This window comes from Lutjanus erythropterus, chromosome 7, assembly GCF_056507025.1.
Source record: "Lutjanus erythropterus isolate fLutEry1 chromosome 7, fLutEry1.hap2, whole genome shotgun sequence".
NCBI lineage: Eukaryota > Metazoa > Chordata > Actinopteri > Lutjaniformes > Lutjanidae > Lutjanus > Lutjanus erythropterus.
The window spans coordinates 41,566,499-41,638,587 of record NC_139323.1 but is presented as its reverse complement, the minus strand read 5'-3'; the positions used below and the strand labels follow the sequence as shown (position 1 = coordinate 41,638,587).

Here is a 72,089-nt window from a genome sequence, read left to right as displayed (position 1 = left end):
TCAATATTTTAAATTATAAACCTTTAAACCTTTCAAACTCTGCCTTTATAACTAATATTACAAAACATAAAGAAGATTTATGGTGACAAACTTGATGTAGAGGAAAATATATTTCCTGAGAAACACACACACATCTGTTCATGTCCTCCTCTCTGACATGCAGCCGTCTGTGGTCACGTCAGTCTGCTGGTGGGTGATGACAGGCCGCTAACATCTCTGGGCGAGAACGACTCCTCCTACCCAGAAGGCTTTGCTGCTGGGGGACGTGGAGGCTCCCCACCTGTGTGAGACAGAGGGACAGCCTGAGATAGTGAATCCACCTGTGCCACGAGCGAATAAAGACAGGGTCTGTGTGTTTATTTATTTTCCCATTTGTCACAGTGTTGTGCTGCTGCACAGCCACACAGTGTAACGTATAATCACCAAACTGTACAGTGAACAGGGTCCATCTTTTACTTTTCATACTTCAAGTATATTTCTGGAATTTACAGCATTCTGGTCAACGTAAACTGTTTGCTAAATGTGTTTTTTATTTCATAGATAATTTTAAAAATTACTGTATCAGTGCTTCATTTAATACTTTTTTTGATTTCCATACTTCTGGTGGCGCACACTAAACTACCAACTCACACAAATACACTGTGCTCGATTTTACCACCACAGAGTGCATGTCACTGCTAACTGTAGCTGCAGCGGTGGGCCAATCACACGTCACATTAAATCAAGGAAACGATGTGATTGGCTGTGAAAAAAAACATACAAAAAGTCGGGTTTTTTTAGTAGAAAAAGGATCAAATGCAGACATTGTTTGACTGGAGAAGTTTTGAATATTAATACCGGTTTATTTTTTTAAATTTATCTGAAATATGAGTTATTTTAGGACATGATTCTGTTATTCATCTACAACAGACACTAAAGTGAGTCTGAATTCCTGCTGACTGTGAGCTGAGTTCTGCTCGTTGTTTTTGTTGTGATGCTTGTGTTCACAATAAAGCGGCGAGTGATTTGAATATGACCTGAAAACATCCTGATAATGTTCCCTTTAACCTCTGCTGTGATGTGGTGCGCGACAGTGGACAACACTGCTGCATAATGAGCGTGTGCTGAACAGTCGGGGGTTTGTTTTAATCCTGCGTGCTCATGTTCGACCTCAGCACGCCGCCGCTCCGATTAGAAACATGATCACGGCCCCGTCGTCGTGTCTGTTTGACATTCAGCTGCACGACGCCGCAGGCTGACCACCACAAACACACACACACACACACACACACACAGACACACACACACACACACACACACACACACACACACACACACACACTCAGTATGTTAGCATCCAGACACTCACTCAGGGATTCACTGAATATCAAACCTCATGCTTTAAACTCAGTGATTCTACAGAAACTGTAGATTATAGATGTTAATCAGCTGCAGGCAGTTATGGAAGAAATCCTTCAATTTAATATTACAGTGTAAATATACTTACAAACAAAAGTACTACATTAAAACGTCTTTGTGAAATTTTCAGAAAAACCTTGTAATTATGACACTGGTGGCTGTAAAGTGAACTGCAGGCAGCATCCTGTTGCTTGTGCGCAGGTTTGCACCCCATGACCTGCAGCCCCAGAGCCGCATGTGGCTCTTTAACTGCTCTCCCTGTGGCTTTGGCAAAAAATGATAAAGTTTTTTTTTTGCTCTTTAATTTACATCCACTGTAAAAGTGCCAAGCTGCGGGTCTGCAGGACAGAGAGCATCACGACCCGGGCACTGGAGTCTCTGGACCTCCACAGCCGGAGCAGAGAGCACTGCAGCCCCTGGGCCTCCCGGACACTGATTTTGGGTGGTGGCAGGGGACAGACATAGCTAATGTTAGCCACGCTGGTGACAGTGATGTCACACACATAATAATGTGATAAAAAAACAAAAATAAAAACATGAAGTCGACATTCTGCTTCACAAAAACACAGTTTTCTCTGTTTTTTGTCTGACAAGTGGAGTTTCTGACGCAACCAACCAACATTCAAGTACTTATAAAAAAGAACCAGTGACGTTTGAACAAAACATTTTTTATTTTTCAAAAATGCTGGTGCTGGCTGGACACTTTTTTTCTTTAAAAAACGAGTTAAGTAACTTCCTGTGATGTTTATAGTTTATAGACATTTTACATACATTTTGTTCAGTAGATGTTGCTGTAGGTTTTTTTTGTGACGTCTGTAATGATCCAGATAATGTTTCCTCTCTGCTGATTTAACAATAACACAACAGAATCACTGGGGATGTAACTGTGACGCCGCGCAGCTGCTGTGTTTTACCGGCCAAACTGTCATCAGGAGATGTTTTCACACCTTAAAGATCCTGTTCTCACACTCACACACACTCACACACTCACAGACACACACACACACACACACATGCTGGCACCGTGCTGCTGTTAGCGGCTGCAGAGTGTCTGGGGAGGAGCGGTGGACGGACGGGTCACCCAGCGCGGTTGGCAGCTCGGCTCTGGCCTTGGCTCCACTCGCCGTCTGCGTGCACTCATGGTGTTGGCAGGTCACTCACTCACTCACACACACACACACACACACACACACACACACACACACACACACACGCACCACCACCACCATCTCTCCTGGCTGCAGATTACACACCTACATACTGGATGGGGGTGGAGACGTGGATGATGGGGGGGAAGGGAAGCCCCAACTCCCCCAACACCTCACAGACACACACACACACACACACACACACACACACACACACACACAGTCCTGATGTCAGCTGGCTGTGAAAGGCGGAGGCTGACCGCTCACTGTGATTAAGCACCAACTGGGCTCCGGCCAGCGGACTGGAGCCTCGCCATGCTGCCCCGTCGTCCTGCTCCTCCACCAGCCAACATCCTCCTCTTCATCTCCTCCTCCTCCTCCTCCTCCTCTCTGAGGACGTGTCCACGCTCAGCTGGCTGAATCTGAACCTTTTCTTCTCTGTTTCAGCCTCACGCTCACACCGTAGTTTTTCACACCCACAAACAGCTGAGGTTCTGCTCCTCAGAGCTGGTGGATGTGAAGCTGATGGTCACATGATCAGCGCTCAGGTGTGTGTAGTTGTCGTGTTTTCCAGCTGTCCTCTGTGAGGAGAACATGTCCACACAGAACCAAGTATCTCATAGAATTCAGCTTTCAAAGGCCTTTTTCAAACATCGAGCTCTGTAATTCAGACATATTTACAAAAGAAGCCCTGATGATCATATGATATTATTTTATTATTTGTTGTGTGTGTCTGTGTGTGTTTGTGTGTGTGCGTGTGTGTGTGTGTGTGTGTGTGTGTGTGTGTGTGTGTGTGTGTGTGTGTGTAGAGTTCACTGCAAAATAATTTGCAGTGGTTTGTTGGTGCATAACAATAAACACAGTATGAGAAAAATATGAATAATGATGAAACTCATCATGTAAAAAGAGTGTAAAGAGTGTGACTCTGGAGGCTGTTTTCCTCTCACTCCTCACTCAGCTCAGAGCTCTCATGGTCCAGCTGAGTGGGCGTGTCCTGAGCTGCTGGGTGAGACTGAGTCACTCTGGTGACCATTACATTAACAAAACAAAATGACTAATATCGGCCCAAGAATCATCCAAAAAGGTCAACCAGTGATGGATTCAGTCCATCGTCAGTGGACGATACATTCATCCAATCACCCAACATACATACCAGTGTTATTCTCTGTCTCTACTGTTTGGGTTGCAACATCTCAAAGCACATTTTAACTTTGCACATGGTGGCGTGTTCTTTATTCTATGACAGTTTTCCTGAAACTGTTTTCACTGTGAGGCGGAAGTGGACGCTGTGACAGATCATCTGTCAAAAAACTGTCACTCTCAGAACAAGAGGACCGCTGGAATGAGCAGCAGCAGAAGAAGATGATGTTATGTAGCACGAAAACATCGGTGCTCAGCTGCAGATGTGAGGGTCAGAGAGCATCATGACACGGCCTCAGAGCGAGGCTGCTCACGCTGCAGTCCCCGGGACAGAGAGCTCTCCAGCTCACTGTCCTGTCAGACACACCGAACATTAACCACACAGGTGACAGTGATGTCACACACGTAGTATAATCTTGATTTATTTTTTAATATGAAACGATAGAATAACATTTGATGCAAAAAACCAACATTCAAGTGCTTATAAAAAAAAATGCTAGAACAAAACTTGTTATTATCAGAAAACTGAATATTCTGTGGGCTTTGAAAAATCTGTGAATTTTGTCAAAAATTCTGGTGCTGACTGGCAACTTTTTAAAAAACACTGGAGGCAAAAGAGTTAGCATTATATCACCCTGCTCATGGTATCACAGTATATTGAATATTAATTGAATATTCATGCCAATACACTCTACCATAAACCATCATAACTCATAACTTGATGATGTTGTTTCTTTTGGGAGGACCAACTCTCTGTAATCAAACCAGAATTATCCTCAACATTCATCCAGTGTAGAAATCAAAGCTTCCTCCTGACAACCAGAGTCACTGATCAAATATTCAATCAATATACGATCAATCAACATGCATCAGATCAGATCAGAGGTGAAACCACGCTGACATGTTTAATAAAAGTCAGCTGAGAGAGAGAAAGATGGCCTCCTGTTCAAAGCAGAGTCACACACACATACACACACACACACACACACACACACACACACACACACACACACACACACACACACACACACACAGTCTCTCTCTGGCTGATGATGCATGAAGTCCGGACTGTAGCCAGCTCCTCTCCAGCCTCGGCGGGCTAATCTGAAGCTACTGCTCGCCTGCTGCTTCACTGAGCGTGTTCTGTGGGACACACGCTATCCAGCCCGCCTCGCCCAGCCTGTAGCCTCCAGTCCATCCATCCATCCATCCATCCATCCATCCATCCATCCATCCATGCAGGCCAGGTTGGCCTGAGCCCACACCGCCTCCAACATGCAGGATGGCACAGTTTCAGCAGGACCCCCGGGGACGGATGGAGAACGTGGTGTGGGCACGTCACGTCAGAAGGAGTTTGTGGTGAAGCGTTGTTGATACTGTCGTGAGACGGATGAGTGAATCGAGGAGGAGGTGACACAAAGGTGATGAAAGGTTCACTCACAAGAAGACAGTTTTTAATACAAAGAAATTTACCTCCGAACATTTTACAAATCATCCATCAGATGTTTAATTGATTTAAGGTGCAAAAGGGCATAAACTTCCTCTTGGGCCCCCTGTTAGAGACTGTGTGCCACATAATGAGCGAATAATGTCTGACGTCTTTGAGCTGATCATCGTTACATCTTTTATGGCACTTTTTTGTCTAATCATGTCTTTCTCATCTTGTTATGTCTTTTTTTGTTACGTCTTGTATTTCAGTTGTTGGTTATGTCCAGAGCAGTGTCAACAAAATTATTAGTGAAATTGATCAGGGTTTGTCGTTTGTTTGTCCTCTTTTGCATAATTTTCAGTATATAACACAAGAAGTGTTAGAAAGTAATCTGTGATAGAGAGTTTATTTTCTATTTTAGTTAATTTACTTTTTTACTTCAAAGAAAATAAAAGAATATAACAAACTACTCATTACATATTTTAAGAGTGAGAAAAGCGAGACTTCTTGTCATCTGAGATATGAGACTGAAGAACAGAAACCTGTCTGCTGCAAAAAAGAATCACATTCATTATCCTTTTCACAAAGCATGATTTTACTTTTTTCTGTCCTCTAAATTCATCAGTGCAGTGTTTTTCCACAGCTGAAGTTTCATATTTCGGAGTGTCCTTGAATGCACCAGTAGGAAGAGTTTTCCTGATGAATCCAATGTTGTCACAATGTCGGATATGTGATAGATTTATTTTTTTATGTATATTTTTGGTGAGTAAGTAAGCTCATTGAGTCTTGAAAACTGTTATTTAAAATGTCCTTAAAAAGAGACAGTGACAGGGAAACATTTCATTAATATTAGTCCAAGACTATAAATGTAAAAGTGCCCTGTAAGAATAAAATCCTGTGGAAAGAAAAGGGTTAAAAATGTAAAAGTCCTATAAGAGGAGTTAAAATGCTTTAAAACAATCAATATAGGTCTTAAAAGAAAAACAGTTAAAAAGGTGTAAATATACTTACTTGTAAGGAGTTAACCTATGACTTGTTGATCCTGTAAGATGAGAAATCTGTGATCAATTAGTCACATCTGCAAGGTTCTAAATATACCTACCTTAACTTGTTGATCCTTTTAGATTCGAAATCGGTGATCGATTAGTAGTGTCTGCAAAACTCCGAAAGGGGGAGCTCTCGCCACGATGCCTCATTCTCAGTCCTGCTGAAAGAGAGGAAGCTTCGTGTCTGAGTCTCATTATTAATATCTCCCCTTTTCAGGTAAAAATGAGTATAAATTCTCTTTAACTGTGAGATATGTTTGCTGGCATGTTTTGCTCATGTTCTGTTAGCCTCTTTAGTCAAGTTTGAGTGTGTTAAAAACCTTGTTTATATCGTTTTGACTGTTAATTGATACTTCCGACAGCAAGCTAATTCCCGTTTCTGCGGTAGCTAGCATAGAAAGACACGTGATTAGTTCAACCGTAACATATATTGTGTGCTGTATGGTTGTACACGACTTAGTGAGATACACATTTAGAGCATTCAGGTTGCTAGTGTTAAAGTGTGTTGATAATTTTTAATCTGTTTATGTGTGTTTTAGAAATAATATGCACTCATTGTTTAAGTGTGTAAATGTGAACAGCACAGAAAAGTAACAGGCACACTACTGCAGATGTTTTATAGGATATTTATTTTATTATTTGCAATAGAGTGAAATTTTACATTGTAAGCTTGTTTATTGAATTATAGGCTTTTCATAAATACTTATATTTAGTTTTTCCTGTTAAAGAGAAAATAAAACAATGTTGTTATACTTACCTGTTCGCTACCTGGAAGGAAAAAAATTAGATTAGAAAAATGAGTTTGTAACAGTTGTAAACATGTAAAGAAAATGAATTCTGTTATGTGTTACATTTAAAGAAACGTTGTAAATATTTTTTTGAAAATAATACAATTCTCAGTCCTGCTGAAAGAGAGGAAGCTTCGTGTCTGAGTCTCATTATTAATATCTCCCCTTTTCAGGGAGTAACATTTTGGAGGCACCGCTGGGATTGAAGGTGACTAGGGCCAGCTGTCTCAGATAGACGTCCCAGATCACCCTTCAGCCCCTCATATCCACAGCCTGGGTGGACAAGAACGTGTGACGGTCCAACAACTGCATGGAGAGCGCCGCAAGCAATCTGAGGTCAACCACTGGTGCCAGGAGAGCTGCGTTGTCTGTTCTGCAAAGAGAGGATCCTGCACCACGCTGCCATTGTCCACGGGTCCCCGACGGACATCCTAAATCATCCTTCAGCCATTCATATCTACAGCCTGGGTGGACAAGAACAGGTGGTGGTTCAACAACTGCGTGGAGAGACCTGCACGCCATCTGAGGTTAACCGCTGGTGCCAGGAGAGCTGCATTGTCTGTTCTACAAGGATAAGGTCCCACACCACACTGCCACTGTCAACGGGTCAGAGACTGAAATGGAATCTTCACAGCTGGAAGACTTGAAGCTAGAAGTTTGTGGTGCCCTGTACACATTGACACAAGAAGACTTGATACAAGCTTGTGATTTCTTAACTATTGCTGGGTTAAGGCTTGAAAAGGTATCCGGCAAAAACCGCTCCTCCCTTATCTTGCATATCATAAGCTATCTAGAGAGAGAACAGTTAAGTGATCTTGAGGATGGAGGTATGGCAGAGCTACTGATGTTGAAAGACAAAATTGTCGAGTTGCAACAGGCTGCTCAAAATAGTGCAGTAGAACAAGTAGCTTCAGAACTAAAACAGACAGCTGTAATACAAGAAGAGGTTGTTCAGCCATCAGAATCAGAGCGGCTGCAAAAAGAGATAGAAACATTACAAGCAGCTTTAGTGCTATCACTACAGGAGAAGTCAAACCAAACAAGTGGGGCTAAAAATCCAGTTCCTGTGGATGTTAATAGTGCTAAACAGGATGATATTACTGCTCAACAAATCCCCCAACCCCGTGTCTCACTACAGTGGAGCAGAGAATTCAAAATATCAGGCCAGATTGGTGAGCCAGGCCAAAAAGACAAACTTAGTTTCTCAAGTCTTGCACACCAAATTGAACAGGGCATCAATAAGGGAGTTCCTGAAATAGAAATAGTTGATGCAGTGATAAGGGCAATAGCACCAGGCCTACAACTACGCAGTTACTTGGAAGGCAAAATCAATCTCACTTTACCTACCTTAAGAAGGATCCTGAGGTCCCATTTCCAAGAAAAAGGTGCAACAGAACTGTACAAACAACTTACCTCAGAGGTCCAAAGTAGTAAGGAAACGCCACAGAGCTTCCTGATTCGTGCCTTAGATTTGAGACAAAAAATACTTTTTGCCTCCCAGGAAGCAGAATCTGGTCTGAGATATGATCCTGTCCTTGTACAGAGCATGTTCCTTCATACTGTTCTAACAGGCCTGCTAAATGATAGCATTAGAAGTGACCTTCAGCCATACTTACAACAAACAAATGTAAGTGATGAGCTCCTCCTTGAGAAACTCAACATTGCCTGTGCAAATGAAACAGAGAGACAAAATAAAAAGAAATTACTTACTCAACAGCGACCAACCACTGTACATGCAGTGCAGTCAACCGACACACCTGCAGAAAAAAAGAAAAAAGACCAAAATGTGGAACACAACAGTAGAACCCAGCCTGATTTACTAAGTGAACTGAGAGAAATGCGCTCTGACATGGCATTATTAAAAAATCTGAGTGCTGAAGTTGCAGAGATCAGAGAGTCAATTAAACAGCCTAACCCAGCACAGTCACAATACCTGGCCTCGCCTGTAATGCAGGAATGCATCCTCCCTCCTCAGTCCCAGTATCCGCCACAAAACTGTTGGCCTCCCCCAGGACCAGGACGAAGAGGAGATAGAGCCCAATATCAACAAAGGTTCGCACCACAGCGCTATTATCCTGCTCCCAGTCATACCCGTCTGAGAAAGTGTATTGGCTGCCAGCAAAGTGGACATGAATATTGTACCCATTGCTACAGATGTGGCAGCAGTGAGCACTTCTTAGCAGGCTGCAGAGCGAGAGGAACTAGACAAGACAGAGGGGGTCCTTTAAACGGAACAGGGTTACCCCCACGGGACAGGGAGTAACCAGTGACAGCAAAAAGTCCCACCAGCATTGCTCCTACTGTGGTGTCACTGGGAAAAACAAAAGGCTCAGAAGATGTGCATGCTGCAAAAGAGACACTTACTGTTCTAAAACCTGTCAAGTTGAACACTGGCCAAAACATAAAAAACAGTGTAAGCAGTGCACCAACCCCCAAGCAAACCAGTGCTCTCACACAAAGACAAATCCAACCACCACCAAGAAAAAGGACAGCCAACCTCACCTTGTTGATCTGGTAGGGAAACGATGTCTTATTGAGTGCTACATACAAGGCCACAGAACTCAAGCATTATGGGATACTGGCTCCCAAGTGTGCATTGTTGATGAAAAGTGGAAAAAGAAACATCTGCCACATGAGAAGTTAAGAGATGTCTCAGAGTTACTCGATGCACCCAATGATCTTCAAGTCACAGCTGCTAACGGGCAGAACATGCCTTACAAGGGCTACATTGAGGTCACTTTTGGACTAGCAGCTGAGGGAACCGACCCCAAAGAACTTGTTGTCCCCATGCTTGTGATCAAAGGTCGGCGTCTCTCACAGCCCATCTTAGGTTTTAATGTTATTGAGCAAATCATAAAATCCCGCAGCCCAGAACAACTGGATGCTACAAGACGAGAACAGTTACATGAGACATTAAGAGAAGCTTTCCCCAGCCTCGAGAAAAATAATGTCACAGCCTTCATCGATCTGGTGAATACTGATCAGTCGTGTGACTATATTGTGAAAACAACAAAAGAGAAAGTCATTGTGCCCAAACACACCTCTGTTCAGATTGACTGTAAGGTGCAGACATTGCCACCAAAGAAAGACATGACACTTCTTTTTGAGCCTGATATTAATCCTCAGTGGGCCGAAGGTCTTGAGTTTTGTGAGACATTGGTAAAGCTCAGACATGGTGTCTCACCTTATATTGTTCTCGATGTCCAAAATCCAACTGATCATGATATTGAGCTGTCAGGAAAAACTATTGTGGGCACCCTACAGCAAGTCCAAGCTGTGTATCCAGCCACCATCTTGGAGAAACCCAATACTCCACACCAAGTGTCAGTGAATCAAGTGAACACAGAGTGTGAGCAGATGAGTGACACTCTATGGGATCCACCAATAAACCTGAGCCATCTGAGTGAACCTGAAAGAGTAGTGGCACAGGACATGCTTCGTGAAGAATGTTCCTCCTTTTCCAAATCAGACGACGACATTGGATGTATTGAAAAGTTAAAGTTGAACATATCCTTGAAAGACATGGATCCTGTTGCACGTACTTACCTGTCAGTGCCAAAGCCACTGTATAAAGAAATGAAAGACTACCTGCACAACCTTATTGCACAAGGATGGGTGAAGAAATCCAACTCACCTTATGCCTCCCCAGTTGTCTGTGTAAGGAAGAAGGATGGTAGCCTGCGTCTTTGTATAGACTACCGAGAACTAAACAAAAAGACTCACCCTGACAGGCAACCAATCCCACGGGTGCAGGACATTCTTGACAGTCTTGGTGGCAACTCATGGTTTTCATTATTAGACCAGGGAAAGGCCTACCATCAGGGCTTTATGGACGAAGACAGTAGGCCTTTGACTGCATTTGTGACTCCATGGGGCCTCTATGAATGGATAAGGATCCCATTTGGGCTTATGAACGCACCTGCAGCCTTCCAGCGCTGTATGGAGGAGTGTCTGGAGGAAGTGCGAGACAACATCTGTGTGCCCTACCTGGATGATACACTAGTGTACAGTCAGTCATTTGAGGACCATGTGAGCCATGTCAGGAGAGTACTCCAGCTGCTAAGGCGATATGGGATCAAACTCAAACCCAGCAAGTGTGAGCTATTCAAACGTGAGGTTCGCTATTTAGGAAGGATTGTTTCAGCTGAAGGTAGCAAAATTGATCCAGCTGATACCATTGCTGTACGAGCCTTGAAAGATAAGAGACCAAGAAATGTAGGAGAATTACGAGCTGTCATGGGCTTGTTAAGTTATTACAGGCAATACATAAAGGATTTCTCCCGCATTGCAGGACCACTGTATGACCTGCTGAAAGGGACAACAGAAGAAGATGATATACAGCAAAACAGGATAAACAAAAAGCGAGTTACAGGAAAGAGAAAAGGAGTACCGTCACACAAGCCAATTGTGTGGACTGAGGAACATCAACGCATCCTGGAGCGGCTAATAGACTGCCTGGTTGAGCCACCAGTTCTAGGGTTCCCAGACTTCTCACAACCATTTGTTCTCCACACAGATGCCTCAAATCAAGGCCTCGGGGCAGTCCTTTACCAACGACAAGACAATAAGCTCCGTGTAATAGCCTATGGTTCCCGAACACTGAGCGCAGCTGAACGAAATTACCATCTCCATTCAGGGAAATTGGAATTTCTTGCCTTAAAGTGGGCAGTCACAGAAAAATTTAGAGACTACCTGTACTATGCGCCTACTTTCACAGTGTTCAGTGATAATAACCCGCTTACATATGTCCTGTCAAGTGCCAAGCTCAATGCAACTGGATTCAGATGGGTAGCAGAGCTTGCAGACTTTCACTTTACCATCCGGTACCGTCCAGGTAAAGAAAATGTGGACGCTGACAGTCTGTCCAGAATGCCTGTAAATATTGAAGATATAATGAATCAATGTACTGAAGAGCTGCCATCAGACTGTGTGGCAGCAACAACCCAAGCTGTTGAGACCCAAGACAACAGTTCACTGTGGGTCTGTCCATTACTTACCTCTCCCAGATGTACAGAAGTGGGAGCAGAGACACACAAACCATTCTCAGCTGCTGAGATTCAAAAGACACAGCAAGATGACAAAAATATTGGCCCAGTAATGCAGTGCAAAATGAGAAACAATAAGCCATCAGGACAGGAACTGAGTGCCTTAAGTATGCAAAGTAAGTGTCTACTACGTGAGTGGGAAAGACTCCACATAGGTGAAGATGGCATTCTCCGCAGAAAAACAGCAAGCAAAACACAGCTTGTCTTGCCAGAGAGGCACAAGTCAATGGTGCTGAAAGAGTTACATGATGAAATGGGCCACCAGGGCATTGATCGAACAACATCACTGATCAGAGATAGGTTCTTTTGGCCTTATATGCAAAAAGAAATTGAACATTATGTGACCAGAACATGTGCCTGCTTGAAACAAAAGACACCATACAAAGAAACCCGAGCACCTTTGACCAATATTGTCACTACACAACCATTTGAAATAGTGTCAATAGATTTTCTTCATTTGGACAAATGTAGAGGCGGATACGAGTACATATTAGTAATTGTTGATCACTTTACTCGTTTCGCACAGGCTTATGCCACCACCTCTAAGTCTGCCAAGACAGTTGCCGATCGCATATTCAATGATTATGCCCTGAAGTTTGGACTGCCAACTCGGATACACCACGATCAAGGTGGTGAGTTCGAGAACCAGCTCTTTGCCCAGCTGAAAAAGAACTGTGGTGTTTTAGGGTCACGAACAACACCCTACCACCCGCAAGGGAATGGACAAGTCGAACGTTTTAATCGGACACTGATACAGATGCTAAAGACACTTACGGATAAACAGAAGACAAACTGGAAAGAATCCTTGAACAAGTTAATCTATGCATATAACTCCACAAGATGTGAAGTAACAGGTTTCTCCCCTTTTTACCTGTTATTTGGAAGGTCCCCAAGGTTGCCTATTGATCTCCTATTTGGCCTCACCTCAGAGACAGGAAGTGCTGATCATCGAACATACATGGAGAAATGGAAAAAAGAAATGCAGGAAGCATATGAAATCGTACAAGAGAACGCAAAGAAGTCAGCAGAGAGAGGCAAAAGACACTATGATGGAAAAGTGAGAAGCTCAGTGCTGTACCCCGGCGATCGTGTCCTTGTTAAAAATCTGACACCTAGGGGGGGCACTGGAAAGCTTCGCAATCACTGGGAAGAAATGATCCATGTCGTCACCCGTCAGGTTGGGAAAGACATCCCAGTATATGAAGTCAAACCCGAGCAGGGAAGAGGAAGGTCAAGAATCATGCATCGTAACCTGTTACTACCGTGTGATCACTTACCTTTGGAAATTCAGCCCAAAGCAACATCCAAACAAAAGAAAGGAATGACACAAGCAGCTACTGAAAACGCAGATCAAGAAGGAGAAGAGGATGAGGAGGAATATGGGTACTTTTACCGGCCAGTGGTACATCCTCAAATACCCATTGCAGATCAGGACATTGAGCATGCTGACACACAGGATGATGGTGATCAAGAGACACCCATGTTGAGCACTGATGCACCTGTTTTGGAAGAAAGGCCCTCAACACAAAACACAAATGAGCCTGAGGCACAGTTTGAAAATGTGCTGCAAGAAGAGGATAATCAAAATGAGGATGTGCAACCAGCTGAAGACTCACTGGATGAGATTCCAATATCTCCACAGCCAGATTCAGGGGAAGTTGAGGAGCAAGGACATGACTTACCAAGGAGAGAAAGGCGAGCTCCTAAGATCTTCACTTATGACCAACTTGGGACTCCAGCATGCTATAGTACAGCACGAGCAAATAAAATGTATTACCATTATCAGCCCATGCTTTATAGACAAGCCCAGCCAGCAGGGATGTGGGCAAGGCCATCTCAAGTTTACCAGCCCCTATTCATACAGGCATGAGAGACATAAAACAAATGTGAACTGTCAGGTACAGAAATAGACTTTTAAACTGAAAATCACCTGATTTAGAGCAATACTGTAAGGTTATGTCTTCTCTATCTTCATCGTTATGCTAAAACAACCGATACTTAGCTATCACCCCCAAAACACAGTTGAAATAACTAGAATCTGCCAGGTCAAAAGCCTTGGTCCACAAGTTCAGTGATGTCGGGACGACATCTAATTTTGCAGGGGAGTGTGTGATAGATTTATTTTTTTATGTATATTTTTGGTGAGTAAGTAAGCTCATTGAGTCTTGAAAACTGTTATTTAAAATGTCCTTAAAAAGAGACAGTGACAGGGAAACATTTCATTAATATTAGTCCAAGACTATAAATGTAAAAGTGCCCTGTAAGAATAAAATCCTGTGGAAAGAAAAGGGTTAAAAATGTAAAAGTCCTATAAGAGGAGTTAAAATGCTTTAAAACAATCAATATAGGTCTTAAAAGAAAAACAGTTAAAAAGGTGTAAATATACTTACTTGTAAGGAGTTAACCTATGACTTGTTGATCCTGTAAGATGAGAAATCTGTGATCAATTAGTCACATCTGCAAGGTTCTAAATATACCTACCTTAACTTGTTGATCCTTTTAGATTCGAAATCGGTGATCGATTAGTAGTGTCTGCAAAACTCCGAAAGGGGGAGCTCTCGCCACGATGCCTCATTCTCAGTCCTGCTGAAAGAGAGGAAGCTTCGTGTCTGAGTCTCATTATTAATATCTCCCCTTTTCAGGTAAAAATGAGTATAAATTCTCTTTAACTGTGAGATATGTTTGCTGGCATGTTTTGCTCATGTTCTGTTAGCCTCTTTAGTCAAGTTTGAGTGTGTTAAAAACCTTGTTTATATCGTTTTGACTGTTAATTGATACTTCCGACAGCAAGCTAATTCCCGTTTCTGCGGTAGCTAGCATAGAAAGACACGTGATTAGTTCAACCGTAACATATATTGTGTGCTGTATGGTTGTACACGACTTAGTGAGATACACATTTAGAGCATTCAGGTTGCTAGTGTTAAAGTGTGTTGATAATTTTTAATCTGTTTATGTGTGTTTTAGAAATAATATGCACTCATTGTTTAAGTGTGTAAATGTGAACAGCACAGAAAAGTAACAGGCACACTACTGCAGATGTTTTATAGGATATTTATTTTATTATTTGCAATAGAGTGAAATTTTACATTGTAAGCTTGTTTATTGAATTATAGGCTTTTCATAAATACTTATATTTAGTTTTTCCTGTTAAAGAGAAAATAAAACAATGTTGTTATACTTACCTGTTCGCTACCTGGAAGGAAAAAAATTAGATTAGAAAAATGAGTTTGTAACAGTTGTAAACATGTAAAGAAAATGAATTCTGTTATGTGTTACATTTAAAGAAACGTTGTAAATATTTTTTTGAAAATAATACAATTCTCAGTCCTGCTGAAAGAGAGGAAGCTTCGTGTCTGAGTCTCATTATTAATATCTCCCCTTTTCAGGGAGTAACAGATACTCGTGTTAAACGATTCCAAAGCGTCAAATAATGAGGTTCATGCATTTGAAAGTGAGCCCTGCAGGCTGTTTTGGAGGCTCTGCACGCTGTGTTTTAGTCTTTTTTTTTAACAGTGTAGTCCCATTGACGTTAATGCGTGCCAGACTTACTTATATGGTCATACCCAAGCATATGCTCTAGGCCCCGCCCCCTCCCCCCACTCTGCTTCAGAAGTTATATCGCTGTGCGCTGCTCCGCTGTTTTCAACGATTTCAGTGTTAGCACGTTGAGCAACGGCTCCCAGAAAATGTTTGTTCTGGTGTGAGGAAAAGTTAACTTTGTTTATCTTTCCTAAAGAGGCGAGCACCAGGCAGAAGTGGATAGAGTTGCTTTTCAAAAGTTGACATTTTCAAAAGAGAAATTCAGTTTCATAAAGTTCGCTGTTTACTCCTGCACCGGCAAAATGAGGAGGTGGGGCTCAGCAGCGCTCGCCAGCCCTTCAGACGTCCTCGGGAGTGTGACCAATCACAGCGGAGTGGGCTCGGCGGGAGGCGTACATGGAGGAGGGCCGGGGGGTGGAGTAAATTACACAGACGGTTTTCGCGAGATGCAGAAAATACAAGGAAGCGATGCAACGAGAGGCACAGCGTCCTGAAGATCTACAAAGCTTTCTGTGCAGGCGATCGTGTGTCGCTGCTCTATAGGAGTCAAAATCAAAGACCTGAAAATGAGGATAAAAGGTCCTCTTTAAGGATTGTGCAGCAGGATCCCTTCAGGTCTCATATCAGATCAGGAGTTTTGGCCTCTCGTTGAGAATCAGCAGGTCTTTGAGGCTGCAGGACGCTCTCACAACCCAGCACCACTTTAATATCGTGTGTTTGGTTGTGTGCCCAGGTTATCCTCCACGTGTCTTCTGCAGCCTGCCAAGGGCCCCTGGAGGCCCCTGACGGCTCCTGTTAGCTCACTGCCTCTCACTAATGGCCCCCGTTCACATATTAATCAGATCCATGGACTCCACCAGCGTTTATCGGCTGATGAGAGGGGTTGTTGTTGTGTGCGTGTGTGATGTGATAGGAGAGGTCAGAGGTCATCATCAGTAACAGAGGAAGAGGATGAGAGGCCGGCGGTCCTCGCGGCAGTGAACGCACCGTCGAGCCGCTTCCTCATTTCATGTGGAAAAACCAACTAATTACGTGGAAATATGATAATGTATAACGCTGGGGGAGCCGCCCGCCCAGCGCCGCTCATTACCCAGACTCCCCTGCTCCTTCCCCTCCACTCTCCCTCTCCTGGTATTTCTCCCAGGGAGTCTCGCCCTTTCACGACTGGAGAAACATTAGCGGCCAGTCCGGCTTGTTTTGCATCAAAACGACGCCTCATTTGCATAATCTGAGGATGAGCTCCTCCCTCCTCATCGCTGCCAGGGAAGGTCAGACCCCCCCACCCCCCCACCAATTTACCCCACAAACCCTCGCTGTCCTCCTCAGGAGGTGATACCCCCACCGCCTCCTCCTCCTCCTCCTCTCTTCATCATCTCGTCCATCCAGTCGTCTAATTCCAGCTTCAGTCCTCCTCCTCACCTGATCCTGCCGGCCAGGCTTCAGGCCAGTGTGTGTGTGTCTGTGTGTGTGTGATCCATTTCCCCTCGTTGACCCCGCCCGCCGCCCCGACATCGCTGCATCCTCTCCTCGGGGAGGAGGGTGTCAGTCAGTCAGTGGGTGTGACGGATTGAAGCTGACAGGTTCCCAGTGTGACTCTGAGCCTCCACTGGTCACCAGTATGACTCTTTAATGGGACTAATGGGCCTGAGCCTAACTAATTACAAATACTCACCTCACTGTAATTCAGTAGTTTTTTTGGGGTACTTGGATTTTGAAGCCAGTACTCATACTTAAGTACACTATGTAATCTACTTAGTTACTTGCAAAATCATAATTGAGTACTGGGTACAGTTTGAATTAATATTCAAACCTTTTCTTTTTTCAGTGGCGTCTTTTGTCCGAGCACTTTTTCATGTGTCCTCTCTGAGCATTTCAAGTCGAAAATCTCTGAACTTGTCAGGTAGCTGCTGGTGTCGCTGAGCCTGTCGCTGAGGCAACAAATCACATATCAGATGGGGACTTGTCACCCTGTTAACCAAGAAAATAGAGAAGAGTCTACCTTCCTGTTGGGGCTTGCACACCAGTGCTTCTGGCTGCACTGAGTCAAACCGAGCCACACTGATTGCATTTCCATCCCTGCTTTTAGAGCACGGAGCTGCTCCACGCCGCAAGATGGAGCCAGTCTGGAGTGCGGCCAAAGCGAACCCATGCACCGTAAAAATGAAAAACTTGAGCCCAACTCAAATTCTTAAGTTTTGAAAAGGTTTTACCAACTACTGAACTTTTGTTGAGATAATTTACTTCTTTTTTTTTTTCCGCAATATTACCCAATCAGCAGCGACATCTCAGCGACGTTGCAGTGCAGGACGACACATCGTTTCTTTTTAAATAAAGTTTTGCCAGGGCTGAATGTGGTCCAACCGTTTGATGACTCTTTTTAAATGTGCATACTTTTCTTTTGTATGTAGCCTACAATTAATTTTTGAAGGTTAATTTAGCCTAAATGATAAATTAGTGGGCGATGAACACAGCCTGAGGACAGATGTGCAATGGAGGAACAATTTCCTTCAGAGGACTTAAAGAAGCTTTATATTAGTGTGTCACTCTGTGATGGTGTCAGATAATCAGGATCCTTCTCATCAGAAATCTGCTGATTCTTCAGACAGGAAGTGGAAACCTGCAGTCTACATGCATTCTTGTTTTTTTGTCTCTCAGTGTTTGAGCTGGTACATTTGTACACACGGGCTCTGAGCAGGCAGTAATGATGGAGGAATATTCAGCATTTCACTCTGAATCTCTTAATAAAGACGTCCTCCTCTCTCAGCCTCTCACTGGGGGAGGAAGAGAAGGAAGGAGGGGGAGAGGACGCTGCCGCCTGTGGACGCCGCTCTGGCTGTTCGTGGGCCTGTGCCACCGAGCTGAACGGGTGCCACGAGGCTGGCAGCGGCCCGCCGCTCTGATTCTGCTGCCAACAGAGCGCCGGTGGAGAGGCTTCAGTGGACGCTCCAAAGCTGAGCCGCTTTAATCTCTCACTTTACTGGTGGCTGCAAGGAGGCTGCTGAAACCCTGAGCTTCGACTGGAAGGCTGTCGGCTGCTTACCTGATAATTACTGAACTCCAGAAAACTGTCGTTCAAAGCGCCGCCGCCGCAGCTCTCACTTTCTCAGCCAACAGATCTGTTAGAAGGTGTCGGCCGCCAGCAGAGGAAGGCCTGCAGTGGTCCAACGAACACGCGGCTCCACCTCTGCAGCTTCAACACCCAGAGAATCCACCACTCCATGAACACGAGCACAAAATGTCCTCCAAGTTCAGGGCCAACAAAGTAACTCAGTCAAAAAGAGGATTCTTCTTCTTCTTCTTCTTTCTTTCCTGCCTCCGCTCCTCAGCACAGGCCGTTCCAGGATTTAATTATGGGTCAGTGAGGAAGGGAAATTAATTTCAGGCGGTGGAGGAGTCACGGCGTCAGGCTGACAAGGACCCCGGGGCCGAGGAGGTGGGCACGGGGCCAAACGCCGTGGCAAAGTCTAAAGTCACCACGCAAAGGGTAGCAGTCAGAAGTGATCAGAGAGCGCCGGACAGTCGACTGGAAGTCAGTCAGAGCCGCAGCGACGTTTCTGGCACCGAAGTCTCCGAATTAACCTAAATCCAGAGTGACAGACGCGCCTCAACTTCACCAGAACTTTCTTCATGTGACCTCCTGCTGCTGAGGTCACAGCAGAGAGGAGGAGGAGGAGGAGGAGGAGGAGGAGGAGGAGGAGGAGGAGGGTTATTTTTCTGTTTCTTTTATGACTTTTAAACATCTCGACAAAAACGCTTACATGTTCAGAGTCGCAGTGACGCCACTTTCAGTCCAAAACAAGTGTTTGTGTGAGAGTTAAGGTGGAATTAACAGATAAAATGCAAAACACATCTTTTCTTTTTTCATCTGTCTCAAGTCTAAGTCAAGTCTTTAATTAATTTGAATATTTTTTTAATTTTAGTCTCAAGTCCTCACATTTGTGACTGAACTCTGACTTAAATCACGTCATTGACTCAAGTCCCCCAAATCTGATAACAGTGTTGTGGAAGTGGACATTATACTGAATTTGTCATGTGACACGCTGTGCTGCAGGTAATTCCACCTCCCTCGATGTTTGATCGTCTTTATTCGATCATCCAGCTGTTATTTGAATTCTCAACTTTTTACATTTACACTGAGTGAAATTTGAATCTTAAAATTCAATCAGAAATTTAGAATATATTTAATTTCCTCATGCATCAAACACACAAATAGAGAAATAAATTAAAACCATGATCTCTTATCCTGATACAGTTCGTTTCATGTAAGAGATGATTATTCTCTGGTGCTCAGCTAATTGTGTGGAAATCTGTGGAGCAGATTTTGGTATTTCTTGTGAGGAACAGTCAGGGGACACAAACTTTAATGATAGTTTTTGAGAAATCTGGATGAATCAGCTCGGTTCTAGTTCTAGTTTGATCAGGGTTTCTTCCTTCCTTCCTGCTCTCCCTGCTCAGTGTAGACTGTTTGTTTTCCTCCCTGAGCAGCGTTCAGAGCTTCAGATCAGCGTTCAGAGAGTCTCCTCAGAGTCTGAGTGTTTAAACACATGTTGTCAGAAAACCACAGAGAGCAGCGGCAGCGGCAGCAGCTCGGTCTGTGGAGGGTCTGATGATCGCTGGGAAAACCATCCAGGAGGAAGGAAATCTGCTGCACAGAACAACACTGAAGATGTTCTGTCTCTTCTCACATTTCTCTTCTTCATTTCTTTCTTTTTTCTTCTTATTCAGTCTGATGTGATAAGAACTTATGTACTGGACTTCACACAGTGAAATAACAGAGATAAGGATCCGTCCCTCTCTCTCCCCACTGATTGGATGAGGTCAGAGAGATGTCGCTCTTCATCATGTCAGCGCAGCGGTCGATCAGGAATGTGTTGAGGCGTTTAACTCGGCTGTTTGTTTTTCTTGTTTTGTGCCTCGATCCAACTGTTGCCGTCAGTTACGTCTCTGAAGACAAAAGGATGATTCATGTGGAATCACTGACATTTTCTTTGAAATGAACCCTCAGCTTCTCTCCTCCAGACCAGCACTGATCCAAACCAGTCGATCTTTTACACTTCACAGAACCCGTAAAATCATCTCGTAATCTACACACACTAAACACAACGCTGATTATTGAAGCCGTCCTGCACATGACATTAATGGCTGTTTTCTTGCTCTGCTGATGATTAATTGGACTGTTTTAACCCTTAAACGTTGCCCATTCCTCACATTTCAATTTAAACCTAAGTTGAAAAGTTGAAGCAGTGGTATGATGTAACTAAGTACATTTACTCAAATACCGTACTCAAGTATTTTGATATGGTATGTTCAAGTTATGTGACTTAATATTTCTACTCCACATATTGTACTTTTTACTTCACTGTATCTGACAGGTGTGGTTACTTCCCTGTTAGTAGTGCAGAGCAGTTAGTTTTGGAAGTACTGTGCAGAAGACCACATACTTCCAACACAGATAATCGGTCTGCGCTGCCATGTGCACCAGCTGTGGAGTGTTAGTACTTATTTTCAGGTGTAATGTCACTTTATACTGTGCAATGTTTCACACAGGTTCATTTTTAATTTCAGTGTGCTGTGTTGAATAATTTAATCAGGTGTATTTTCAAGTGTGCAATGTCAGTATTATCTAAGGTCTGTTATTTCTGTATAAAAGATATAACAAGACAACATAGAAACATAAAAATATCCTTCAGTGGCCGACTTTTTACTTTTGTTCAAAGGTAGAAAGTAAAAGTAAAAAATTAAATAAATACAGATACCTGAAAAATCTACTTAAGTACAATAACAAAGTATTTGTACTTCATTATGTCCCACCTCTTTTTTCAACACAAGACATTCATAAGCACTTCTGACCACTGACATGTATAAAACATCTGGATGTCCCTCTGGTGGCTGGCTGCAGTATAGGTCATAAGCTCCGCCCCCTCAATGTTAGCAAATGGGCCAAAATCAAAACATGTCAGATAAATGTTTCCTAAAGATGGTTTCTGTCATTTTAGGTAGTTCTCCTCACACTGATATTTGTTCAAGTGTTGATTCTTCTCATCTGTTTAGTTCTAATTAGTTATTTGATGATATAAAAACAGGTTTTCATGTAATTTTGAATTCATTTTTGAACAGTTGGAGGAAATTACAGTGTCTGCTACAGAGGCCATGTTTGTTTACATTTTTGTCAGTTCCTGGCACCTCCTCCCTGGTGACATCATGCAGGTCATAAAAGATGGCCAGCTGTGATTGGTTGGGGACCAGAGTGTAGTCCGTTCCCTCTTTGGGCTGATTTTTGACTCTTTAATCTCTTAAAATGACAGTTTCTGTAGTCTGAAGCTGAGGGGAAGTTGTGGAGCAGTTTTCTGTTAATGTTGTTTGAGACGAATCTGCTAAATCTTCTTTTACTGCTGCTTCTTCCATTAAACAGGATTTCTTTTTCCTACATTCCAACCTGTGGAAGCTATCCACTGTGTGTGTGTGTGTGTGTGTGTGTGTGTGTGTGTGTGTGTGTGTGTGTGTGTGTGTGTTGGGTAGCAGAGGTGAACAGGTCAGGTCTGTCCAGCAGCTCAGTGGGGGTCTGACCTGTGTTTGTGTGTTAACCCATGAATTAACGAGGGCAACAGAGACTGAAAAGACGACAACAACACTGTGAAAACCACAAAAGAGTTTTCTGATTGGAAGATAGCATTACTGTTGCTAAAGTAACTTTGCTAACTGCTAGCTGCCATTAGCTTGGTTAGCTGGCCAAGCAAGAGAACCACCTCTGTACTGCAGTCTGTTCCCTGTTGTCTGGCCTTGTTCACTGGGAGCTCTCAGTAAAATGAATGATTTTAACAGTGGAATCTGGTGGTGTGAAAATAGTAATAGTGATTTAAGGCAAGAGAAGTCAGAAAAGTCTGTCTTACAGAAAGGTAAAGTGGTGAAAATATGTGTGCAATTAAACTAATACAGATTTTTTTAGGTGTCTAAAATACATGTAGCAGCTGACTCTGTCCACAGCAGGACATTAGCTCAGCTTCCTGCACCAGTTCTCCTGCTGCTTCTCCAAACTGGAGGTGTGTCGACCTGTAGGTAACACACTGACTGTACAGAGGAACCTTGTACAACCACACTTTAAATAACCTGAATTATCCCTTTAAAAAGACCCAGAAAGACCAATTCTGTCACCTTCACCTCTCCATGATCTCTTATTTAGTATTTTAATAAAACTGATCACACAGTAATAAAGAGGAGCCTGTAAATCCCTCGTGGTCCTCAGGTGATTCCAGTCCACTGAGTGGCTGAAGAAGAGAGCAAAAGGTGGATTTTCACGTCTCTGCGTCACAGAGAGAAATAAAGACACAGGGTTGGAGGCAGTGAAGCAGGGGGCTGTAAAAATTAAAGTCCTGGAAACCTCACAGCACATTTCCTGTCTGCTCTCTCTCTCTCTCTCTCTCTCTCTCTCCCTCTCTCTGGTTTTGGCTTCAGGACAGACTCAACCAGTCGAGGAAACTTGCTGCCTTTTGTTCTCCTATCTCACAGTTTACCCCCTCTCTGTCTCTGTCTCTGTCTCTCTGTCTCTGTCTCTGTGTCTCTGTGTTGTTGGATGCCAGACGTCTCGGGGTGACGGTGAGCTGTGGAATAAGAGGGAGGGAGGGTGGTGGTGGCAAACAGTGAGTGTGAACTGTGTGTGTGTGTGTGTGTGTGTGTGTGTGTGTGTGTGTGTGTGTGTGTGTGTGTGTGTGAATGTGTGTGTGTGACAGCATTCCTCTTCCTCTGAGCGTGTGCAGAAGGTGAAGAAGACGAAGGAGGCAAACAGGGAGAAGCTCCAACAACTGGAGGTAGGTGCCAACCAACTTCACACACACTTGGTTGTTGCTGTCTCGTGCCCACCCGCACGTACGCACACACACGCACACACACGCACACACACGCACACACACGCACACACACACACACACTTTCAACAGGCCTCGACACAGAACAGAAACACAGATTAGAAGAAAATGAGGGGATTTCCTTGCTTTTATTCTCTCATTCTTCTGTCCTTTGGCTTCTTTCTAAGCCAAAGCACTCACACACTCGTAAACACACACACTTGTGGAAGTGTGTCCCTTCAGTTTTACAGGCTGAGGATGTGATTAAAGCTGCAGGAGTTCAGTGGAAACTTTCTCTGCGCTGTTTAGTTGCAGTGTGTTCAGCTACCTGCTGCAACAACACAGAGCTGCATCTGCATTCACCGTATGGACATCAACTCACTGACAGACATCAACTCACTGACAGACATCAACTCACTGACAGACAAACTCACTGACAGACATCAACTCACTGACAGACATCAACTCACTGACAGACATCAACTCACTGACAGACATCAACTCACTGACAGACAAACTCACTGACAGACATCAACTCACTGACAGACATCAACTCACTGACAGACAAACTCACTGACAGACATCAACTCACTGTATGGACAGAACGTGACTTATCCATTAAATGGAACTCCTGAACTCATAATTTCGACACTGGAAGTCGTGTCACTGTGAATTCTGACCTTTCAGAAAAGTTTCAGTTCACGATGTTGTGACTTTGACAAGTGAGGGACGTTCATATTGACTCCTATGAACACAGTGAACGTGACCCCATTTGAGGACAGCAGTTGTTCCAATGGACCAGTACTCCAGGCATCAGTAGTCGAAAAAAATGTCCCATTTGACCGGAAGCCCATTCGTCTGGCAGCCTGTTGTGCTGAAAATAAAAACTCATTGCTCCAAAGGCCCTTTTCTCTGAAAATACATGCTAGTTCAGTGGCTGCCAGCCCTGTCCATGGTGCTGACCACCACCAAACCACATTTTCAGCAATTTTATTGACAAATTTCAATGTCCTGAGACGTTTGACCTCTGACAACTTATTTTTGAAGCAATACAGTGTTTTTTCTTTTTGGGATACCAGGCTGTAGGACAGTCCAGTCTAATGGTAGATTTCAGAATAATAGCATAGCATCGTATAGACAGATAAACTCATGTACACAAGCAGCCAGTAGCTTTTAAATGTTTTAAGTACCGTTGACATAAACAGATAAACTCATGTACAGAGAGACAAACTTATACTCAGATGTACAAACTTGTGTACAAACAGGTAAACCCAGTAAAGAATAGATGAGTTCATGTACAGACTGTTATATATGAACCAACAGACCCTTTTACAGTCTGTAACCAATGAGCAAGATGTGTCTGCAGTTGGGAAACAGAAGTACAGCCGACCACAACAGCTTGTCAACAGGCGCCGCAAACATGAGCAGTTTTGATCAAGACGTTAAATATCTTCTGAATTCATGTTCAACTTGAGTCGACCAGTGGAATATTGATTCTGACAGCTGGACATGCAGCAACCAGACATTCTGGTGATTTTGGTGCTGCTAAACCATCACATTCAATGTTTACATCTTGATAACTCACCTGTACAGATAAACAGGAAGAGTCTGCTTAAAATAAAGGGACTACATTTAGCGATAGCATTGACGCTGCCATGCCATCGTTCCTGATGAAAACCCTAATCTCCCGAACACAAATGCCCAATGCTCTGAAAATACACACTCTCCCAACAGCAACCTAACCTTTATCCATAACAACTGCAGGGATGTGGTGTATTTCTGGAGCAGTGGGTGTTTGTTTATAGGAGAACAGGATGTTGGACAAATGGGCTATCAGTCCAATAGGACATTTTCTGTCTTTTGGGGTTTCGGGACAGTGGACTGTCCACCAGTGACACCATTAATATAGCAAGTTCATTGGTCTGGAGGAGGCACATTGACCTTCTTTAACTGGTGATTTAATTGGTTTAACCACTGTGAATTTAGTTAGTTTAGCAGGTTTCTGTCCATGTACACAATAACAGCAGTCACCCTCTGTTTTCACTGCAAACACAGGTTCTAAAAATACCTCAGCAGTAGTAGAAGTAGAAGTAATATCTGCTACATAACCTACCAGATAACCTACCAGTAGTCGGTGAAGTAGAGACAGTAGCATTAGCAGTTGTTGTAGCTTTGTTAGCATTTGTTCAGTCACAGCCTGTTTGCAGAAGTAGTTGTGGCAGAACTATTATTAGTATTCTGTATTTGAAACTTAAGTTTAAGTGTCTTTTGCTGCTTCACTGTTTAAAACATGGAAATGTGAAGGAAAAACGAAACACTCGGTATGTTTGGAATGAAAATAATCCAATTTAAAGGTTTTGACTGTGGGCACAGTTACAGCTACAGTCAGCCTCAGTGTTCAAAGGCCTGTGTGGGTCTGACTGCGGTCAGATCTGTAGTTAATTATCGTTGTTTCATTCAGAACCGTGTCAGTTCACCTCAGAGCTGTTTCCCATTCAGCAGCAGCAGTGAGTCACTTCCAGCCATCACAGCAGCTGGTGGATCATTTAACAGACGTCCTGCCTCAGTCCTGCTGTTTGGATCTGTCCCGTCCAACACTCATTTCTGCAGAGACAAGACACCGATCCGCCGGCTGTGCAGGTAAAATACATTCCTCTTAGAGAGAAAGCAGGGGACGCATTTCTGTGTTATCTGCTGTGTTACCCTACAAAAGACATTTTTCAGTGTCCTAACTTCTGTAGACGAGGTTTTAACCAAACTTTACCATCATAAAGTAAACAGCATGAACACGGTGTTGAACGAGACGGTAATCAAAAACTAAAGCTCACCAAAGATTTGTTGTTTTATGCAAAATTAAAAAAGAAGAGATTATACTTTCTGAGTGTGCAAGAGTCTGCATGACATAAATGTTGCTCTCAGAGGGTGTATGTGTCGACATCCCTGTACTCTCTGTTTTACACGGATTGTCGGCAAAGTTGCCAGGTTACAACAAGCTACCGAATACGGTCTGTGGTCGCGTCCTCCAAGTAAACCAGTATCACCAGAGTAGGAGTAGAGTAGGATTCATCTTCAGGTGATCATGTGTGTTTGTACAAAAGTTTCTGTCAAATAGGCTCTGAGATACTTTAGTTTGGACTGACTGACCACAGAATCACACCACTAACTTGGCTGAAAATAGAAATAATTAAAACATGCGTATTGAGTGAAGCCATCCTTGGAGTTTTTGTCATCAAACCTGTGTAGTTCATTTTTTGGTGTCAGGATTTATTTTGTTGTGAGGCTAGTCCTCCCGTCACCCCTTCAAGGATCAGTGGTTACAGATAATGAATGTGTGAAAGTTGTGTACACTATATGCTTGGTATTCATGCAACAACATGGAGGCCAAACCTCTCTGCTGCTGTCTAGAAGCATGCTAACTTGCTAACATAGCACTGATTCTCCTCCCAAATAATAGGCAACACTTAGCCATACAAATACCTTTATCAGTGATATCATTCATCCAGACTGTCACTTTTTCTCTCTACTAAAACTGGCTGAACAATATCATAACATCAAGGCACACACCGCTTGTTAGCTAGTTAGCTAAAAGATAGCTTTTGCCCTCAGGTAATAAGACTATTCAACAGACTGCAGAGCTGATGTTATTGTTAACTCTAACTCTATTGTTGAGCCTTGATTTGGTGTTTTTAAAGTCATGATGTCATGATATTCTGTTTGCGTTCAGAGGCTGCTGCTGTGAAGGCTGGCACCGTGAACGCCACGATGTCAGACACAGTCGGGCCAATAAAGTCAATGATCACTCAGAGTTAAAAGAAAAAGGTATAAAAACGCTCCCATTCACTTGGTGTGAGATTTCAGATGGATTCTTTGGTAGAATTTGGTCGTCTTTCTTTAGCGAGAACCACTTTTTACCACAGCCAGCAGCTGAAGGTAAATCCATCACGTTTTCAGCTCTGCCAGTGTTTTTCTCAGAAGTGTTTTGGATTCAGCAGTTTGGCAGCAAACCGCTCAGTGAACCTCAGTCCAGTGGATCTGATCCCTCGTTCACACTTTGCACCTTCATTTCTTTAATATTTTTAAGTGTTTCCACACAAACCCGGTGGCAGAGGTTGTGTTTGTGAAGTTGTTTGTCTAATTTTGCTGATAGAACCACAAGTTACTGTCCTGACTGCATTAATGATCAGAGGTACTTTGTTCTTGTTAATAAATTAATGAAAGTGTAAGTTTTACAGCATCTAATTCTGACATTTCCTTCTGATTTACAGTTTCAGTCAAAAGTCTGGACACATTTTCTCGTTCAATGTTTTCTCTTTATTTTTTAAATTATTTTTCTACTTTGTAGATTAATACTGGAGATGTAAAACTGTAAAATATTATATAGTAAGGAATTATGTAGTAAGAAAAAACGTTAAAACAAGGCAAAATGTTTTCTAAAATATGATTACTATTATTATAATTGTTGTGTTTGAGAGTCTTTTTGCTTTTTTATTGATTTCTCATACACACCTGTGACCAACCTCTTTCCTTTAAAACTTTCTGTAAGAAAAAGTTTTATTTCCAGAGTGTTTCTTTCATTTTTCTCTCTGTCTCTGACTGAGGAGGACGAGGTGCAGCTGTATCGATGACAGGACTTCAGAGTTACAGGACTTATACAGACCAGAAACAGATTCTGATGACAAAAAGGATTCAGAAAAAGTGCTAAAAGTTTTCAGAAATCAGGAGAAATACAGGAGAACTGTGACCTCAGGAGGAAACTGGAGAAAGCGAGAGTCTTCCGGGAAAATTGAGAGTGTGCAAAAGTTTTTTGCTCTTTAACATTTTAGCATTTTTCAAAGTAGCTAATGTTTCATGACAGCTTTGCACGCTGTCAGTTTAATCTGAGCTGTTTCTTATAAAAAAAAATAAAGAATAAACAGTGAATGAAGTTTGTACAAACTTTTGACTGGTTCTGTACTTTGGTTGTTTGGGACAGTTTGGTGAGGTTGAGTTATAAAAGTGTTGAAACTGGGCGGAGCTAGATGCTGGAGACATTTATGTAAGTGTGAGGCTGGACTAATTAATTAAACTAAACACACACACACACACACACACACACACACACACACGCTGCTCAAACCTCAGACTAACGAACCAGCGCTCATCTGGCTGGATGGGAAGTGACACGCCGGCTCTAGTTGGTGCCCTCCTTTGATCCTGAAAACACCCTCGTCCTCCCTCCCCCCTCCCTGTCCTCCCCCGCTCCGCCCGTCCCAGGACATTTCCAGCACCTCTGCGGGGTCACACAGATTAACCCCTTGTTTCCTGCAGTGGGCTTCAGTTTGAAGTGAAATGGAGGGTGAAAGCGTTTTCCGGTTGGGAGCGTGCAGCAGCGGGGGGAAGAAGAAGAAGGCCGGTCGGTCGGCCAGCTGCATGCTGGGAGGTTTTTTTTTAAGTGTTTGGAGGATTTAGAGGCGTTTCGGTGCTGGCTAAGTGCAGTCACAGAGATTTAGAGCTGAGCAACTGATCAGTTTTAGCAGTTTTAAAGGGTAGATGTGACACTGGAGGAGACTTGGAGCCGTTCAGGAGTTTGTGTTGTAAGTATTTTAAACATCAGATTCAGGGAAGAAGTTTGTGTGTTAGAAGAGGTCAAAGGTCAGATTTACAGCTGTATTTGTTACTTTCTGAACGGATCAGATCTGATCTGAAGAGGGAGAAATTTGCCTCTTTGTTTTAACTTAAGTGAAGTATGTGATTTCCAGAGGTGGGAAGTAACTAAGTACAAATACTTTGTTACTGTATTTTTAGTGGGTTTTTTCAGGTGTCTGCATTTTTACTTTTAATACATTTTAGGGGAAGTATTAATTATTTCTGTTTTTGCCAACGCAAAAAGACGTAAGAAGATGAAAATAATGTAACAGGACAAAAACAACATACAACACAAGAACAACTGAAAGATGTACAACATAACAATACAAGACAAAAATAAAAGATGCAACAGACAAATAAGAAGTAACAGGAAGGAAGTTACATAAAACGATGTAACAATACATGACGAAAATGATGTAACAAGATGAAAATGACAGACATGACAAAAATAACGTAAAAGATGCAACAGACGGAAATTAAGTAAGATTAAGAAAGTAACATAAAAGCCAGTGTGGCGAGACAAAAATGAAGTAAAAGACAGAACAAGGTGAAGACTTTTTATTTTTATACTTGATGACATGTCAGAGCCTGTACTTTTCCACTTTTACTGCAGTAAAATAGTTGAACCAGTCTTTTTTTTACACAAGTGTCTGTACTTCTACATGAGTTTTACCTCGTCTGTTAACACACTCATTTAAACTCGTCTGTCCCCTGCAGGTTGTCGTGACACCAGAACAAAAGAAAGGATGTGGGTGGAGGACGACTGAATGGAAATCCTACAAAACACTAAAACACTGAAGCCACTGTGGTTCACAACTTCACTTCTCAATAAAACTCTCCACCTGAACCTGTGCAGCGAGATCCAAGATGGCTGCCGTCAGCGTGTTGTTGCTGCTGGCGGTGACGGCCGTCTGCAGCGGGCGTCTGGTGGTGGTGAACTCGGGTGTGAAGGTCACCAGAGGTCGATCGGTGTTCGTCACGGAGAAGGCGCTGAAGATCAGCGTTGATCCGGCCGCAGACTGTAAGGTGGAGGTGGTGATGAACGAACCTGTCACTCAGAGGGTGGGGAGGTTGACTCCACAGGTGAGGTCACACCTGTCGTAGACTTAAAATGATCCACAGGTGAAGCAGCATGCTGCTGTTACTGATGTTTGGATGTTTGCAGGTGTTTGACTGCAGCTTCCTGGAGGACGAGGTGAAATACGTCCACAATGGCAGTCCTCAGCTGGACGAGGACACAGTGATGCTCAGAGTCTACAGGTCAGTTAGCAACAGTGAAATGCAGGGGTGGAAGTAACTAATTACAAAAACTCAAATTACTGTAATTTTTAGGGTACTGTACTATACTTTTGATATTAGATGTGAAACTGTGACTGTGTTGTAACTGTGCTGTATCTGTGTGGAGGTTCACGTCCTCCGACACCGTGGTGGAGACGGTGGTTCTGCAGGTAAGGGTGGTGGACTCAGGCTCCGGTGTGGTGGAACTTGGCAGCGCCCCGCTGGTGGTTCCTCAATTCTACGGTTTGTCCAACGCCATCGACGGCTCTGTCCTGAACATCCGAACCACGGCCGAGCTGGTCTGCACCGTCAGACTGATGACCGCCGACACCAGCGTCCCTGCTCTGGGTCAGCTGGTGAGGGAGGAGGACTCAACGCAGCGGAAGGGTGCGACACAGAAATACAAAAATATTCATGTCTAGTTACGTCTTTTTGTCGTGCCCCGGCCCCCGGGCCCTCGTGTGATCCATGTTACATCTTTCAGAACAGAGAAAGTTCAGAACCATATGACATGCAGATTTACAAATGATCCTATAAATGTTGAAAAATGTTTCAATTGTAGAGGATTTTGTGACAAATTTCACATTTTTTGGTGTAAAATAAAATAATCTCTGTAAATGCACATTGGATTTAAGGACGTCTGTTTGTCGTCCTCCTTCAGGCAGAGAGACGGCGGCACTCTGTCCCGGGAACAAACCCTGTCCTCATGACACCAAGGAGGTTCGTTTCCTCAAAACCAGCTGCCAGGACTTCCTGAGCTCCGGCCTGAAGTACCAGCACCTGAGCCCTCCGTCACCGGAGATCGACTACATCCCCATCAGGGTGGAGCTGAGGGAGCAGGCCTCCAGGGCCCTGCTGGAGGTAATATCCACACAGTAATGTAGAAGAAATAAAATGAAAGGGATGAGAAAGGAAATGACAAGCCGGATGAATAGAACTTTTAGAGAAGAAGGTGTAGTAACGCCACTCCAAAGTGCTTTAATTGAACAAAGTTGATGAAGTGCAGATTCAGTCATATCCAAGTCGGATGTGGAGGTTTTCCAAATGAAATTAGCATCTGAGATGTTGAGAGGTTTATTGGCAGTCGGAAGGTGACATCCCACTTTGATTTCTCAGCTCTGTGGATGTGGAAGGATGTGGAGCTGGAAGTTTCTGCAGGGGTTTTAAAATCCTCAAAAAATCCTAAATGTTAAAACCATCTTTTCCCTCCTTGTTAGCACATAAACGGTGTGTCTTTATGACAAAGACCTGTCACTTCTAACACGTCTGATTGTCTATTCTGGGGCATTGTTTACTCCGTAGCACCACAGTCAACAGCAAAGTTTTGGCATTAGAGTACGTGTTGATTTCTACATGCTGCACTGTATGTTGTCTTGAAACATACATGTTTGTCCCAGAAAAGATGCAGATTTAAACAAAAAGACAAAAAGATAAATGTTAAGGCTTAAAACATGTGATATGTTTTTTTTTATATCTAGTTATGTCTTTTTGTCTTGTAAGGTCTTTTTTGTCTTAAGACTTTTTTTTTGGTCTTTCTTTGTCTTAACTAAAAAAACGACAGTAACGAGCCTGTTAAGGAGTAGAAAATACAGATATTTGTGCCCAAATGAAGGGAGTAAAAGTAAAAAATAAAGTACAGCTACTTTAAAACTTTACTTATGTACAATACTAAAGTATTTGTACTTGGTTACTTTCCCCTCTGCCGTCTCTTTCCTCCGCTCCCAGACAGAGTCGGTGTGGTTGCCGGTTCTGATCCACGGTGCGATGCAGAACCAGCCGCCACAGGCCGCCTTCATGGCCTCCTTCATCCTGGAGGTGGACCAGTTCATCCTGACCCCACTGACCACTGCTGCCCTGGACGCCAAGGACCACGAGACACCGCAGGACAGGCTGGTCTTTAACGTGACCGCCCCGCCCGCTGAGGGATACATCACCCACCTGGACGACCACACGAAACCCGTCACGTCCTTCACCTGGCTGGACCTCCACGAGATGAAGGTGGCCTACCAGCCACCCAACAGCAGCCAATCACATCGCAGGAACTATGAGGTACTGGAAGTTAACATAGAACATGCAAAACATAAAGGAGAAAACTTTAATCTTATTTTGTATCAAATCAATTTTTGGATGACATCATCATAGTTTTAGGATTTAAATACACCGGCAAAAGTGGAGTGTTTCAGTCCAAAATAAAAATAACCCAAACCAAGCTGTTTTCATGTAGCTGCTAAACTACTGTTAGCTAACCTGATCCAAAATGTTTTAGCTGTTAAACTGAGCTGTTAGCTAACCTGGACTGAACTGAACTGAACAGCTTGCTAACCCAAAAACTTCTAGAGGGAAATGCTTGATTTGCAAAACTTTGGCAGGATTTGCACGTGTTGTTTCATCATTGTGCACCTTGTACAAACTATTTATAATGTGATTATACTGTGGTTAAGATCTGGGTAGGTTTAGGGACAACAAAAAAACCCCACTTGGTTAGGATTACAGAAAGGTTTTTTGTTTTGTTAAAATGATCACTTTGCAAGATATTTTGGTGATCTGGGGCTCTCTACTGGACAAACCTGTTTTAGCTGTTGATCTGAATTGTTAGCTAACCTCATTCAAACTTCACTTAGTTGCTAAACTGAACCCACTTTGCTAACCTAAAACAGTTTTGACATATTTTTAACTATAATTTGGAAAAAGGCACAAAATGCACCAAATCCATTTAATTTCTCAAACTTTCCTGTCAAATATATGAAATAATATAGGTGGAGTTCCAGGCTATAGATGGTTCCTTTATGACCAGCCCACCCATCATGGTCCACATCTCCATCAGGGCAGCTGAAACAAACGCACCCAGAGTCTCCTGGAATATGGGTACGTAAAGACATCGCTGCAAAATGTCCCACTGTCAATTTACATAGTTTTATCCATAAAAGATAATCTGTTAAATCTAAGAACTGCAAAGATCTCAGGTTAATTTTCCTGTATCTCTGACGTCTCAGGTTTGGACCTGCTGGAGGGTCAGTCCCGGCCAATCACGTGGGAGGAGCTGCAGATAGTCGACAGCGACAACATCAATGCTGTCTCCCTGGTGGCTGTGGACGGACCTCTTCACGGACGCCTCAGTGTCAGAGGTGGGGTTAAAGGCTGCTGTGTGTCTTTGATAACTTCAGCATTTTCACATTTGAATGACTTCAAACAGCAGCTGTGTAATTCGTTAGGCAATAGTCTTGGACTTTGTGAAACACAGATCAACATTTTTCACTATTTTATGACATTTTATGAACCAAACAACTAATCGAAAAAGTTGTTAGAAACCTAAATGCTCAAGTAAAGTATTTGTACTTTATTACCTCCCACCTCTGATCATAAGTAATGTGTAATCAGATGAAATCAGAACAAACAAACTCATGTCCTCTTGTTTGCTTTGGTAAAAATGTGGTTTTAAAGCCCACAGTTGCAACAAGACAGATCACCTGAACACATTCCTGATTGGATGCAGCTCATAAACTGTGTGCAGCCTGATGATGTCGGGCAGTAAAATGGACGTTTGTACATTAACTCCCTGCAGTATACTGACGGAGTCCCGTTACTTTAAAGAGGAGTTTGTCCTTAAACCGATCCTCCGTGCGTACACCTCGCTCCTTTAATCCCGTGCTGGTATTCCGACACACTGCCCTGGGAATTCCCAGAGAACGTCGTCTGGCCTTTTCCGCCCTTTTTCCTCCATGTGTTGCCCATCCGCCAGGGACCGCGGTGTGGCTGGGGAAGCATATGTCTAGTGGCCCTGCATGTGTTTCCTAATCAGGTGTAAAATGGGGCCGTGGCCACTTCGCCAGGGGCCGCGGCAGCGCCGAGGCTGCTGCCGCCGCCTCCCTCTCTCCGTCCACGTCTGTCCCTTCCAGCCCAGCGCGCTGGGAGACGGCCTCTTTGTCTCGAACAGGGAGCGGGACCGAGCAGATTGGAGGGACTTATGCCATTTCATGCCGTCGTGCACAGGGAGCAGATGCACTGTCCCCAAACGGGTTTTCATGCTACCAGCTAGGAGGAGCAGTGGAGGGGGGTGAGGTGGCAGGAGTGCAGGACGCCCCGAGGGGTTCAGGCAGGGGGTTAACCTTTCATGGCTGCTTTAGACATGCAGAAACAGAGGGAGGTGTGTTTTCAACTGATTCTCTGGCTCATTTCATCAAATTTGTGGCATGACGAGCTGATATTGAACATGTGATGTCTGTCTAATTTACACACAGTCACAAATAATCATAATCATGACCTGCTGAAGCTCCTCGCAGTGGGTTTTCAGAAACAAACTCGGTGTTTAGAGATTAACTCAGCATCTGAAGACACTCGGAGAGCAAAACTTAAGAGTTTGAGTCGGGCTCAAAACTCAAAAATCTATTGCAGTCTGCACTCAAAAACCCCAAAATGTTTCACACCGTTTCAAGGAAACATGTTGTTCAACCAGGAAACTCTGACAGAACAGTTAGTCTGACTCACTGTGTCACGGCCTCCGCTATCTATGAGTCCCTGAGCTGCAACCTACACAATGAAAATGTCAGATTGGCACCTTGGTTGCTAACGGTACGAAGGTAAACAAGCTAACAGTTGTTAGCTTTTTCCAGGTTCACCTCCTGGCTTGTAAACAAGTCCTCCATCACTATTTTTGCAGCAGACCCGTCGCTGCATCCTGAGCTCAGCTCCGCCCAAGACGACTGTGATTATTTTAAAGAAATACAAACCAACCAGTTCCACACTGTTCTCAGACTGAACGTGCTCAGATTGGTATTTTACATGTTTCTCCGTAAGTTAAAGCAGCTGTTAATGGGGAGTCATTGGGTTATGTCTGGATGAATCTACTGAATAGAAAAATTAACCCAGATTAGTTTTTCTGTTATGGTGCCTTGACTTTCTCTGCCTTCTCTCCTCCTTGGCTGCACGATATGATCAAAAAGTCATACTGTGATTATTTTGACTGAAATTTCAATTGCAATTCAATTAGTTGGAATAAATTTCATTTTCACTGAAAAAAAAAAAAATTCAAAAACTAAAGTCTGACCCAAACACGTTTTCTCTCATCTGCAGAATAAGATTTGTAGGTCAGAACATCTCTGCAGCTCTACACCTCGTTCTTCATTCCTTTATTTTCTTCCTTTCCTGCATCTCATATCGTCTCTTTTCCATATGTCTCTCTTTCTTCCACCAGCCGTCAGAAACCTCGTCTAACGGTGCGGCGCAGTAGTTGGATGGTTGTAGAAACTTTTGTCCCACTGGGCAGGTTTCCACCATGTTGGACAGCAGCACCTGCTGCAGCATCACTTCATCGCCTCAGTTTGGACTCTTGTTTATCTGTCGCTCTTGTTAAGTGGGAACAAAGCTGACAAAAGTTTGGCTCTGCGCTCATCGTGTGTGTATGAGTGTGTGTGTGTGTGTGTGTGTGTGAGTGTGTGTGTGGGGCCTGTAGGAGGCAGTGAGCGGATCCTCTGGTGGAGGCGAGTCTCTGAGGAGAGCGCCGCTGACCCTCCATGCTGCGACTCGGGGGCGACGGCGCTGCAGTGTGGGGACAGTCACTGCAGGCTCTGTCCAACGCCTTCAGCCAAATGGATGGCTGCCTGTCCTGCTGCACACACACACACACACACACACACACACACACACAAACACACACACACACACACACACACACTCCCATCCCATCTTTTCCTTTATGGGCCTGTTGCCCAACGCCACCTTTGGGCCCAATTACCAAGTTGTTTCCATCAGTTGGACCAGTAGCTGCTTTCCCTCGGTAAAGTTGCTAATGAGGTTCGGGCTCGCGACCGTTCGTCTCTCAATCTGTCTGCTGACCTTGCCCTTCTGTCTCTCTGGCACGTGCAGGGAGACAGGAAGCCCCCATCCTGGCAACCGGGCGGCCACCGGGAAGGACGCCACGTTTTACCCCACCGGTGTTCACAGCACAAACCCCAGCCAGCGCCGCGCGGTGCCTTCAGGCGCTAAGAGAAACTTGTTATTTCCAAGCGACAATGGGAGAAAAAAAAAAAACACAGTGCATGTGTTGGAGACGGTAATTGAATCAAAGTGCGAAGCTTTGGCTGGAAACTGAGCCGTCCTCTGACAGCAACACATGTCCGCCAGTCATGTGACACTCTGCGGTTAGCGTTAGCATGATGTACGGTGTGAGGAAGGCCAGCCAGCAGCAGAGAGCCGACAGATGGACGCGGCCTACATTTCATTAATGTAGGACAGACAAGTTTCTCATGTTCAGTCCAAACTCTGCGGCTCCGACTCGCAGTTTGTGTTTGGAGCAAAAGTCAGCTGTTTACAATATAATTTATTAATATCAAAAAATCTGTGAGAATAATAATAATAACAAATATTTCAGATGTTATTTGTCCAGATATTTCTTCTACAAACTATGAAGCAACAGTTTTGACATCAAATAGAATTAATCTGTAAAAGAACAACAAAATGAATGTGGAATGAGACGAGTCAATAAAAGAATAGATGAGAATAAAAGAATGGAACTTTAAGGAGAAATATACAGAAGGAAACAAAATAAATGTGGAAATATTAAGACAAATAACAAAATATAGAGAATAATTAAGTATTTTCATTTATTTTCACATTTATTCATTCATTTATTTATGTATATGTTTATATCTATTTATTATTATACATATATTTATTTATATTTTGCAGATAATTAACTCCAATTTTCCTTATGTATTTAAAAAAAAATCTAAGCATATAGTATCTATTTCTGCACACATGAAAAGCAGAATGAGAAAAGATTAATGAAAAATAAAGGGATAAAAATAACATTGCATAAAACTAAATAAATGCTTTTAAGATATGTATATACAGAAAAACAGAATAATTCATATAGAAAAATAAAATTTTAAAAATGTATGAATAAATATGAAAATAAATGAAAATGCTCATCATTATTCTGCTGTATTTTGCTATTTTTCTTTATATTTCCACATTTTTATTTACTAATTTATTCTTTTATTTAGAAAAAAATGACATAAATATACTTTTGAGTTACCTCTTTGATGACATGTGATATGGTTGAAAAATCAATATTACAATAATAATAATATTTTTTCTAATATAACAAACATTAAAAGTCCTAAAAACTTCAGTCATGATATTTTGTTATTGCTCAGCTGTATTTTTTATTTTTAACTAAAATATGAAAAATCTCTGTGTTTCTTGTTTCCAGGTGGGAAGGCGTTCATGTTTTGCGTGCGTGACCTGAGGGAGGGCGTGGTCGTCTACCATCACTCCGACAGCGACACCACCCGCGACCACATCGTCTTCCGCATCAGCGACGGCCGTCACAGCATCCGCCACAAGTTCCCCATCAACATCCTGCCCAAAGACGACTCGCCGCCGTTCCTCATCAACAACGTGGCAGTGGAGGTGCAGGAGGGCGGGGCCGTGAGGCTGGAGGAGTACATGCTGTTAGCCTCCGACCTGGACTCCAGTGACGACTACATCCTCTACCAGGTCGTCTCCAGCCCCCAGGCGGGGCAGCTGGTCAGGAAGACCTCCGCCCACGAGACAGGTGAGGGTGGAGCACGTTCAGGGAGTCACGCCACTGTTCATTGTTCCGAATAATGTTCCACTGGACCGAAACGCTATTTGTCTTGAGCCATTATCCCCAAAACACCCAAACACCCAACACTGCAAAATGATCACCCTAATATAATTTACTGTTTAGGTATCAGGTTGGTATGAGAGGTGTTCTTAAAATATAAATTACAATAAATATAAAACATAGAGAACATTACATTAGAAAATTCTGACCCATCAGTCAGTAAAAAATGTCATTATAAACTCTTTCAGCCTCATTTTTCCGAACACAGTAGAATCAGATCCCTTCTTGTTCACATATTTTGATGTTTCAGGTAATTTTCTCTGTAAATCTACAGTCGAACTGAAGTTCAGATTATTTTGATCCTCTGAAGTTTGCAGATTTTCACCTGGATGCTGCTGCACGGTTCCAGCAGGTCAGCAGGTAGATTCTGTGATGTATGATGCAGCTGCAGCTTGTAAATATTCTGATCTGATCCGTCCATGCAGGAGCTCCGGTGGACAGTTTCCTGCAGAGAGATCTGATCCAGGGTCAGATCTACTACCAGCACTCGGGAGAGGAGCAGTTTGAAGACTCGTTCGACATCACGCTGTCCGACAGCCACCAGCCGCCAAACCTCTCCCAGACATACGTGAGTCCAAACAGAACGCCGCACCGTCCTCTCGTCTCAGTCCAAACCGTCCTGTCTCTCTGACCTGTCTCCTCCCTGTGCGTCCAGACGGTGGTGGTCCAGGTTTTCCCGGTGAAGGACCAGCTGCCGGTGGAGGTTTCCGGCAGCGTTCGGTCTCTGACGGTGAAGGAGACGGAGGTGGTTTACGTCACTCAGGCTCAGCTCCACTTCACTGACAGAGAGCATCCAGACACAGACCTGACCTACGTCATCACACAGCCCTGCTACAGCCCACTGCATCCTGGGTAAGGACGGGGCGGGACCATGGACGGATCGTGAGACAACAGGCTGCAGACATGTTAAAGGCCCCCAACCGTCCCTTATGGGAGGAGACATGGTGTCTCTTTGTAGCCATTTTGTCTGTTTGTGATATCTTTGTCTGCCTTTGTTGTCATATTGTGTCTCTTTGTGGTACTTTTTGCCCCTTTCTAGTACTTTCCTGTTTGTAGTACTTGTTTTGTCTCTCTAGTCATTTTGTGTCTCTTTGTGGTAGTTTTTTTTTGGGGGGGGGGGATTTTATGGCACTATTTGTGTTTCTTTGTGGTACTTTTGTGTCTTTGTAAAGTTTGTCTGTTGTTGTAGTTTTGCATCTCTTCGTCAAAATTCTGTCTCTATTGGTAGTTTTGTGTATCTTCATTTTTGTGGTTGTTTTTGCCCCTTTTGCCCCTCACTAGTACTTTTCTGTTTTTGTCGTACTCTGTAGTAATTTTGTGTCTCTTTGTAGTAGTTTTGTGTCTTCTTGTGGTAGGTTCAATGCCTGCTTGTAGAAATGTTGTGTCTTTGTAGTACTCTTTTTGTCTCTGTAGTAATTTTGTGTCTCTGACACCTTGGGCCCGTTCAGTAATCCATCCTCAGGGATAAAAGCGGTGCAGGACGTGTTTAGCTTAGCTTAGCACCAGGACTAGAGGCAGGGAGAACTGCTGACATGATTCAATCAAAAGCAAGAAAATAAAGAAGAGTCGTAACTTTTGCATGAAACTGAAAATCATTGTTACTGCTGTTATTTTCAGGCTGATGGACGCAGGACGTTTGTTCTACACCGACAGCACCAACGCCATGAAGAAAGACCACATGGTGCCGGTGTTAAAGTCCTTCACACAGGTTTGAATTACACACAGATTTACTGCCTCCTGGAACACACACACACACACACACACACACACACACACACAGCATGAAGATTATTATACAAACAAACAATCTCACTTTCATTTATTCAGCTATTATCAGCAAAATGTACTACGAAAGTAAAATGACTCATAATGCAAAAAAACAAATAAAAAGCAAAATACAAAAGTCCTCTGTTACAGAGTAAATGTTATTCTCCACTGAAAAGAAAAGTTTACAAACATGTTGCTAGGCTGTTGCTAAGGAGGTTGCTATGGTATTTAGAAGTGCAAAGTCAAAGTGAACTGAACATGCTGATGTTTCAGTTTCAGCTTTAGTTGACAGTTTTCAGTAAAAAGTGACGTGAATAAATCATCTGCAGCTTAAAACGGTTTTGAAAAAAAGTACTCGAGTAAAAGTACTTAGTTACTGTCCTGTGCTCTCCCAGCATGCAGTGAACCACATGAAGGTGGCCTTCATGCCTCCTGTGGAGGACATCGGCCCGGAGCCGCTCTTCGTCCAGTTTGTCTTCTCCGTCAGCGATCACCACGGCGGCACCGTCTCCGACCTCGTCTTCAACATCACCGTCACCCCCGTGGACGACCAGGCGCCGGAGGTCAGAGGTCAAACACAGACAGACGACTGATGATTTAACTGTAGAACGATTTAGTGGGAATAAATACAGAAATAAAGGGTTCTAGAGGGGCCCGGGTTCTACACAGAACCATTTGCTTCTGAAAAAAAAAACTCTTTTGAAGAAAGTGTTCATCAAGCGTTCTTTGTTTACCCATGATGCAACTGGGTCAACTTAAACATTGTAGTCTGTTAAAATGATGGACGACCTCAACATACGGGATTCGATCATTGTTTGGCTCATTTATTATATATTTACTTTATTGTTCTCCACAGAACCCTCAGAAGACAAAATGTGAAGTTGTTGGTTTCTTGGGGAGGTTCTAGATGAAACTGTTGGAATGTAGAGGGGTTCTTGGTAGAACTCCCACAGTGGGTTCCAGATGAAACCCATGGATATAAAAGGGAATCAGCTGGGTGGGTTCTAGATGAAACTGTTGGAATATAAAGGTGTTCCTGGTAGAACACACTGGTTGGGCTCTAGATGAAACCCATGGTCTGTAAAAGAGTTCTTGGTAGAACCCCCTGAGTGGGTTCCAGATGAAACCCTTGGAGTGTAAAGGGGTTCTCAGTATAATCACCTGGGTGGGTTCTGGATTAAACTGTTGGAATATATAAGGGTTCTCTGTAGAACATTAGAACATAGAGGGTTCTGGGTGGAACCTTTCACAGATGGTTCTAACTATATTCCTATATATTAGGCTTTAGGTAGAACCCTCTTTAAGGGTTCCAGCAGGAACTTTTATAAAAGACTCTACTAGGAATCAAAAAGGGTTCTTCTATGGGGACAAGCTGAAGAACCCTATACTGTTCTAGTTAGACCCTTTAAGTCTAAAAGTGTGTGATTTTAATAACGTAAGATTTCAATACGTTCCTCCTGATGTTTAAAGATCCAGATGTTTGACTCGTGTTGGTTGCTGCTGTGTTTGGTCGTCAGGCCTTCACCAACCTGCTGCGGGTGGAGGAGGGTGGAGGAGCCTTTGTGACCGAGGAGCACCTCCTGGTCCAGGACCGGGACAGCCGGGAGGAGGCGCTGAGGGTGGAGGTTCAGAGGACGCCTCGTCACGGCCAGCTGGAGCTGCAGGGACAGACCCTGCAGCGGGGAGACGGATTCACCCTGCAGGACCTGAGAGGACTCCGGCTCAGGTCAGACACACTGAGGGGGGCGGGGGGTTGGGGGTTTGGTTCTGGTTTTCTCCTCCACATCACTATTTTAGATGTTGGGATCAAACAGGATCTGGTTCAGTCCTCTTCAGTTTCCCTCAGACAGCAGAGAGAACTGAAAATAAGATCCAGAAGTGAAGAGTTGAAGCACAGTGATGTGATGCAGAACGGATGTTGTTGTTCTGGTGGTTTTCTGGATCACTGACTGCAGGAACACAGAGTCCTGATCAAAGCTGTGTGGATATTACAGACAGAGAGAACCGTAATGACATGCTTCCATACTTCACTCACATGATCACACGCCACAGACATGTAAACGCTGACCCACGTGTGTTTGATTCCTCTGTAAACTGTTGGTCTGCACCTTTTTGACCGTCGCCACACACACTGACCAGCAGCAGAACCCACAGGAACATAAACCGAAACCTCAGCAGGAAACAGCACACTCAGTCAGGCCTGTGGGAGTTTTAATGGAGGCGTGTGATTAGTCTCTGTGTGTGAGTTTACCTTCTGAAACTTCTGTCATCTGCAGCCTCAGTTTACAACAACAAACCTAAAAAATCATTTCTGAAGATCCCTTCAATTTAAATCTGCGCCTGGTTACACAAAACACCTTAACTTTTCTCACTGTAGGTTTCATAAGAGACCGTTCACCTTCATCCAAGAGGAACAGAAACCTACAACTGATCTGTTCTGACCAGAACAGAGATCAGTAATCACAGGAAGAACTGCAGTAAAACTGCTGAGAATAACTTAAAGTGAACTGACAGACACACACACAAATCTTGCAAGAGTTTCACAAATCAAGGGTTCCTTTCCAGACATGACCAAAGAAAAATGTTTCAGGGTTCCCCAAACTCTGTAAGACAACTATAAGATTTGTGAATCTTGTCATGTTAAATCCAATGCTAAAGTTAGCTTAGCTGTGTGTACACCAGGCAGACAGGAAGTAGCGGTTGTAGCGCTGTGCTTTGCGTCTCTGCGCCCCATTTCTCATCATGTGAAGGCGTCTTTAAAGTCAGACTAACAGACAGAGCCAACGACCTTTTGCTTGCTCACTTTTGCAGGAAATGACAGCGAGCTTAGATTTGTTTTCATAGCAAAACCTGTTAGATGATCGTCTGCCTGCACTGCAACATTCACCTATATGACTTAATGACACACAAATTACAACCTAGACAACTGTGATGTCACTTAATACTGCTGAGCTGACTGCTGTGTTATATAACAAAGCTAGTCTCATATTCAATCATGTGGTCAAATAAATATTATTTAGCTTACATAACCCAAACACCACTGCAACTCATTATTTTTTTATACTAAGTCATTATTTCAAGAAATTACTTTTCTGTAAATTAGGATTTTTGAAAGTGCCTGAGTTTGGTTTGCTTGTTATTTTTCAGTTATTTGCATTTCTGCAAGAACATGATTTTGGACTGTAACCTTTGTGCTGAAGGATGATCATGTGATGCCTCTTTGTGCTGCAGGTACATCCACGATGACTCAGAGACCACTGAGGACGAAGTCAGTCTGAAGGTGACGGACGGTCTGAACTCAGCTGATGTCGTTCTGCTGATACAGGTGAGGTTCTGCTGCTAGAACAGACAGAACATCATCAATCAGCATCCTGTGACAGGGACACAAACAGACATGAGAAATTACACACAGATCCCACAACATTTTGTCAGTTCTTTGTTCACCTTTGATTTTTAATTTCTGACGTTCTCGAGTTTGTGCAAACTCAACACTTCCTCCAAAATCTTCACAATAAAATTTTTCGCAGCCTTCCCAAAATTTGTAGGCTTTTAATGTGAAAAATACAAGGAAGTGTTGTGCTGAGCGAGGGGAACCCGCTGCCTCTCGCTCCTCTCCGCAGGTCCTGCCGATGAACGACGAACCTCCCCAGCTGGGTGGGGGTCTGCGGGGGGAGCTGAGCTGCGAGGAAGGGGGGCGGGTCCAGGTGACGGTGGACTACCTGTCGGCCACGGACCGGGACAGCGACGACTCCAGACTGACCTACATGCTGGCCCGCAGTCCGGGCCGAGGGGAGCTGCAGAGAGCCGGACTGACCGTGGACAAGTTCTCCCAGCAGGACCTGCTGCAGGGACACATCTACTACGTCCACATGGGTGAGGAGGCATCATGGGAAAATACGCTGCGTTCATGGCACCTGGGAAAAATGTTGCTTTTTTCTAGGGTTCCTCTTAGAAAACTATTCCATCCATTCTTTAAATCTGACGGGCCACTTATTACATTGGCAAAGGTCCAGTCGGTTCAATCTAGTAAAATATTTAGTCCAAAACACGCTACAACATCGATAAATACCCACAAACTGCTGCTGCGTCATTTCAAGTTAGTTTGGGAAGACAGAAATGGTGACACAGTTGTGCTGTGGGATTTCAAAATAAATGTATAAAATAAATAAAATGTAAAATAAATGTGTATCAGGATTGTTGATCATGGTGTTGATACATCAGTCCAGATTGGTAGGACATTACACCCCCACCGGAAACCTTCATATAGAGACATATGATGTTAGGACAGACAGACGGTCCTGCAAGTTTTGGACATTTTAATTTTTTATTGTGTGTTTTAAATAATTCACCATGTTAAGAAAAGGAGGTGTCATTTATACCAGCTGTATTTTCAACATATCAGCACTGAAGAATATACCAAAATCCACGTATTAAAAACCGTTCCAATTACACAGCTGACGTTGTGACATCCCACTGTCGTCACGACAACACAACACGTTTTCTGTCTCTGAAGAAATGAATTCTGCTGCTGTTAACGATAAAGTTTTCTCTGTCTGTCTTCAGGAGGAGAGATCGGACCTGAGCCGGTGTTCGACACCGTCACCCTCATCATCTCTGATGGAGAGGCTGGAGGGACGGAGGGCTGTTGTCACGGAGATGCTCCGCCTCCACCTGTACCTCTGCACGGCACACTTCCTGTGTACGACCTGAATATTACTGTTCTTCCTGTCAACAACCAAGTCCCCGCCGTCACTCTGGGTGAGACGTCCCTTTCCTCAGGTCAAATATGTGAGGAACAGTTTACCTCCTGAGACAAAATTTTGTTTCCTCAAAAAAGGCCAGAAGAGTTGAACATTTTATTTGTTGACATTTTCACAGTTTGGGCTTTTATTTCTGCTGGTTATGATAAAACTGTTCTCAGCTGTAAGTGAAGGAATTTTTCTTTAAGAAAAATATTTTCCAGCTCAGCTGCAGCCACATTTCACACAAAATGTCTCAATAAGAATCCAACAGGAGAAAAACTGAGATAAATATTGTGTGTGTGTGTGTGTGTGTGTGTGTGTGTGTGTACGTGTTTTCACTGCTGACAATCCTCTTAATGCAGCGGAGCAGCTCTGACCCAACAACACGCCATCACCTATCAGTCCAACACACACTCTGCACTGGGAGGAGTGAGGGAGGGGTAGCACACATCACATGTACACACACACACACACACACACACACACACACACCCGCAAACACACACTTTCTCTCTCTCCTGGGGAGGGTGTTAGTTCTCACTGGAGTCGGAGCCAAGAAGAGGGATTGGAGGAGCTCTGTGGTTATCAATGGAGACCAGTGACCACTGGGACTCACACTGGGATGACTGGGAGAGAGAGTGTGTGTGTGTGTGTGTGTGTGTGTGTGTGTGTGTGTGTGTGTGTGTGTGTGTGTGTGTGTGTGTGTGTGTGTGATAGAGAGACAGGAGAAGACTTTGCTCTGGCATGTTTGCACACTGAGAAACATCTCAATCTTGAATCATTTTGTTCCTAAAAATCTTAATTTCCTAAAAATAAAAAAAAGGTTTCTGAATGGAAGTTTTTGGAAGTGTGTTTCCACCGTAGGGACCAGGGTCTAAATGAAGTTCCTTCCAAAAGTACAAGATCTTTGGGAGTGAGGTGTGCAGTGCTGAACACTTCTGATTGGTCGAGTATTCGCTGCGTTTCATATCAGCAACTATTTTTGAAAAATCTGCAGCCACAAGGGAAAACTAATATTTCAACTGATTAGATGTGTTTTTTTTTTTTGTCTTTTTTCTTTTTCATGTTTCAACGACATATGAACATGATAACCTTGAATATCTGCTGATACTTTTGGTTTTAAGATAATTATCAGTCTAGGATCAATATAAATTAAATTTCTTCCCTTGTTTCAACTTTCAAAAATTAGATGAAAAGTTAAAAAAATATTCCACACCTCTTTTGCTAAGGACTCTTCTTCTTCAAACTTAAAGCGTTGAATTTTAGAAACTCAAAACATTGTATTAAAAATATTATATATATTATATAGTTTTTTTTCTGGATTGTTTTTTGGCTAAAACTCAAAGATTTAAGTTTGTCTCAACTGTCTTTCAGTGTGTTTCCTTGACATTTAAAGTTGTTTCAACACTTTTTTTAGTGTGTCTTCTCTCCAGTATAATGGAACTGATGACACAAAAAATACATTTAAAAAAATTCAAAACCAGTGTCTCTTTCCAAAACTCAGGACCTGGTTCCTCAAGATTCACAAACGTTGTTGTGAGCAGTTTCATGTAGGAACTACTTTCTTTCAGCAGCAGAATCTGCCGGAACTACCTTCTATAAGAATTTTGTTTTGAATTATAAAATATTAAATTAAAAAACCAGATAAAAACCGCTGCGACACATCTCAGTCATTTTGTTTTTCCTCTTTCTGAGCTGCTGCGAGATGCTGAGATTTCTAGAAACTTTCTGAAACAAGTGAAGCACGACAAAAAAAAATTAATATTGAATTTAAGTTTGAGTTGATCAGACTGAAATAATTCTGTCGTGTTGTGGTTTTTTTTGTCGTGTGTGTTTGTTGTGTGTGAGCGACTGTTTAGCTCATTGTTTGCACATTGCATTGTGGGTGATTTTTTGGCATTTGTGCATGCGTGTGTGTTGTTCTCAGCGGGTCGGCCAGGCTAACGAGGTTGGCACCGACGTGTTTTAAGTGAAATCTGCCTATTGTCTGCTGGTATTACATGAACACAAACACACACAAACACACACACAGCTGGGTGAGATTATCACTCTCCTGTTAGTGTGTGTGTGTCCCAGGAGACCGCGGACAATGAACGTCTTTACCAAACAAAAGCAGAAAGAAGCGCATCCCTCGGTCACAATAGGCGACGTGTACTCGCCGCCTCGCTGGCCGGATTACCGCAGCGCGACCAGCGGCGGGATAACTCTAATCCTGCCAGCATATCTCACCATTCATTCATTCATTCATTCAACAGCAGCACGGCGGCGCAGGGCAGGGTTTGAGGTGGGGGTGTTGGGGGGTGTGGGGGGGTGGATGTGGTGTTTCTTGGTCTAATTAATTAGCAGTGAATAAAGACGCAGAGTAAGAGCATTAACGCGGCCAAACCAGAGGAATCTGGATTTACCTTGTTTCTTTATTTAGAGGGACGTTAGTTTATCAGCGAGATCCAGGACTGTCCGTCGTTTACGCTCACACACATCCACACAATGTATACACACACACACACACACACACACACACACACACACACAGAGTTCATACGCACATGATTAAGGATTATGGTTTATTATGGATTATATGGATCCAGGTCCAGAGGTGATTGTGTTTGTTAATTAACAGCAGTGAGAAGGAAGATGATGGAGTCATTAGCAGCTCGGATGGACGAATGGACAGACGGATATTACTCTCAGTCATAGCTCAACGTAGTTTGTCCATCTTGTTGGAAAGGGATCGTACATTTGCAAGAAGAAGGGTTGGGAGTATTAGCTTGTAGCCTTTAGCTTAGCTTGTATGTGTGTCGGTAAACCATGCTGACCCTGGTGGTCTGATGATTTCAGCTGGTATCTGCCTCCAAACAACGTGAGGTGGTTACATGTAGTCCAGTTCTGAGGAGGTCATGAACTAAATGTGCCTCAACAGAAACAAACACAAACACTAATAAGAGAGTTTCAGGGAACACTGAGCCGCCATATTGGTTAACTTTATTTATTTTTGTAATGTCCTCTTTTACCTTTCCTCATTTTAGGGAGTGTCATCGGAATTTCATTGTGTTGTTGTCTGCAGCAGTACACTGACAAGACGGAGTCTTGGTTGGTCGGTTGGTTGGGTTTCGTTCGTTTGGTTGATTTGGTTTTGGTTGGTTGGTTGGTTGGTTGGTTGGTTTGGTTTTGGTTGGATGATTCTGGGTGAGGATCAGAGGTGCGACCAAGTCATCATTTTACAAATTAAAAGTACGTCTCAAGTCTTTTCAATCAAGTCCAAATTCAAGAATGACCAGTCCCAAGTCCTGAACTTTGACTTTCAAGTCCTAATTCACTCTTTGGTCACATTTTTCCAGCTGGTGGGATTTTGACTTGCCTCATTATTTACATCAAGCGCAGCACAATTTTGCAAATAAATTATTTAAGCTTCTAAAAATTAAATCGCACTGCAGAAAAAATCAACATCAGTCCGGTGTGAAAAGGCCTTGATTGTCCAGCAGTGGACTGTTGTCTTCATGTCTCTGTTGTGTCCATGCAGGTGAGTCCATGTTTGTGGTGGACGAGGGCTCGTCAGCCTGTCTTTGTGGGGGGGTCCTGGGGGCCATGGACCCTGACAGCCCTCCAGACCAGCTGACCTTTCACCTGGAGACTCCGCCTCTGCACGGCTTCCTGGAGAACACGCTGCCGCCACCTGGCTCTGAGAAGAGCAACGCCGGAGTCCGAGTCGGTTAGTGTGTGTGTGCGTGTGTGTGTGTGTGTGTGTTTAATATACACCTGACCTGACCCTGAAGTTTTTCTTTTCCCAGAATCCTTCAGTCTCATCCACCTGACCTCTGGTTTCATCAACTACGTGCAATCAGAGAGCAAAGGGGTGGAGCCAACTGTCGACCAGCTGTCCATCAGTGTGAGCGATGGGCTGCACCGCTCCGCCCCCGTCCCCTTCTACATCATCATCAATCCAACCAATGATGAGACGCCGTCACTGCTGCTCGCCAACTTCACCGTACGTCTCCCTGCCACCATAGATCTGCGAGCAATGAAACTGCCTCTACCTTTACCTGAGTTTCCTGATGCTGATGTGGTCGTAAAGTTGTTCCTGTCCTCCACCTCCTGCAGGTGAAGGAGGGCGGGATGAGGGAGCTGACGCCGTCCATCCTGAACGGCTTTGACCTGGACGCCCCTCTGGACGTCCTGACCTTCACGGTGGTGCAGCCGCCGGCTCACGGCAGCCTGATCAACGGCATCTACGGCACCGAGATGAGCCGCTACAAGGACATGGGAGCAGAGCTCCTGCAGAGGAGCCTCCCCGTCTCCTCCTTCACCCTGCAGGAGCTCCGACAGGGTGAGAGACTCCAACAGGTCGATCTGAGAGGACATGAGGAAAATTCCCAACACTGCTCATTCCTAGGAAAATTAAAAAAAACAAAACAAAGAAAATAAATAAAACTTTTTCCTTAATTCCACTACTTTTAGCAGCAGAGTTACAGTGTATTCTGATACAGTTACTAATTACCTGTTAAAAAAATGTGATGTAATACTATAACATGTAATCCATTACTCCATAAGCCTGTTTGTTAGACATGTAACAAGTTACCATTCTGACGTCAGAAACACAGTTACAGTTAGTAAAATTTAAACAGGCTTAGTATTTTCAGTGAAGTCAGAGCTGTTGGCTGCACACAGACAGAGGTGTGCTGTTGTATTAACGGGACGTCCTGCAGCTTCATAAATTACATTTATGTCGACAAAACTGACGAGTTTTGTTCATTTAATCTGATAAATCACTTTTGAATTAAAGATTTTGTTTGAGGATTTAATTTTTTTTTTGTTTTTGGGTGACAACATCATTAAATATGATGACAGACATTTGAAAAACCTCTATAAACCTTTGAATTTTAAAAAATGATATTTAGTACAGCCTTGAAAATAAGCTCAGGGGATTTAAAGACATTTTGTAATTTGTCTCTCTTGCATTGACGCTGTATTTTCCTGTGCTCTGCCTCTCCTGTACTGTGTTTTACATGTACATGTGGATATATTATGAGTGTAAATGGTGTTTTAATTCTTATATATTTAATGTGCAGATCATTAAAAAAGATTTTTAAAAAGTTGGCAGGTAAACAGGAGCACTGTATTTATAACTAATTATACATCTTCCTCCTCCCCCGTCCTGCTCCTCTTCTTCCTCCCTGTCCTCTCTTTCACCTGCTCTCCTCCTCCCTGGCTCTTCGTCCCTCCCCTCTCCTCCCTCCTCTTCCTCCCCCTCCTCCCTCTGCAGGCATGAAGATCGTGTACATGCACGATGACACAGAAACCCTGAAGGACGCCGTGGCTCTGCGGCTGACAGATGGCGTCCACACAGTCCAGGGGACGGCTCAGGTCACCGTGCTGCCGGTCAACGACGAGAAACCACGCCTGCTCAAGTACACACACACACACACACACACACACACACACACACACACACACACACACACACACACACACACACACACACACACACACACAGATGTGGGCTTCAGAGCTGATGTGAGGATTTAATATTTAACGCTTGTTAATATGAGCTTTTTGGAAACGTGACTGTGAGGTTTTAGGTCAGAGTTGTTTGAAGGCCCTGACATGGATGCAGATATTTCTGCTTTGTCCACGTCTGTTTACACACTGATGAAAAAAACAGAAAATATTTTTTGTTGAATGACTAATATTAGGTCTTTATATTTTCTTTCTTGGTGAATATTTGCACATTTGTCCCACTTCATTTACTCAGATCGTTTACTTCAGAAAAAGTACTAATACCACAGTGTATAAATACTCTGTTAACAAGTAAAACTTACTTCACAGGATTTCTCAAAAAGTAATGGAGTCTTACAAAAATAATCACCCTGACCTTCGCCCCTCCTTCTTATTCTCTCATTATTTTGCTGCTGGGATGTTTTACCAACTCAGAACATCAGTATCTGACATCCTGGGAATGAGGCTCAACAATCACTGTCTTTCTGAGAAACTTTCATAACTTGTGATATTTTTTAAAGCGTCGGGGCTCATCTCGTTAACACGATAAACACAAATACATTTGAACGCATCTTAAGTTTCCATTTAGAGCTTCATACGTTTCTTGTTTTAGATTTTAATTTGATAATTTCATGTAAGTATTATCACAAGTGTTTATTTTCATATCAGTGAAACACTGAAGCGTAGAGAGGCTCAGCAGGAGGGGTCGAGGTCAGGGGGGTCAACACGGACCAGAAGGGTGGAGGAGGTGGGGGAGTAGACGGGGAGGGGGGGGGGGTAACCTGTGTGCACATGTGGCGGGACGCTTTGCTTCAGTGGGTGGAAATCTGTGACCCCCTCCTTCATATTTTCATTTGAACGAGTGATTGGGAATTTGCATCCTTCACTGGGCTCCCCGTGCCGTCCCATCACCTCCCCCCTCCCTAACCCCCGTGCCCTGTCCCCAGCCCAGTTGTTGTTGGTGGGTGGGTGGGTGGGTGGGTGTGCTGGCACAGGCTGAGCTGGTGCTGTAAAGACCACCGAGGCAGAAGTAACGCAGAGACTTGGCAGATGCCGGCCTCCTTGTTTTTGCGTTCCTGCAGGATGAACGTGGCAGCTTCTCCTCCTGCGTGGATTTTAGTTACGAGTGAGGAAGCAGCCAGACGGTTTCTGATGTTCACCCCCACCACCACCACCACCACCCAACATCTCCACGATCCCGCTGGAAAAACCTGATCTCACAAAAACTTTCAACTCCTTCCTGTTTGTATCAAACCGTCCCCCTCATTCACAGGATAACAGGCTCTTATTCTTCTACTTTTGTCCTTCGTTACACATTTACACACACAGATTATACATCGATCAATGGAAAACTGTATATATTAGTAAAATAATCACCAAAGCAATGCCTAATGAACAAAAAAGAAAAAAATGATGTCACAAAAAGTGAAAGACGATCAAACATAACAAAAGACAAAGAGTAGATTATTTTAAGAGAGGAAGCCTGTTGTTACCTGATATTAACATGCATCTCCACATGCCTCTTAAATGACCACTTGTGATTGGATCTCAAATGAACACAATGGCCTTAACACAAGGAAAGAAATAACTTCACGAGTAACATTTGTCGACTTTATAAGAAAGAACAAAGAACAAAGAACAAGAATTTGTTGTAGACATTGTTTCAGAAAGTTTCTTCTCACACAACATCTCTCAAAACTGCATGATTTTTTTTAATAGAGTCTGGGGACTTTCTCTACGGAGTCCTGCAGGAACAATGCGGGGAAACAGCTCACTTCAACCATAGATCATGTATTACATTAAACAGGATTTCAGCCTATTTGATACACAATCTGCTCTAACTTGCTATTTGGACTGCAGAGCTCATTTCTGAGTCCACAAATGCTGCGTATTGCTCCTTTAAAGGTAGGATCTCGTGCCACCAACATGCATTTCTAGTGGGTCATAAGTGATGACTGAAAAGGATAAAATGCATCATATTTCATGTGTTGATCAGATGTTTTTTGCCTGAAATCTGAATGTGCAAAGTATCTACAGTTGTCTCATAATTAAGGTGAAGTAGAAAGTTTACACCACCGGACAATGACAGGTTTCCACGTTTGTGTATTTTATTATAATATAAGACTGATTTTTAGGTTTAGTCTCTTTTTTTCTCAGCAGAAATGTCCAAGTTTTCACTTGTACTTTTGGAAAACTGAGCAGAACAAAATAAAGTTTGAACTGATGGTTCAGGTTTATTGACTTGACTCCAGAAAAGTGACTCAAATGAACTAAAAGTTATAAGTTTACAGCGTAGATTCTTTTGTAACGCATTGTTTTTTCTTCGTTGGTGTGTCAGGAACGTGGGGCTGGAGGTGAAGTCTGGGGAGCGCAGGGTGATCTCCAGCGTGGTTCTGGAGGCCGAGGACTTGGACACACCCCCAAACCAGGTGTTCTACTTCCTCAACGCCGAACCGCGCTTCGGAAAACTGCAGCTGAAGGTGACGACTCAGACATTTTCTTTAAAAGTTTGTTTGTCTGGACTCAGTGTCGTTGTACTGGTTCTGATTGGTGTGACTGGTCCGCAGACGGAGGCGGGATGGACCGAGCTGTCAGCTGGTCAGAACTTCACTCAGGAAGACGTGGAGATGAACCGTCTGTGGTACGCACACACCGCCGCCGCCAACGCCGCCGGGTTCAAAGGTCACGACAGCTTCCGCTTCACCTTCAGCGACCTGGACAACGAGACGCCGCCTCAGAGCTTCTTCATCTCAGTCCACACTGTGCAGAAAGGTCAGAGGTCATACCTACTGGAATTTATTAGACTGATACTCTTAATTGACCCCGTCTCCAATCAGCAACTGTCCAATCATTGATTAGCAACTGTAAATAGGGCGCCACAGAGGGTGGCGTCTGTTTTGTTGTCTTTCAAAATAATGAAAGACAAAGAGCACACGTGGGGAATGAATTTAACTTTGTCTTTGTCTGCTTGAACACAAGCTACGAATTCCAGCTAGCAAACGTTAGCTTACTAGAGCTAGATGTTCTCACACACTCTGACTGTGGACCTTCACACACTCTCTGGTCCCTCTCTGGTCCGTCTCCGGTCCCTCTGGTCGGTCGTGGTTCATGTATTATTGAGCGCCCCCCACCTCTCCGTCCCCCTCCCTGCCGTGCCAGCTTTGCCAGTCGGGTGAACACGGTGCGACGAGGCCTCGGCCCTTCTGGCTCCGGGCCCTGTGATCCTGGAGGAGCCGAGGTGAGAAACGGCCGACCTCCTCAGCCGGTGAATAATTAACGGAGGGGAGGTGGAGCAGCTGTGGAGGGGCGTTGGCTCGTCTCCTCTGGGTTCTCCTCCTCCGTCTCCTCCAAGAATGTTCCAAAAAACTGAGACCTGTTCTGTAATGTTTTTTCTATTTTATTATTATTTTTTAGCTTGCTAACTTTAACTTTTGTAAGTCAACAAAGCCATTTACAGGATAAAAAACATACTTTTATTTGTAGTTTAAAGGGGCAGATCAGATTTAATCTTCATTTAATCTTTGTTTACTTAAATTTTCTCAGTTATCTTGTTAAAGGGGTTAAAGGGACTTTCATACAGTTTCACTGCTGTAAAGACAAATCTGGGTTGTAGATGTAGATCTCTGTTGTCGTATTTTGTGCTTCATAATGCACCACACATTTTCAGTGGGAGACAGGTCTGGACTGCAGGCAGGTCAGTCTAGTACCTGAACTCTTTTACTACGAAGACACACTGTTGGAACACGTCCGTCTCTGAATCGTCTCACTCAAATAATCAGGGACGTCTCTGAAGAAGACGTCTGGATGGCAGCACATGTCTCTCCAAAACCTGTTTGTACCTTCAGCATCACAGATGTGACATCAGAGTTTGGAAGGTTACTTTAAAAATTACTCTGATATACTTACTAATGTGGTCAGTATCCTAATCCAAGCATCACAATATCAAAGTAATGTTACTTGAGTACTTTCTGTTACTTTTGGATTACCTCAGTACCAAATATGCTTAAATTGTTTGGCATCATATATTTTTTTTATGTTCATTGATTAATTGCTTATCTATTTGTTCCTTTATTTGTTATGTGTGAATGTACATTTTGATCAATAGGAGTAATTCTGAACATTTAGCAGTACTAGAAGTACATTAGCATGTGTAGCTAATGTTAGCAGTCAGTCTGTGTAGCTAACATTAGCGGTGGTTTGTGTAGTTAGTGGTCTAATATCGGCACTTGTCCTGTGTAGTTAATGTTAGTGGTTCACACAGCTACTTCAGAAATAGGAAAATGGAGGTTAGCAGCTAAAGCTGCTTCATCTCTTAATAAACCATAAATGTTCCCTCCTCGCTGCAGCGTTGTGACCGTTTCCCTCTCGTCTTCCTCCAGGTGACTTGATGCTGCTGACGAAGGCGGTGCGTCTGACGGAGGGCCAGCGGGTCGTCCTGAACACCGACATCCTGCTGGCGTCGGACTCGGCCGGTCGTCCAGAGGAACTGGTCTACACGGTGTCGGTACCGCCCCGACACGGCCTCGTCCACGCCGTCCATCAGCCTGGAGTCCCGCTGACCACCTTCACACAGCTGGACGTGGCCGCGCACCGAGTGTGTTACACGCATGACAACAACCACCACGAAGACACCGACTCCTTGAGGTCAGGACACACAAAACAGTATTCACATGAAATAATCATAATATAATTATAAGAGAGCATCCTGGTTAAAATAAAAGTCAAATAGAAAAAATAAAGAAAAGAAAAGAATCATTTGAGCACATTTAACATTTTGATTTGAGCAGATCCAGCGTGTGAGAACCAAACATGTCGAGCAGCTGTGCTCTTTGACTTTGGCCCTCTCAGTTAAGTGAAGCTATTTTGCAGCGCAGCATGAAATTCTGCACACATCAGGAGAATAAATGGCAAATTATCTGCCTACATATTGTGAGCGGAGGATATTTCTGTCAGCAAACGCGCCCCAAAAAAACTATCACACACAACATTTGGCCGACGAAAGAAAAACTGGGCACCGAGACGAGAGAGAAAAAAGCGTCGGGAGACGAGAGGCTTTCTCTGCTGCAGTGTGTTTATCTGCTTTTCCAGCCAATTTGGCAGCGGCAGGGTTTTAAAGAGGGGAGGAGGAGGAGGAGGAGGAGGAGGAGGAGGAGGGGGAGGAGGAGGAGGGGGAGGAGGAGGAGGAGGAGGAGGAGGGGAGTGTTGGGGTGTGTGTGACCTGGAGTGCGTGCAGACCCCGGGTTTGTCACCCAGACCTCTGCTGCCCCGACCGGCTGGCTATCTGGCTCTCAGAGAACGGTCAGATCACAGCCAACAGACTGACAGACAGACAGGCAGAGAGACAGGCAGAGAGACAGACAGACAGACAGACAGGCAGAGAGACAGACGGACAGAGAGACAGGCAGAGAGACAGACAGACAGAAAGAGAGACAGACAGAGAGATAGACGGACAGAGAGACAAACTGACAGAGAGACTGACAGACAGACAGGCAGAGAGACAGACAGACAGAGAGACTGACAGACAGACAGGCAGAGAGACAGACAGACAGAGAGACAGAGAGACTGACTGACAGACAGGCAGAGAGACAGACGGACAGAGAGACAGACTGACAGACAGACAGACGGACAGACAGACAGAGAGACAGATGGACAGAGAGACAAACTGACAGACAGACAGGCAGAGAGACAGACAGACAGAGAGACAGACAGACAGGCAGAGAGACAGACGGACAGAGACACAGACAGGCAGACAGCAGGTGGAGATGCAGGGAGGACACGGCGAGATGACATCATTAAAGGAGCTCCAGTCAAACGAGACATTTCTGTTAGTTTTCGGGTCACGGCCTCCTCATCCTTCATGCTTTCAGCTCTTCACTCTTAGAAATAAGGGTTCTCCCTGAAGGGTTCAGGTTCCACCCAGAACCATTTGGTTCTCTGTAAGACTAAGGGTTCAATTAAAGATGTTTTTCATCCAGAGAACCTTGTTGTGGAAGAAAGAGTTCTTCAAAGATTGTTGAAATCCTGAAGAACTCTTGTCTTTTGTCAAGGGTTCTTTGTATCATAATGTTAAATTGTTCTCAGTGGTTTTTAGATAAAACCCTTGAAATATAAAAAGGTCCTTGGTAGAAATACCCTGGATGGGTTCTAAAAAAAACTAAAAACTACTAATAAGGTTCTTGTTAGTAATCCCCCGGTACAGTACTACATAAATCCCTTCAAATATAAGAAGGTTCTTGGCAGAACATCCTGGGAAAACCCTGTGTGTAGATTCTTGATAGAACCCTCAGGGAGGGCTCTGCGTGGCATCATTGTAGCATAGATGGGTTCTCCTTTAGAACCTCTCACAGGAGGTTCTGGGTGAAACCTTTCACAAGCACAAACGCAAAGTGTTAAACAGAAAAAAAAACAGTTCATCATCACATAAAATCAAGAAAAATGAAATAAAAGTGAACTGAAATAGAATAAAACACAATAAATCAACAATAAAAACACTTTTGTCAACTTTTTTTTTTTTTCAATAATCAGTGCATTTAATTTAAAGGTGTATTTCAACATTTTCTAAGACGGTCAGGTCTTCATCATTTGTGCGTTCTCATCGGTCTGGGGCGGTTCTTCATTTGTTCCCAGAGTACGAACAGTACGTTTGTGAATGAGGCTCACTGTTACTTTTTTATTTGATCTGTTTTTAATTTATCTTTATTTAACCAGGTGAGTCATTAAGAACAAATTCTTATTTATGAACAGTCCCATGATTGATTTACAGGACAAACAGATAAAATAAACAATATTTAACTTTAATCTACACTCTTTTATAATGTGAGATGAAATCTGAACATCATGGAGTCTCTGAACTCCAGCAGAGGTGATGATTTTATCTTTTTATTGTTCTTGAAAAAAGAAAATCAAAGTTTTGAATGAGGAGTTTGAGTGACTGGCGATGTGTTCGAGGTCAGATCATAATGTCTGTAAATCTTTGTTTTAAATGAGTGAAAATAAGATAAAATCATTTGAAGTGTGTGTGTATCAGGACCTCCTCTGAAGAACACACACCTGTGCATCATGAGTGTGTGTATGTGTGTTGTGTTGCCGTGACAGCGGATGATGAATGGGCATTATTATGAGAATAACAACAGCGTTGGCACGGTGATGGCGGCCAGAGAGCCGGCCACAGACGGCCGTCCCTGGGCAAATATGGCCGACATCGGAGCCAGATGTTACACCAGGACCTGCCTCTGTGTGTGTGTGTGTGTGTGTGTGTGTGTGTGTGTGTGTGTGTGTGTGTGTGTGTGTGTGTGTGTGGTGGCCGGTGTGCGGAGGCCCGGGGCAGTTTGTCAGCTGCAGGGCTGCAGGGCTGAGAGGCAGATTGTGTTGGCAGAGAGCTGAGAGGACGACAAAACACACACACACACGCGCACACACACACACACACACACACACACAGAGAGAGAGAGAGAGAGCTCATTTCTCAGGTCCAGTGCGCTGTCAATTGTCACTGCAGTGTGTGTGTGTGTGTGTGTGTGTGTGTGTGTGTGTGTGTGTGTGTGTGTGTGTGTGTCTGAATAAAAAGAGGTCATTCTGAGTGATTGATGACTGAAGCTGCTGTCAGTTTTACTCGAGAGAAACTCATCAGATTAATTAAATATTTCATAATCAAACTGCACATGGAGACACTCATCATTATTTATTTTATTTTTTATTTACAGACATATAAAACTGCAATAAAATACAACAATGAAAGAGAATAAGTAAGTAAATATGTCAGGAGAAGTCAGGAAGCCTCAGACTTATACAAGCGACCTCCCCTCCTTTAAGGAAAAAAAAACAAAGACAAATAAAATACTAATCAAAACTCGCACTAACATAATTTAAGAAAAACAAAAAATGATAACAGGAAACTCATACAACGAGTAGAGAAAACAAGAACCTTACCTTAGGGCTGAACGATTTTGATAGATATGTAATTGTGATAATGTTGACTGATGTTTCAGTTGTGATATGATTTGTGACATTAGAGGGAACAACCATCTTTACATCCTTATTCTCATTTGCATTGAAAAACATATTAAAGGTCTGATTTTTGCACCAAACGATGTAGACCTGCAATGATTTGTTCATTAATCGATTAGTTGTTAAGTATGAAATAATTGTTTTGATAATCAATTAATTAGTTTGGATCTTTTATTTTTTAATTTAAAGAAAATTGTCCAAATTCTCTGATTTCAGCGCCTTAAATGTGAAACTTTTCTGATTTCTTTACTTTCTGAATATCTTTTGAGGACGTCATCTTGGACTTTGGGAAACACTGATCAGCATTTTCTGACATTTTATGGACTGAAGAACTAATCTGATGGGTCGACCAGCACGTCTCTGCAGCACCTCAATAATCTGACAAACAAAAATCGGGTTTTATCAAATATTCCACCTCCTGTGATTTAAAAATTGCAGTAGATCATATTGTGATTTCGCTAAAGTTTCAATTAATTGTTCAGCCCTAATGTGACGGTGGTTACAGACAAGGAAATTATGTGCAGCAGAAGTTGATCTTCTTTGTGTAGTTTTTGTGTAAAAATCTGCATCGTGCATGTGAATAATTCAGTTGTGGTGGAAACGGTGAGAAGGCCTCAGTGATCACTGCACAAAAAACTAAATTTACTTCGGAGGCTTTCCACAGAAACCTAATGACAGATTCTTAAACAGCTGGTTCGATCTCTGATCTAAACTTTCTCATTCACAGTTTTGTCGTCACTAACGGCGACTCGTCCCGCAGCGGTTCCCTCCACTTCACCATCGAGCACGGCGACCGTATCCCGCCGACCCTCCACCTCAACACGGGGCTGCGGCTGCAGGACGGCTCCACGGTGACCGTCACTGCCGAGCAGCTACAGCTCACTGACCCCGACACCGGCGCCACCAACCTGAGCTTTGTCATCACGCAGCTGCCACGCTACGGTAAACTGCTGCTGAGGGGAGTCCCGCTGTTGCCGCCGCTGAGCTTCACACAGACGGACGTCGACGAGCTGAACCTGGCCTACCAGCATGACCCGGGTAGCCCGGCGGAGATCGACAGGTTCTACTTCCTGCCAAGTGATGGGAACAACAGAGGATACCTGGAGTTTGGACAGCTGAGGGAGGAGCCTGCTGTCTTCAACATACAGGTGAGCAGCACACACAACAGGTAACACACAACCTGTCTGAAACCAAACTGTCCTGAACTGATTTATGTGCAAAGTAAAAGAAAATCTGTCAAATGATGCTAAAGCACCTTGTTTGAGGGATTCTGCAACGCTATTTTCATGTTTTGTAAAAAACTAAACCTGACCTTCAGTCAGCATGAGGGTGAGTAGATAATGAAATTTCATTTTTGGGTGAACTATCCCTTTAAGATTAAATGCTGTAGTCCCACTGTGTTTCCCAGCTAATAAATGTCAGTTATAGGTCATCAGCAGACATCGTCTTTAAAGTCTCCAGAATGCAGGAAAGAAAGTATATATAAGAAATAAAATACTTCTACTAATAATAATAATATAATAGAAGCTGACAACAAAGTTTCATGTCTGTATATGAAGGTGGGCTGCTCCCCTCATAGCTGCAGATTTGAATCATCAGTCAGAGACTCGTCAATCGACTGAGGCTCTTCCAGTCGAGCAGTCGGTCAGTGTGCATCACAGTTACAGGATAAAACTGACAGAAACTCACAAAAACGCAAAGAGAGAACGTTTAAAAAAAAAAAAATCTCCTGGTGACCAACATGCTTCAGTTGCTTTTTATCTGCATCATCGTACACAGATCAGTGCAACATCATCAGGCTGTAAACTTTACAAACCGAGTCTCTGAATTACCACAACCCACAAAATAACTGTGATGGAAGCAGAGAAGAGTGATAGAAACGAAGCGCAGCTAACACGCTGTCAGACACTTCACCAGAGCGCACCGCGGAGCGCAGGACTGCTGATGTCAGACACGTCACCAGAGCGCACCGCGGAGCGCAGGACAGCCGACGTCAGACACTTCACCAGAGCGCACCGCGGAGCGCAGGACAGCCGATGTCAGACACGTCACCAGAGCGCACCGCGGAGCGCAGGACAGACGATGTCAGACACGTCACCAGAGCGCACCGCGGAGCGCAGGACAGCTGACGCTTGTTTCTGTCTCTGACAGTCTCACATTGTTCTTGTTATTGTCTGACAACATTATGGAAAGGATCACTACAGTCAGAGAGATTTTTTTTTAAAGGGGAAGAGATGTTTGGTTTAAACAGAAACAGTTACCAGATCAAACTCACCAAACTCCCTTTGAAAAACTATAATTTTAACAACATCATCATTATCAGCTTTATTCAAACAGAAACAAGATAAAACTCACCAAAAACATTATAGGAAATTATTGCACTGAACTGAAAAAAAAGAAAGAATGAATCTTTGAATGTTCATATTGGACGGTCAAATATAACTGAAAAAAATCAGGGACGGCCCAAAAATGGAGTCTTGTGTCTCTCCCCCATCTTACACTTTAACACGAAGATTTATGTCTGCAGTGATCCTTTCGTAATGTTGTCAGATGATATTTAAATAAATTCAGAGTTACATTGTGCTGCTAAATGAGCGGCTGCAGGTTTAGATCATGTTGCTGACGTCAGTCGAGCTGCTGTCGACGACTGAAGCTCTCGGATAAATATTTGAAGCGGAGAGCAGCAGGTGAGCTGAGACCAAACCCCCCCGAACACCAACTTCACCCCCCACCATCGCATGCTACCTGCTCTGAGACACACACACACACACACACACACACACACACAGAGAGAGAGAGGCAGCCAGGTGGCTAACACACTGGCCGGACCGACTGTCCCGAGCCTCTGAGAGACTGGAGGCTGTTTGTGATTGGACACTCTGTGTGTGTGTGTGTGTGTGTGTGTGTGTGTGTGTGTGTGTGTGTGTGTGTTTTATTTTAGTTTAATTGTGTTTAAATGTTTGTGTGAGTGTTTGAAGGCTTCATGAATATTTGACAGCTGACAGTTCATCACTCTGGGGATAAAACTGCTTTTTAAAGTCACTAAAGTCTCAGAAGAAAAAAGAGAAATCAGGTTATTTCTGTCTGCAAACATAAATCTACTGTAAGTTTTAAAAAAATATATTGAAAACTGCAACAAAAAATTCATTGAAGTAAAAGTCTGTTGTTTAAATGTAAAAATTAAAAAAAAGAGTCATAAAGGGATAAATTAGGTTCTGTTGAATCTATTTATTTTTTGTAAATGTAGTTTTAAAATTGGCGTTTCTGTCACACAACATTGAACTTTTATTATTATTTTACTATATTTTCATTTGTGGCTCCAACTGACAATTATTTTCATCAGGATCAGTTTGTTTTTTTTGTTTTGTTTTTTTTGCCAGGTGGGTTAATAAACTGAGAAGTTGAGAATTAGATAAAAACAAAACAGAAATAAATAATATACAATACAATAAAATATAGAAAAATATTAATGTGTCATTTAAATGAACTCTTCAGTTCAGTGCAGCATCGTGGAACGTTTTCTTCAGAGGACGTGTGAATATTTGTGCAGTAATCTAAAAATGATCTTGTTCATAAGATGGTAGAAAATTGTGGAAATAGAGTCATCTTCAAATGTTTGTTTAGACGTTTCTGTTTGTTTGTGTTAGGGTGTTTGCGTGATTTTGTGTTGGATTTTTTTGTCTTTTGTGTGTGTTTTGTTTTGTTTTGTTTGTGGTTTTGTGTTTTGCTTTGTTTTATTTTGTGTTCCTGATTTTTTTTTTCAGCCCAAAACCCAAAAAGATCCAGTTCACTGAGATGTTATTAGGCAGCTTATCTTTACATTTGGAGTCAGAAACTATTTTGTGTTTTTGCTTCATAAATAACTTAATGTTTCAGCGTTTAATTCAACATAAACAAACCAGAATAAATGAAGCTGAATCAGAAAAATTAGCTGTAGAATAATAATAATAATAATAATAATAATAATAATAATAATAATAATTAGTAAAATAGTTAATATTAGTAGAATAAAAATGAACAGGAGAAAAAAACCTGCTGAAAAGGGAACAGAGAAACTTAAATCAGATGTAAATGTCAGGTTAAATAGTTGTGATGTTCAGTTTTTGTTGATTATTTTCACATGACAGCAGCGACATCCAGTGGACAAACAACAGAACTGCACCTCTGTGACTCTCAAAGTGACCTTTGACTTTCTGCCACCAAACATCCAGCAGAGGGAGCGTTCCATTTATCTGTCTCTAGTCTCTGTCTGTATTCATGCAGTGCAGCTGGTGGACAAAACAATAGGAACAGAAATATAAGAGAAATATCTGACAGTTAGAGACAGTCATCACTTTACAGCTCATCATGACTGAAATCTGTCCATCATTCACGTCTTCTTATGGAACAGATAATCAATAGTGAGCAGTGACCTGACACGTCACCACTGACAGCTGTGGATGTAGATGTAGTCACCGACCCTCCTCATTTCTTCCCTCCAGATCTCCTCTGTTCCTCCTGCACTGACTGTTTTTACTGACTCTCTCCTGCTGCGTTCAGGTGGATCACGTGGACCGGACGCCTCCCAGTCTGACCACCAGGCGCAGTCCCAGCACTGTGGTGGATCTGGGCGGCGGGCGTTACGGCATCTTCATCACCTCTAAACACCTGCAGGCCTCCGACCCCGACAGCCCCACAGAGGAGCTGGAGTTCTCCATCAGCAGGCCGCCACACTTTGGATACCTGGAGAACGCGCTCACAGGTGGGCTGCCTGCTAGTAACTGATGACATCACTGGACATATAGAAAACCTCTGACTCTGTCGTCCTGTCCTGCCAGGAGCGTACATCAAAGGTCGTTTCACGCAGCGGGACGTCGACCAGCGAGCCGTCCTCTTTGTCCTTCCGGCCGACATGGAGGTGACGGCCGACAGTTTCCAGTTCCGCCTCGTCGACCCGGCAGGAAACACGGCGCTGCCTGAGATGTAGGTTTGTAGAAAGATGGACTGATACAGGAACCAGAACTGCGACCTGGTTCAGTTAGTGAGGATTATAACACTAATATTTAATTGTTTCATATTGATTGTGATGTTACACAATAGTGCAAAAAGTATGTGGACACCTCGGTCCAGTGTCTGGTCCTGTTAAGTCCTGTTAAGTCCTCAGTCCACTGAGACTCTTCTAGTCACACAGACAGCCCCAGTACTTGAGTAAATATATTTAGTAGTTTGATTTTAATTACTTTAATAGTTGGGATTTTAATCACTTGGTAATGCACCAGCGTCTTTGTCCCTTTGTAGCAAAGAAACATCCAAACTAGACGTGTGATCCACAGCAGTGTGGACGTGTTGTGTTCAGGACTGATCCGTCTCTCCTGCAGACTGGAGCTGTCCTGGTCTCGGGTGGAGCTGTCGGCGACCTGCTACAGAACCTGTGAGACGGCAGGGACCCTTCAGATACAGATCCAGCGCAGCGGGAAGAGCGTGGACCCGGCGTACGTCGGTATCCAGGTATGACAGTGACTGACGCCATCCTCTGCTGTTTTCTCCTGATGTTTATTACGAGTCGGCGTTCAGTGTTTGTTTCCTTTGTGCACAGGTGGAGGAAGGATCGGCCAAACCCAGCAGAGATTTCACTCACAGCACCGCCGGTCTGATCCAGTTTGATCCAGGTGAGACTTTATTGGACTCTGTTCAGGTTTATTCTGATTTTTTCAACACTGTCAGGGCGACTCTGTTAGATCTTGGTAACACACTGACTGTGGAGAAGAACCTCATACAACCACACTTCAAATAATCCAAACTATCCCTTTAATTTAGCAAATCCACCTGTTTTTTGGATAAACCAGTATTGTGCTGGTTCACAGCAGGATAATGGCTCGGCTCCCAGATGTGCTCCTTTGCAGTGTTGATCAGTACATGATAAGTTCTGATGTTAAAGCTCTGGATTCTCCCACTAAACAAAAAGCAGCCTGGTTTGAATTTTTTCCCTCCCGTCTCTCTGTCTGTTGTTCAGGAGTCAGTGTGAAAACCTGGAACATTTACCTGATAGACGATGGCCTGGAGGAAAACCACGAGACCTTCACTGTCACCCTGAAAAACCCCAAAAACGCCGTCCTGGGACAGAGGACCTCTGCTAGTGTCGAGATCATCGACCCCAGAGGAGGTAAAATAATGATGTGAACGTTTCTGTACAGCTGTTTTCATACCAAAAAGGTAAAGACCACACTTCAGTATTTTTCTACCTGGACTTTATTTTCCCATGTTTCAGTGTCACAGTGATGAATGTGGACAACAGTGTTTTCCAGTATAAATATATATAATATATAATATAAATATAATCAACCACCAAAGTGTGTCCTGACAGATCAGACAGGGTTCGAATCACGCAGTCAATACTACGACTACTGTTCAAAATCAAAGAATTATCAGAGCAAAAAAAAGAAATAAAATAAAATAAAATTGTCATGTTAATGTTTGAATCAGGGCTGAACAATTAATCTAAATTTTATCAAAATCACAATATGATCTATGGCAATTCTCATATCGCAGGAGATGCAAAGTACAAAATGTGTGTCAAGTCACCATTTTAAGTTAAATATTGTTGCACACAATAATGATGTTTTTAATGAAAATGAGAATAATTAGCATCCCTCCTAAGATCACAAATCAGAGAAAAATAAAGTCTCCTCTGTCTGTCTATCAGGAAGATGTGATCCAGATGACCTGAGGGTGGAGGACGATGAGAAGCGACTTCCAGCTCCTCCTCGCCTCCCTGACCCCCCCAGGTCGGAGGAGGAGGACCCGGTCACGGACATCGAGGCGGAGCTGCTGTGGGAGAACCAGCCTCACCCTCCCAGAGGGGACGTCCCCAACCGCCGGCCCGACCTGGACTACGGAGACGGGGAGCCACAGGACCAGGCGGCCCCCAGCTACAGCCACATCCACCACCACAGCAGGCAGACAGGCACTGGGATCACTGGGATCACTGGGACCACTGGGATCACTGGGATCTCTGGGACCACTGGGAGCACTGGCAGCACTGGACACAGGGCCAGACATGGAGGACTGAAGGTTTGTTGTACTGATTAAGCAGCAGTGCCCAAACTTTAATTTTTACATTTTAATTCTCATTTGTCATAGTTATAGGTGTTTCACTGTAAAAACAAAAAAGTTATGAAAAATCAAAACTTCAAGCCGAACACAAAGTTCTGAAAAAGTTTTACCAAATGCTGATCTTTGGTTAAAGAATTTACTTTTCTTTAGATAAAGTTAAATCTTTAAGTTTTAGAAACTGAAAAAAGAAGAAGGGTTGAGTTCATGTCTTTAAGTGCAAGTCAATGATGTTGAAATGAATTTTTAGATTTTCAATTAAAACCATTTAATTTTCAGGCACCAAAATACTGACAGCTCTCTTTGACCTATTTTTTGATTGTTTTTTTTTTATTATTTCTAAATCTCAAGATTCAAGAAAAGTAAATCATCTCAGCTAAAGATTATAGGCTCACAAAACTTTTATAGTTCATTTCAAAAGTAAAAAAGTTTGAGTCGGGCTCAAAACAATAGTTTTTGCTGTATGTTGCCTTGAAAAATGCTGCAGACCCCTGGATTACATGAAACAAAATGTGAAATTATCACTCACTGTACCAGACAAACACTTTCCTGCATACATCTGTGTAAGAAAATTTACACTGTCTTATAAAAATTTTGCAATTAAATTTTTTTCAGTGTGAATCTAAAGTACAAAGATGATATTTTACTGTTTGACGTTCTGCTGATGTTCAGGTCCATCTGTCAGGAGAGAGGAGGTCAGAGGACAAAGTCTGGACGGTGAGACTCACTGCAACTACGTCCACAGTTAAACATGCACACACACACACACACACACACACACACACACACACACACACACACACACACACAGTGTTAACGTGTGCCTGGTTCTCCTCCTCCATCAGTTCCACAGTCTGACTCCTCTCCGGCTGGAGGAGCTGAAGCCGGGTGACGTCGGATGGAGCCGCTCGTCTCACAGTCGCCTCCTGCAGGAGCTCCCAGTCGGAGATCCTCCTCAGATGGATCATCCAGAGCCCAGACACCACCCGGAGCTCCGCCAGCGCAAGGTACACACACACACACTTACACACACACACACACACACACACACTTACACACACACACACACACACACACACAGACGTCCCTGATGACTAGTTCTGGTTAATTTAATTTAGACTCATTAACTAGTCTGCAGGTCAGAAACAGTCCACACAATTTATAAATCACTAAAGGAAGATGAAGACATTTTGGACAGCTGGTTGTTTCTGTTGTGATATTTGTGTCTTTGTCTCCTCAGACGGGGAAGTCAGTGAGCAGCTCCTGTGCAGACGGTTGGACTCACTACAGGAGACGCTGTTACATCCTCAGCTCGTCTGTGGCCAGCTGGGCGAGTGCAGAGAGAACCTGCTCACTGCTGTAAATAACAAGAAAACACATCATCCAGACACTTAAAGGAAACTCATGTTTCTGCAGCTAATTCTCTTATTGATTGTCCAGCATTTCCCAGGCTGGAGAAATTTACACGTTACAGCCGCTCAAGAGTCAAAAACATGGTAGAAAAAGAGCAAGTGATTCATAAAAACACAAATAGAAAATAAAATAAAAAACTATGTGCATTATATACACCTTTTCTTTGTACAGTGTAATCATGCACAGGGTGTGCAGTATAATTATAGAGAAAAAGAGCAACATTTTTTCCTTGTGAAAAGGATAATTGCACAGAGAATGAGTTGCACAGGATATTTAAATATTGGCAAATATGTCACAGGATAATTACACAGGTTGCACAAATGATCCTTGCAGTCAGACAGCCTTTTCCAACAGGGAACTGAAGTTAAATTACTTGTCATCTCGCTCTTTCCAAAGCCACCAAACTCCATTGACAAAATCATTAATTTGCAGGAACTGCTGGTCTACTGCCTTCATTTGTTGTGTTACTGTCTGACTTTGGTGTTTTAAAGGCTTAGTTCAGATTCTAGACGTGTGTTTGTGTGACTCTCATGCTAACATGTGTGTGACAGGTTTAACAGCAGTCTGACCAGCGTGCGCTCCAAGAGAGACATGACCTGGCTGTGGAAGTTTGCAGGGCGGAAGCCATTTTGGATCGGTGAGTGACGGCTTTCATCACAACAAGCTCAACACCTGAGTGAGAAATCCAACATGCAACAACCAGAAAAACTTCTCCACAAAAAACACATTTTTACCATCACAGGCCTCAATACAGAACAACTTGTACATATAGATTTGTTTTAAACAGCATGAACAAGAGAATTACAACATTTAGTTTCACCTCTAATGAAAATGTTCCTGCATGAGTCCCTCTGTCTGTTAGAACTGGGCGTCAAACCTTTACCTGGATCTTCATCAGCAGTAACTCTTCTTCATGTGTGTCAGGTCTGTCTGGAGGTCCGGGTCGCTGGACGTGGGCCGACGGTCGGTCGGTGTCCTTCTCCAGACTGAGGGGGGCGCCGGCGGGCCGCGGTGAGTCCGACAAGGGCTCGGACTGCGTGCTGGTCGAAAACCCCCGAAGCTGGATTTCTACGAGCTGCTCCCCCGAAACTCAACACACATTCATCTGTTCATCGCCGGCTCACACTCACTGAGAGACACTGAGCGTATTTACTGCTACCAGACCTCTGTGAACACCTTCAAATCATATTTAATGATGCTGCTCTGTACATTAGTTCTCATATTTTTGTCATAATAAAGGTTGCTGCACAAACTGAAACATGAGTCTGTAAATTTAGATTTAAATCTGTTTCACACTTGTACTTGACAGCTTTAGTTACTTCACAAAGTCCCTGTTTTCCTTTATTTCCTTCTCTGTGTCTGCTGTCTTCCCTTGTCTGTGGGCGTGGCTCTCCCCTCTCTCTCAGCAGCCAATCACCTGCACACCAGCCTGATTGTCTGCACACCTGACACTCTTCAGCTCATCACTCCAGCAGGACTTCAGCCCTGGTTTCTCATCTACTTGCTGTCAGATCGTTGCTTCAGTCAGTTTGGTATTTAGCTCTCCAGGCCACTATAGTATTGTACATGCCGAGGCTATCTCTTGCTTTGTTCGCAGCTAATGCTAGTTTTCCTGTGCTGGAGACACTGTTTAGTCCTTCAAGCTCTTGCCTTGCCTGCCACCCTGCTCAGCTCAGCATCTTCCCTTTTCCTCTGACCCTGCAGCCGGCCGGAGCCCCCCCAACCCCCCTTACATTCTTCATAACTCATAACTGAAAAAAAGAACAGCACAATATTGACCTCTGCAGCAGCAGTGGTTCCCAACCTCTTCCTTAAAATGACTGAATCAGTGGGTGAGGAGAAAAACTGCAAGACAAAGTTTATTTAGTCAGTACATTTACATTTACAAGACATTTAAAACACTAATTATAAATGTAAAAAGAACTGACAAGAAGAAGAAACTGAAACAATGAAAATGGAGAAAGTAACAACTAGGGCTGGGCGGTATACCGGTTCGTACCGAAAACCGGTCTTTATTTTAGATATGATATGAATTTTTCATATACCGCCATACCGGTGAATAGTCCAAACAACGTCCAGAACGTGCGCGGCGGCAAAGTGTTTCAGCGGGGACCCATTTCACTGCTGCACACCAACACCACAGGTATGCTTGCTTGAGCGTGTGTACCAGGGATGTTCCTGACAACTAATTTCTCTGTTGATTAGATGCCAAATTTAATTTAGAATAGTCACTAAGAAAACATAAGGCAGAATTTATTAATTTATAATGTTAAACACTGTCCGAAAAAATACTGTGTGTAGTAAGAGCCATTTGAAGACGTTAATCACACTCTACAATCAACAAATCGTACTTTAAATGCCGCTGAAATGCGCGCTACTTTGCGCTGTGCAAGACAAACCTTACATGCTTAGGCTTCACATTTTCAGACCGAAGAGGGTCACAGTGTCTGCAGGTAAGTGACCCAGAGCTGACGTTAGCTTCCAGCCCGACACACAGTGTGGCTAACGTTAGCTTCCAGCCTGACACACAGTGTGGCTAACGTTAGCTTCCAGCCCGACACACAGTGTGGCTAACGTTAGCAGCTAGTAGCAGCAGCAGCAGCAGCTCCGCCTGCAGGTTTATGTCTGTGTCTGTGCTTAATGTGGTCACGTTTCTCCAGTCGAGTGAATATATATCAGCTTATTCTGTCACAGTCTACATTCATCTGTCCGACCTCGCTGATGTAAACATCTGGTGTTGCCATGGCGATCGGTTCACACGCGCTGGGCGAGAGGGGCTGCGGCAACAGATAACTGGCATCATGCATGATGACATAAATATTTTAAACGATTAGTATTTCTGGTGCCGACTAGCGTGGGTGGGGACGTTTAATTGTACAGTCGTCCCTGCCATGTGATGGTAACCATACTTTGAAGGGGTCATGCTTTTACCTGTCTGGACATAAAAAAAAAACATGATACAGTCCTTATGACAGTAAAATGGGCTATTTGAAGACAATCAACTGCAGTAATTCTGTTCTCAGTAGAAGAAAATGTGGGTAAGAACACTTGCATGAAAAAAAAAAAAATACCGTGAAACCGATATGATTTTTTAAAAAAACGTGATATGAAAATTTTGTCATACTGCCCAGCCCTAGTAACAACGTGCATATCTGTGTTATGTGATTAAATTCTGCTTCTCTGCGTCGTCTTAACACAGAATTAACAGACTGTTCAGTTTAGTTTGCATTACACTTGCACTTTCAGTTCAGTTTGGGAACAGTCTGACTCACTGGATGCACGCTGCAGGTATGAGTCCTGCCACTGGCTGCAGTATCTTGGTGTCCACCATCTGCATTTTCAAAGTTGTCTTGCAATCTACATGCTGAAAACTGCAAATTAGTACCTGGGAGGCTAATAGTATGAACAGAGCTTTTCTTTTGCAGTGATGTAGTCATTTCAATAACTCGCCCTCCAAGATGAAACCAAAACGAGTTCCCTGGTTCCTGTTCCCTGTTCGCTGTTGCTGCATCCTGGGCTTAGCTCCGCCCAAAGACATTTGTGATTGGTTTAAAGAAATGCAAACAAGGCAAGTCTTTTTTTCTGTATACCAGAATCTGCATGTGTGGAGCCAGACCCTTCAGAATCTATGGTGGCCATGAAAAATGTGAAAGTACGTCTCTAGAGCCAATGTTTGGTTTGTCTGTTCTGGGCTACCGTATGAACATGATGGTGCAACATGGTGGACATCATGGAAGAGGAGCTGCAGTTTATGAAGATAAAAACGTCTCGTTCATACAATTCTGCAGGTGATTATACAATGAAAACACACTCATGAATATTATATTCCATTTCTGCCATATTCTACTAATAAATCTTCCCAAATCTTACACACTTAACTTTTACAGCATGTTTTGATATTCATGAAACAAAGGAATTTTCTTGTCCCTCTCTTCTGGTGTTTACTTCTGGAACAGGACGATGACTTTGACTTCACAGTGTCCTCTGTGTCCTCTGTGTCCTCCTCCTCATCAATGCAACGTCTGAGCTTCACCTGACCTGCAGAGAGAATTATATAAGGAAACAGGTAAAGCAATAAATAAACAAACTGCTGTGAGTGAGAGATGCATTCGTTTTCTTACCCATGTGATTCTCCAGTTGAGCAACAAGTTCACGCTGATTTATATTGAGGAGAATATCTCGTGTGACACATAAAGCCTTCTCACATTCATAGTGGTTGGTCACTAACGTTGCGATGTCGATGGTGTCCTTATCTTCCAGTCTGCCCCAAGGAATGGGTTCATAATCTGAGTCAGTGTAATGTCTTAGTCTGAAAATAAATTCCTTTAGATCAGCTGTACCGAGTTTATCCAGGGTGTTCTTGATTACTGGGGCGGGATTCTGCAAAAGAGATTTAATTACAAAATAAAACCTCCCATCTTTCATTTTTTATCTGTATTTAATCTGAACTACTGTGCAGCTGTTCTGTACTTTTTATGCTTTTACTTTAAAGTTACAATGACAGTGAAGAATACAAACAACACTGAACTTTTACCACAGCAGTTTCTTTCCTCTCCTGTGAAGCTGTTAGCGGGTCCTGTTCCAGAGTTTTCTCCAGCGGTAGGCGCTTGTTACTGTAATCCTCTTTTTGTGATTCGAGAACAAAGGACTGCATGATTCCCTCGCGGAGCGTTGCTCTGTTTTTCAGTCGATCAAGTTCTTTCAGAGTCTTTATGGCGGGACCCTTTTTCAGCTTCAGATCCAGAAAGTCCTGCTTCTTAAAGCAAACAAGGCAATCTCCAGACACGTCATGCTTTTGGAATCGTTTTGCCTTCTTGCTGTCGATCTTCGCACACTGCTGTAACCACTGACTCACCTGCTCCTTTGTCCAGTTCTCCACATCAGCTGGGAACTGTGACTGGTGTTGTGATCCCGTCTTCAGGTTTTCCAGATAAAATGTGATTTTGACAGCAGGGCCATGTTTTATTCCGAAGAACAATATGTCTTTCTTTTCAATGTCATGTAGAACCTCTCCAGACACGTCCTCTTCAATGAATTTGTCTGCCCAACTCTGATGAACTTTGACCTCTGTCATCAGCCAGCGGTGGACGTCTTCTTTGGTCCATGATTTAATATCAGGCAGCAGCGCAGCTGATAACTGGCTCATTTCGGATCAACTAAAAAAGAAACAAAAAAGAAAAGCTCTTCAAAATGAACAAGTTAGAAACCACAGGTAACACAACAGCTGACTTATATTTTCATTTCATGAAAAGATGCAGCCATGTGCTTCACAAAAGAAACTATAGCAATAGGTTAAAAAAATATCAATATTGAATAGACAGTAGAAATCAGACAAGACAAGCAAATAAGACCTAAGACCTAAAAGGAGGGTGTCCCACAGTTTTGGGCCACAGAAACAGAAAGTATATTAGTTTTAGGTGAGGAACATAAGGTCCAGGTCAGCATCAGGACGAAGCAGAACATCGTACAAGGTCTATGATCACTGCCCAACGCTGCTCCACCAAGAAGAGGACTAAGTGCAGAAAGGTGGCATCCCTGGGGTAACAAGCTGTTCAGAAAACACAGGCGTGGTCACACAGCTCCTCAGAGAAGCTAACAAGAACAGAGGTCACCTGGTGATGCTGTGGATAGACCTGGCCAAATGCTAGAAAC

The 72,089-nt window shown here is 43.3% G+C and overlaps 2 protein-coding genes across 2 annotated transcripts in view; one reads left to right on the top strand and one right to left on the bottom strand.

The window, feature by feature from the left end:
• Nucleotides 1–23,199: 23,199 nt before the first annotated feature.
• On the top strand, nucleotides 23,200–67,695 carry frem1b (Fras1 related extracellular matrix 1b). The gene is made up of 36 exons (XM_084723830.1): nucleotides 23,200–23,339; nucleotides 29,718–30,083; nucleotides 30,166–30,260; nucleotides 30,406–30,665; nucleotides 30,940–31,139; nucleotides 32,004–32,327; nucleotides 33,035–33,143; nucleotides 33,272–33,403; nucleotides 37,489–37,833; nucleotides 38,352–38,494; nucleotides 38,582–38,778; nucleotides 39,544–39,634; nucleotides 40,089–40,256; nucleotides 41,211–41,419; nucleotides 42,925–43,018; nucleotides 43,314–43,566; nucleotides 44,257–44,451; nucleotides 47,956–48,144; nucleotides 48,224–48,420; nucleotides 48,534–48,759; nucleotides 49,696–49,840; nucleotides 52,267–52,408; nucleotides 52,496–52,700; nucleotides 54,308–54,572; nucleotides 58,663–59,083; nucleotides 62,475–62,676; nucleotides 62,753–62,897; nucleotides 63,293–63,422; nucleotides 63,511–63,583; nucleotides 63,928–64,077; nucleotides 64,618–64,985; nucleotides 65,697–65,741; nucleotides 65,870–66,031; nucleotides 66,265–66,383; nucleotides 66,989–67,074; nucleotides 67,362–67,695. The coding sequence occupies exons 2-36, from the start codon at nucleotides 29,868–29,870 to the stop codon at nucleotides 67,568–67,570; spliced, it is 6,510 nt and encodes a 2,169-aa protein (XP_084579956.1). The 5' UTR covers nucleotides 23,200–23,339; nucleotides 29,718–29,867; the 3' UTR covers nucleotides 67,571–67,695.
• A 2,246-nt stretch (nucleotides 67,696–69,941) lies between these two features.
• LOC146324469 (sterile alpha motif domain-containing protein 9-like) overlaps nucleotides 69,942–72,089 on the bottom strand; it is a 4,222-nt gene continuing 2,074 nt past the window's right edge. Inside the window, exons 2-3 of the mRNA XM_084722339.1 lie at nucleotides 70,559–71,593; nucleotides 69,942–70,475 (exon numbers count right to left, since the gene is read on the bottom strand). Coding sequence (XP_084578465.1) covers nucleotides 70,930–71,583 — 654 coding nt within the window. The 5' untranslated portion in view covers nucleotides 71,584–71,593 and the 3' untranslated portion in view covers nucleotides 69,942–70,475; nucleotides 70,559–70,929. The remainder of the gene's footprint in view (nucleotides 70,476–70,558; nucleotides 71,594–72,089) is intronic.

Bases quoted from the DNA above. Each gene is read 5' to 3' on its own strand.
- frem1b (XM_084723830.1), top strand. From the start codon at position 29,868: ATGGCTGCCGTCAGCGTGTTGTTGCTGCTGGCGGTGACGGCCGTCTGC. The intron at 32,328-33,034 runs GTACTGGAAGTT...GAAATAATATAG, and splicing joins CACATCGCAGGAACTATGAG to GTGGAGTTCCAGGCTATAGA. The intron at 52,701-54,307 runs GTCAGAGGTCAT...GTCTTCCTCCAG, and splicing joins AGTCCACACTGTGCAGAAAG to GTGACTTGATGCTGCTGACG.